The following is a 72,089-nucleotide window of genomic DNA, read 5'->3' as shown; positions in this document are numbered from 1 at the left end:
CAGAAAGTGGGCAAAGATTTATGCTGTGTTTTGCCACACCTCTCTCCCATACTATTGAGAAGAGGAAATTACTCTTTTCTAATATTTGAAGGTTTCTTCCACCCCCACTACTGTGTCCTGTCCCTCTCCCTAGGGGTTGTCTGTAGGGACACCCTAGGGGTACTCTACCCCTCCTTTCTTCACCTTTCTTCTGAAGGCTGCTAGTCCATTTCTAAGGGGTATGCCATAGGGTTTGCAGGGAGAGACCTGTTTGGTCCTTGGGTTAGTCTGTAAATAATGCAATCCATCTTCGCCCCACCACTACTACCATCCACCCCAGTAAAAGATACACTACCAAGTCACCATGGGTTGAGCTTCAAAAGGCTTGACTTCCCAGACTGTTTTGGGTAATTCACATAACATCTCAGTTGCACTAGGCACAGTGGCAATACCTAGGCATGCTGTGAAGGTCTCTGGGAAATGTGCTCACTTAAATGAGGCTGAGCTCCTTGGTTAGGATGGCCTGAATTGTGGGTTATTTTGGAAGTCTGCTCCCCTGAAGTTCATAAAGTACTTTGAAGCAAACGAGTACAAGGGAAGTTTCAACTTACGTTGGAAGCAAAAGAAATCCTAACAATGGCATTGGTCCACCGATAGTAAGAAGGGCTAGAAATGCCAATAATAGCAATAAAAACAGCAGAAGTGCTCAATATGTAGTCATTTGGTACACATAAAAAAAGCAAACTGCTATACTGAGCTCACTGATATAATAAAATCATAGGATGATGATGAAATGCCTTCCATTGTAATAATAGCTTATAGGAGTGTTAAAAAACAGATACAAAAGTTAGACATCAGCCAACCTGGAAAATTGTTTCCAAGAGTTTTAATAGAAATCAGAGCAGTTCTTTGGATCCTATCCTCACTGCTGGTTTTCAGTGGAACTCGTGGAACACCAAGGAAGCGTCAGAGCTGGGAAGACAGCTAATATTGTGCCACTATTTAAAAAGGGTAAATGGCACGACCCAGGTAATTATAGACTTGTCAGCCTGACATCAAACCCTGGCAAAACAGTGCAGCAGCTGATAAGGGATTTGATTAATAAAGAATGGAAGGAGGGAAATATAATTAATGCCAGTCAACACAGGTTTATGAAAACGGATCTTGTCAAACTAACTTGATTTCTTTCTTGGATAAGATTACTGGTTGGGTTGATATAGGTAATAGACTTAGGACTTCTACTAGCCATTTCACTTGGTATCACATGACATTTCGATTAAGAAACCAGAGTGACACAAAACTATCATGGCACCATTTCAGTAGGTTAAAAACTGTCTGAAAGGTCTAAAAATGTAATTACAAATGAAAAACCTTAATGAGCTGTATCTTGGCCCACTCCTATTTAACATCTTTGTCAATGATGCAGAAGAAAAGCTTGTCACTAAAGAAGACCATGGCAGGCCAGTTGCTTGGGAGCAAGATAAATTATTAAGCAGCTTTGTTGCTGATCCAGAGTAATCTGGATGGTATAGCGATCTGGGCACAAGAACACAATAACAGCTTTGAAGTGACCAGATGTAAAGAATTCCCGATAGAAAGATCTGAGGATCATAACGAATAATCGGCTGGTCATGAACTTCCAGCACAATACCATGGGCAACAGGGCTAATAAAATTTCACATGAATAAACAGGAGAATCTGGATGAGACCCAGATTAGTTACATTATCTCTGTGTCCCTGGAGATGCTCATAAGGCCTGATTCCCTAACCATGTACACCAAACAGACTTGGACCACTATCCTAAGTGCCCTGCCAGTGCCCAGCTGGTATGACAGGCACTGCTACCATGACGGTACCTCTCCCCTATCGTGCTTCTCACAGGACCACCTAGGTCATTTGGACAGTCCTCCCACCCAGCAAGCCTTGCTCCTGTCTGGAGCTGCCCAAGTTGGCTAAAATACCTATAACACAGCTGCACAGCATGGACCCAGATCATCTCCACCCATGTTGTAAGCCAGTGCTCCAGCATTCTGAATTCTGCAAAAATTTCACAGCACAGGAGGTTGTGCAGTTTGCCATGAGCATGATACTGCTGTGCCTAGACCCTTTCCCAAGCTGCTACAAGCCTACAGCCTGGGTCGCCCCCTGTTCCCAACAGGAGGCCCGTGCCCTTTTCTCCTTATAGACGAGGTTTGCCATCCATAGATGCCACCACAGATTTGTCAAGATCTTCTGAGCTCATAACCTGCATAAGCAGCTTGTTACCTGGCTGGCCCAACAAGGATACAGGCAAATAAACAGCACAGGACTAAAGAAACTTTAGAAAGCCAACAAAAGGCCAAAGCTGACAAGTCCCACTCTGAGGGTGCAGTAGGAGAAGCACACCTGCCATGAGTATGAGGTATTCCAGGGAGTGGCTCATCCAGGCTGGTGGCTGGCAGGTGACATAACTCCTGAGACAGATATTGCAGTGTTGGCAGTTGCACTCCTCCTCCCATCTGGCTCTAAGTGGCCTCTTCTTTCACCCTTCTTGAACTGTGCAACTGTTCACCTGGGGACACACTGACACGGCAAGGACAGTGAGGACTCTGAAGAGCTGAAGTGGGCGAAGACTCTGCAAGCTGAATTGCATAATCATGTGCCACACAGTCTGGCCTGATCCCTAGAAGGACCTGAATGGTGCCCACTGCAATCCCTACTACAAGGATTTGGGAGAACCAGCATTCCCAAGGGTTTGCTTTCTTTGCTGTAGTGTGTATATGCCTGGAGTAATCTGAGGGCACATTAAGGCCCTGAGGTGAAGATGATAGTCCAGGTGAGGACACGCTTACAGAGGCAGCCCTTGCCAGTGGGCAGCATTCATATAGTCTTGACGTGATATTGATGCCAATGCCATGGGAAAGCTGACCAATTCTAGCTTCACAGTCCACAGAGATGTTGAGTAGGGACCAGGGAAGAACCTTGCCATGTAATGTCAGTACATGCACACAAAAATGTCAGCACAGCTACACTCTTTCCAGTATGTAATCACTGTGAGCCAGCAAACCCAAACATGACACTTAAGTGACTATTATAACAGACATATCCTGAGAAGCATCCAGGCCTTCTCCCTGCGTAAAATTAGAAAGCTACTCAAAGGGTCTTCACTAATGGAGTGCTTCACTAGGGCAAGGATTAGGACTGGGCATACACCCATATGCACCATTTCAAGAAAGATAAAGCTGAACAAGTGACAATATCTGAGCTGACAACTTGGAATTTACCACTCAGACTAAACTGCTTTCAGTTTTGTGCAGGGTACAACAGACTCATAAGACTGCCTAAGTGAAGATATATTCAAACTGCAGTCACTGTTATAACTTCTGTGTAGTGCCCCAGATGCTTTGTGATGGAGACAGATTAATAAGCAGTTACGAGATGTCTGACTTCTACTTCATGCAGAAAGAATCAAATTCATTTTTTGCTTCATTTTAGGATTAAGTCAGGTACAGCTTTATTTAACACTTAAATATTTCTTTTATCCATATTTTTGGCATCAAAAAAACTCAGCTTTTTTTACATTTTTATGTAGCCTGTTATTCCTTCAGAGGTATTTTAATGCACATTCTTGTATCTGTTTTAGTGACTGTTGCTCATTTTCTCAGAAGCAGATGGTGTTTGCTGAATTTTGTTTGTTCCAAAAATTAGCAACATCCAACTGTTCGCTACAGAGGTGGGAAACAGGAAAGGCCTGGTGCATAAACACAATTTCTCCCTCCCACGTCCCCTTGCTTTTCTCCTGGTGAAAGGAACTGCTGCTGTCTTGTTACTAATTACCAGTCCTCAAAGCTGTGGAGTTCGTGCTGTCACTCTATCAGTGAGGGCACAGGGGTCCAACAGGCATCCCTGGCAGAACAAAGGTGCAACTAGAACCTCCAGGGAGGCCAGCTCAGAGCTCTTTGAAACAGCTACTTTGAGCCTACAGAGAGAGGAAGACACTTCTAGCTAGCTTTAGTAAGTAGTCTAGATCTGGACTCTTCAGGCTCCCTCCATGGTCAGTGGAGAGAAGTAGGCAGAAAGGTAGTGTAAATTACATGCTCTGAATTGCCCGCTGGAAGAGACTTTCTGCCTCTGCTGACTAAAGAGGTAGCCTACAGAGACTGACTTTCAACTTAAGTTTCATGGGGCAAATACCTCCTCTGATCTGATCTCCCTGTGCTCCCTCTACAGGCCCCTCCTGGGCACACTGAGGCCTGTACAAGGTCTCAAGGCTCAGATTACTCTGAAGACCACAGGGGAAACACTGCTTTTCAGGACTCAACTCTATCTCTCCAACAAGAAAGAAGGAAATGTATTGGGGGTGAGAGGAAAGATACAACCTGACTCACATCTAGGAGCTCAAAACAACCTGCAGTAAGGAGCCAATTCTGGATTCCTATGTTCATCTTTGTGAAACTAAGGGTTCATCATTACCAAATTATTTATAACAAGTCTGAACAGGAGAAAAACATCAGTTCCTCTTTTCTCTGAGTTCTGAATGCAATGTTCCCAGGCCCATAGCTCTAGATCTGAGGTCTCCCTCCAGGTTGAGGCGAGATGGCCTAGGAACACCAGCTCTTTGGGCCCCTGCCCAAAGGAGGGGGAGCTGCAATGTGCTGTCTAAGCACACCTGGAAACACCAGCATCAGGCACTCCATCACAGAATCACAGAATAGTTGGGGTTGGAAGGGACCTTTGGAGAGCATCTGGCCCAACCCCCCTACTCAAGCAGGATCACCTACAGCATGTTGCCCAGGATTCTATCCAGAAGGCTTTTGAATATCTCCAAGGAAGAAGACCCCAAAACCTCTCTGCGCAGCCTGTTCCCGTGCTCAGTCACTCTTACAGTAAAGAAGTTTTTTCTCATGTTCAGATGGAACTTCCTATGTTTCAGTTTGTGCCCATTGCCTCTTGTCCTATCACTGGGCACCACTGAAAGGAGTCTGGCCCCATCTTCTTTACACCCTCCCTTCAGATACTTATACACATTGATTAGATCTCCCTTCAGCCTTCTCTTCTCCAGGCTGAACAGTCTCAGCTCTCTCAGCATTTCCTCGTATGAAAGATGCTCCCGTTAACTTAGTAGCCCTCAGCTGGACTTGTTCCAGTACCTCCATGTCTTTCTTGTGCTTAGGAGCCCAGAACTGGACACAGTACTCCAGATATGGTCTCACTAGGGCTGAGTAGAGGGGGAGGATCACCTCCCTTGACCTGCTGGCAATGCTCTTCCTGATGCAACACAGGATACTGTTGCCCTTCTTGGCCACAAGGGCACAGTGCTGGCTCATGGTCAACCTGTTGTCCACCAGGACTCCCAAGTCCTTCTCTGCAGAACTGCTTTCCAGAAAATCATCCCCCAGCCTGTACTCATGCATGAGATTATTCCTCCCCATGACCAGGACCCTGCACTTCCCTTTGTTGAACATCATGAGGTTCTTCTCTGCCCATCTCTCCAGCCTTTCAAGGTCCCTCTGAATGGCAGCACAGCCCTTTGGGGGATCAGCCACTCCTTCCAGTTTTGTATCATCAGCAAACCTGCTGAGGGTGCACTCTGTCCCTTCATCCAGGTCACTGACAAACTGAACAAGACTGGACCCAGTTTGACCCCTGGGGGACACTGCTAGCTACAAGCCTCCAAATAGACTTTGCACCACTGATCACAACCCTCTGAGCTCTGCCATTCAGCCAGTTCTCAATCCACCTCACTGGCCACTCATCTAGCCCACAATTCCTGAGCTTGCCTATGAGGATGTTGTGGGAGACAGTGTTGAAAACCTTACTGAAGTTAAGGTAGACAACATCTACTGCTCTTCCCTCATTTACCCAGCCAGTTATCCCATCATAGAAGGCTATCAGATTGGTTAAGCACTCATGGGTGCATCCCATCAAGGCCCGTGGCTTTGTGGGTGTCAAGTTTGCTTAAATGATCTCTAACTTGATCCTGCTCGACCAAGGAAAAGCCTTCCCTTCTCCAGACTTTCTTTCTTGTCTCCAGGGTCCGAAATTCCTGAGGGCTGTTCTTAGCAGTAAAGACTGAAGCAAAGAAGGCATTCAGTAACTGTGACTTCTCTGTATCCTGCATCACCAGGGCACCCACCCCATTCAGCAGTGGGCCAACATTTTCCCTAGTCTTTCTTTTGCTACTGATGTATTTGAAGAAGCCCTTCTTCTTGTCCTTGACATCCCTTGCCAGATTTAATTCCAAATGGGCCTTAGCCTTCCTCATTTCATCTCTGCATACTCTGACAACGTTCCTACATTCCTCCCAAGTGGCCTATCCGCTTTTCCACATTCTGTACACTTCCTTCTTCTGTTTGAGTTTTGCCAGGAGCTCCTTGCTCATCCATGCAGGTCTCCTGACCCCTTTGCTTGACTTCTTACTCATAGCGATGCACCAATTCTGAGCTTGGAGGAAGTGATCCTTGACTATCAACCAGCTCTCTTGGACCCCCCCTTCCTTCTAGGGCCCTAACCCATGGGATTCCTCCACGTAGGTCCCTGAAGAGGCCAAAGTTTGTTCTCCTGAAGTCCAGGGTTGCGATCCTACTTATTGCCCTGCTTCTTCCTCACAGGATCCTGAACTCCACCATCTCATGGTCACTGCAGCCAAGGCTGCCCCCAACCTTCACATCTCCAACCAGTCCTTCTTTGTTTGCTAGGAAAAGGTCCAGCAGCACACCTCTCCTCGTTGGCTCCTCCACCACCTGTGTCAAAAAGTTATCATCAATGCTCTGCAGGAACCTCTTGGACTGTCTGTGCCTTGCTGTGTTGTTCCCCCAGCAGATGTCAGGGAGGTTAAAGTCCCCCATGAAACCCAGGGCCTGTGATCATGAGGCTACTTCCAGCTGTCTGTAGAAGGCCTCATCTACTTCCTCTTCCTGATCAAGTGGCCTGTAGCGAACACCCACAACAGTGTCGCCCATGTTAGCCTGCTCTTTAATCCTTACCCATAAGCTCTCGACTTGCTCTTCATCCACCCCTAGGCAGAGCTCAATACATTCCAGCTGCTCTCTCACATAAAGAGCAACTTCACCACCTTGCTTTCCTGGCCTGTCCTTCCTAAGCAGCTTGTAGCCATCCATTGCAGCATTCCAGTCATACAAGCTATCCCACCATGTCTCCGTAATCACAGTGAGATCATAGCCCTGTGACTGCACACAGATCTCCAGTTCCTCCTGTTTATTCCCCATGCTGTGTGGATTTGTGTGCAGGCACTTCAGGCACTTCAGAGAGGTATCCAAGCATGCTGATTTCCCTGAAGAGGTGCAAGAGGTTTCCCTATAGTCTTGGCTTGTAGGTACTTTCTTAGCTGCATGCAATTGTTGGAGCTATCCCTGCCTGAGCCCTGTTTTGCTGACTGTGTGGTCTCTATAACTTTCCCCTTCCCCATCTTTCCCAGTTTAAAGCCCTCCTTACCGGGTTGGCCAGCCTGTTAGCAAAGACACACTTGACCCTTTTAGTGAGGTGGATCCCATCTCTCCCAATCAGTTGTCGATCTTCAAACAGGATTCTGTGGTCATGGAAACCAAAACCCTGTTGCTGACACCAGGTGCACAACCAGTTGTTTACATGCAGTATCTGTCTACTCATCCTCCCATCCTTTCCCCTTACTGGCAGGATCGAGGAGAAAATGACCTGGGCCCCCAAACCCCTGACCACCATCCCCAGAGCTCTGTAGTTCCGTTTAATACTTTCCAAGTTGCTTTTGGCAGTATACCTTGATGCCCATGTGAAAGAACAGCAGGGGGTAGTAGTCAGAGGAGTGGACAAGCTTCAGCGGTCTTTCCATGATATCTCAGATCCAAGCCCCCAGCAGGCAGCAAACCTCTCTAGACAAGAGATCAGCTCGGGTGCCTCTGTGCCCTGCTGCTGGGAGTCACTCACTACACACACTTGCTGCTTCTTCTGGGTGTTCCTGCATGGCCCAGAGTTTGTTGGCTCAGTTGCTTCAGTTGAAGACATGCACAGCTCTTCTTCACCTTGGAGTGTGCTGAACCTGTTCACCAACTGCAGGTCTTCAGGAGGAGGAAGAGCCTTTCTCCTCGTATGAGAAGTGACCAGTTTCCAACCTTCATCTACAGAGTTATGACTTACTGTTCAACATGGCACAGAGCCTGCCTGCACCTCCGCTGCTGTAGGGGCTTGAGACTCTTGAAGCTGTAGGGTCCCTGAGAATATCCTATCTAATTCCCACTCGTCTTCTTGGATGCTATGCGGCCTGCTTACTTTCTCCCAAACTCCTTTACCTGGCGACACAACTCTTCAACAACAGCACACCTTCTGCAGAAAAGTTGACTGCCAGCCCCAGCCTCATAGAGAGGCCCCAGGCACTCCCTGCCGCCTGAGACCTGCAGAGCTGCATCCACTGTCAGAAGGTCTGTCTGGGTGGAAGCCTCTGACGTGGCTGATGCAGCAATTCCAACAGCTACTGGGGAACGCACTCTGCAGCGTGTCATAACCATATCTGAGGAAGTGCACGCTACTATGACTGGAGACAAGGGCCCCGTCTTTGCACCCGGCTGTGCAAAGTGCTGCGTCTGTTCACTGCCTGTTAGACATGCTTTATTGACATTATGCCTCTGCTGTGATAGTTCAAGCACAGTCTTGGCTGGGGTTTGTTCTGGCCTTTACTCCACCCTATTTAGCCTCCACATGACCTGAATGAGTAGGGGCACAGTAGCTTTGTATTGATTAGACTTTCAGAAAGTGTTAATTTGGCTGAACTATCTAGCATCACACCTTTAAATCCTAGGCTAGGTACAGTCGCTTACTGACTACTGAGGGTAGCCACCTGCATGCAGACAAGGCCTGGCAAGGCCTGGATCTTGAAACATCAGCCATTGAGCAATGCCAAATAGAGGAATCTGAGGCATCTGGGAATATCTTTTCTGAATAAAGTGTTAAAAAAAGATAACCACTGCAGGGTGCCCTATTATGTTTTTAAAATACTCCCAGTTTGCTTAGTGTTTATCCAGAAAAGCTAATTATACTTGTCGCTTAATGTAAATTGCTGGATAAATAAACACAGAAATAGGAGCTTAGTGACTGCTACGTTTTCTTTAAAATTCTGCCTGAAGGTTCATTATGCTAAACACAAAAGAGAAGGGAACTTCTTACAATGCACTTATTAAAGGCACATTTTCTACAGAAATGACTGTAGCATAATTGTACAATAGCATATAATTTGCTTTGTTGGCATTTCCAGCATGAATCTTGCCGACAGCAGGCATGGATGGGAAAAGTGGCTGTGGGGCTGCCACTTGTGCTGTTAGGAGCTGTCAGCAGTGATTCAGAGGAGGAGGATGCTCCAGCCCAGAAGAGCAGCACTGGCAAAATGCACACAGCTGACAATGCAGCTTCCAGCACCATCAAAACACTCCACAGTTCATTTACAGATATGCCTATCCCTATGGTAGTGGAAAAACTTGGATTGCCTCAGACACTGACACCTTGAAAGACTTAAGTGACAATGGTATGATCATTAATAGCAGAATGTCCTGTAGCAGACCACCAGCCCTACAAATGGAATCCAAACCAGGCGTGAATGTGCAGTCATACTCCTGTCAAGGCAGCTAGAAACATACAACATGAAGTTTTGCCAGATTTATGCCCTGTCCTGGCTTAACGCCACCTGAAAGAGGACAGAAAAGTCCTGACGTGGCATAAAGCTAATGTGGCCCTGATGGATATAACATCATCTGGCATAAAACCTGCAGTTATAAAGTTGATCCATCAAAATGGATCGTCACTTTGCATCACAGCCATGACACTTCTGATATGGCAGGAGGATGCCTAAAGTCAGGGATAATATATCATCCACCCGCCACCTTAGGAGGCAGTTTCCTGAGAAGCAACAGGGAACACATCTCAGTGGAGTTTATTTTCTTTTCTTGCACAGATACAACAAGTAAAGGGAGCAGCTGCAGTATGAAGGTATGTATAAGGATGATGCACCTGAAACTGACCCTTAAAGTAATTCTTGAGTTCAAACAGGAGACATAACTGGGCATGAGTTTCACCCTGCTTACGTTAACTTTAACACCCTGCAGGACCCTGATGCAGGTTTCACTGCATGGAAGTGAAACAGCTCCAGAGCTGCCTATGCTTTGGCATACACAGTGAGGAAACTGGGCTGTTGAGACCAGGGGGCGCAGGGACTGCTCTGGTCAGAACGCGTCTTTCACGCCTGGCCATTGCCAGGCCACAGGTCGGTGGCAGACTGAAACACTCAGAAAAGAAATGTCTGTTTACCTTTCTATCCTCTTGAGAGACTTTTATTTGCCACCAGTTCCAGTCTGATGGAAGTTTTAACTATTTCCAACTGTTCCTAGTAGTTGTGTGTTAGTTTGCACTGCTTTTGAAATTCAGTTGTTATCCTGAAAGGGCAGGAAGTGGGGATTAAGTCCATTAGACATTGTTTGAATAACTCTCTTTTCACTGTGCATTGTGACTCTGCAGCCTGCCAGCACATTTCTGCCTCTTTCCAGGAACTGGCACCACAGGAAGGAGTGTGGCTGGCTAAAAACCTGGCATCTGTGCTAACTTTCATAGGTACTGCATTGGGAGAGTGCTAGAAGGAAACTGAAGGGCAGGGGAGAAAGAAATGTCCCTGGCACCACCAGCTGCAAGTGCAGTTTGGAGGACCTGGATTTCAAAGAAGGCCTCTGCTGCCTGTGGGATACAGGAGTGAAGTACCGTATTCGACTGGAAAACGTGACAACCTAATCATCCTGAAGGGTACTATTATTGTCTGCTTAATATGCTTTACAGTCCCAATGAACAGGGAAGGCCGGCTGACAAGTGTAGTATGATGTATCTAATGGCTCAATACTACCGTGATGGATCCATAAAAGGAATCTAATTTCACAGTTTGAGGGAAATACAGATCATACAGTTGTCACTTTAAGGCCATTGATTTCAGCAACCTGGACAAATAATTTTGATTTAGGATATTCTGGTGGGTCAGCATTTTGCTTTGTTTATTGCTGTCTAATTTAAATCTGGAGCCTAATACTGGAACCTGTGAAGCCTCACACATTACAGGATGCAAGTTTTATTTGCAAGTTTTATCCTTGTAATATAAACAAGGATGTTTTTTAGTTTTAATCAAATGAAGTGGTGCATTTGAACACTCCGTTGGGGTCAAGGTTATATAATACAGCAGCTTAAACTGCGCGTGCAAAAAATTGTAATTTTCATGCATATAATTGGTGCAGACTCAGAAATTAATTTGGAGAATTGTACATGACAATCCAGTTATTTCACACACACAAATTGATTCGTTTGTGTAAATGGGAAGCTTGCTCAGATTTTGAGTGAATAATGTAGTTTTGAAACTGCCTCTCATCGACTATGGTGAGAGATGATACTTCATAGAGGACATAATCTTCAGAAGTGTATTCCTGCTGATTAAGGGTTATTTGATAATCATGATCATGTCTGAAGCATGGCAACATAACAGAAAATGGTGGAGGCAGGGGTTTATTTATAAAGCAGGTTGCAGGCAGAACTGGGCAGCTATCCTCTTCCCATTTGATCTCTGGAACCAATTTGAAACAAGCTTAGACATAAAACTCACACTCTTTGAAGCTGGAGATGGTCATGTCTTCAGCACCTTGGCATGAGGCGATCTGAGTCTGCTTGAGTTTTGAATAAATGTGAGACTTGTGCCTTTTTTCCCCTCTTCTTTCTGTTACTGCCCCATATCTTGGGAGTTTCTGTGATCTAGGTTGAGCAGTCTACCTGTGTCTACATGAGCAGGCCTTCTGCAGAGCTCAGAAAACTCACCTCTAATGCAAAAGCTACCCTTCTCTTCATGTGAACCTTCAACTATTTTTTCTAACACTAGATAAAAGGTAAACCATACAGACAATAAAAAGTAAATCATACATAAAGGTACAAATATTAATAACTCCTCCAAATCAGAAAAAAAAAGATAAGACTAGGTGTGCATCTCTTTTGGCCCCTCCGTGATGAACTGTTAAGGACACAGTGTAATAGTTCAGAGTACTCCTAGTTCTGCTGTCAAGTAAAAAAGTGCTTAGCTTATATTCCCCATGTTGGAATTACTCTCTATTCATCCGCCTTTTCAGAAACCCTGCAAAACTGCCTTGATCTGTGTTACCAGAACGATGAATGTGGATGTCCTGTTTATAAAAGTCAGAAAGGGTCACCTTCTGGGCTAAACCAACTGCTAAGAAAAAAATCAACCAAATCCATCTAGAGTTTGCGATTTTATCCCAAAAAACTGTGGTTAAACGAATAGTTTTCTTTGGCAAAGACATGTTAAGCTGTCCATTAGGAAACTTTCAGCATGCTGGCCTTTGCTGGGTAGGGATGAAGGATCTCTGAAACCTACCAGGCACCCCAAATGCAAGGACTCTGCCCGGGGTAGCTGGGCCTTTCAGAAAACCAAAGACTTTCATCATTAGGAATTATAAAACTGAACCAGATAATGGAGGCCCATGGTTGGCTTGTCAGCAGTTCAAAGCAAATACATCAATACAGGCGACTAAGATGATATTTTTCCTCCTAACTACAGCCAATTGTGGTAGCTGCAACTGTGCAGGAAGCATGGGCTTTGCTGAATGTTTTTAGTAAGTAAAGTTCAGAATGCCACTGGACATCTAATCCTGCTAAATTTATGCAATTATTTATTTCAGTGGGGTGATTCCTGTGAATGAAGTGAAGAGGACACCAAAGAGTAAAATGGCAGCTTAGAATGATAGAGGAGCTAATAACCCTGGGGAGCCCATTTACGCCAGCCAGCATGGTTCAGACAAAGGGCTAAGGAGAGACACGATGCCTTTCTGAAAAGAAAGAAAGAAAATTGCCCCTAAAAGAAAAATCCATAATCAGGAGGACCGTCAATAGAGGAGATCCCCAGTTGGTGAGGTACCTTCTTTCGATGGAGAAAATTCCCTACATTTGTTGATTCTAATCCAGCTGGCTTGACTTGGATTTGCAACCACCAGATGCATTGCAGGCAACTATGGATATTCTAAAGAAAATCAAATAAAGGCTTTTTTAAACCAATAAGTAGCATTCTTGCAGATGGATGCAAAAGACAATCCATCACAAAATGGATGAAATTGCTCCCCCCACACTCCCAAAATATTTAAAGACTCCTGCATCAAGCTGCCTTTGGTTTGTATACATATCAGATTATAGAAGATCTGCCTCTTTATAATTTTTTTAAAGGATGGCAGCCTTAGTTCAATAGAGTTAGTGAGACAATCCTTTAAGCTGTGTCAAAATGCCAGTTATCCTCAGATGCCACCCAGATTTGAATAATTTAGAAAGAGACAAAACCACAGAAGGAGTCAAAATCCTTTGACTACTTCTGCTTTTGACACGGCTGCCTCCCTCTCCTTTTTGCCAAAGCATCTTCGTCTCTCTATCAGCCATGACAAGTGCCAATCAAACCTTCTGTTTCTAAGGTTCTGGGGGAAAATGAAACATGAAACATTTTCTAACAATCACTGACCAAAGGTCCACTATCAGTGTGTGGTCTGGGGGAAGCCAGCCTTTTCCTTTTTCACTTCTAATCTCTGACCCACTGTTTACCTCTTCTTTTTTATATACTTTAATCTCTCTGTTGCTCCAGAGGATCCTAAACAAATTGTAGGTCAGCATGGATTAAGCTGCTTTGTTACCAATGATTAGTACATTTACTTTTGCTTTAACATCTTCAGCAACAGCTGAATGTCAAAAAGATCCAGCAAGAGATTGTTTAATCACAACAAAAACTATACCCACATAGCCTTAGAATTGCATTTGCAGTCTCAACTTAAAAACTGGAAAACAATAGGAGACAGTGGCCATGGACCTGCATTGTTAACTTGTATTTTCAGAGCTACTCTTCCAGTAATTCAGTATTAGTATAATCAGATTCATGGTAACCTTCATTAGATCAGGATAAGAATTAGGTCTGGATACTTGCCTAAGAGACTACATTCTGCTCCTCACTGGATTCAGAAATAGTATATGCAGCTTGATAACTGGGAAAATATTTTCAGTAGAAAAAAGGAATAAAGCTGCTCAGCAAACATGTAAATGTGAAGATAAGAATTAAAGAGAAGAACTGTTGGACACATTGGATGAATTTCAAAGGAGTATGTAAGGATCAGATCTCTTTAAAGTAACTTAGACCTCTTTAGACTGAGGTGAACTTCCTTTAACCAACATTACATCTGCCCTGCCCCAGGCAGTGGAGAGTGTATTGGTGTGATTTACGTACAAGGGGCTCTAAGAAAGTTAAAATGGACAGAAGCGCGGAGGAATTTTGTTTAAAACCCCTTGACATTCAAGTTGGATCAATTTATATTATCCTTATGCACTAGCAAAGCCAGGAAGTTTGCAGGATTTCAGCAGCAGCTAAGATCATCTTTTTATTCTGCTGCCCCATCTTATTTTTCCACCTCAAGTTCAAGGTTTGTGTCATTAATTTCAAAGCACCTTTACCACTCTTTGCTGTTTTCTTCTTTTGCCTGTCACTGCTTCCTTGTCTTCCAAGCACCACCAGCAATGCCAGGCCTGGTCCACTTGTCCACTTCTCTGACAACTCCTTTTGCCTTTGTACATCCACCTGATGTGAAGGAAGTGACACCCCCAACCTGAATTATAAAGTCACTACCCTCCTTTGCATCAAACCACTCATTCTTACTATCACCATGTGTAAACACTTCTCATTCAAATTTCTGTGAGAAAATATTGCAATAAGAACTGCTAGACTGAGAAGTTGCTGAAAATATCTGATACACCTGACAAGTTAAAATAGTTTCCTGTTGATTTTAATGTAAAATTTTGAGGCAAGGGGAGTTTATCAATTGTGATAATGTGATGATACGAAGGTTCATATGTCAGCATGTGTTCATATGTTTACTTTCACTGACAGAAAAATAGAACTGCTATCCAGAGAACTTTTAAAAAATTTGAAGTGATTTGGAAATTGTGATACTATGCACGGACATATATATGCATATGTATACACACGGACACATCCATATATGTTATCTTGCATATCTTACATAAATTCCTCCAAATGTCACCAGTACAGTTTTTATGACATAGACCATCTATATATATAAATATATCATTATAGTTAAGGCCAGAAAAAGAACGTGCACAAATGTGTATAATGCTAGAGAAAAGAGATAACATCCCAATCACTGAATTACAAACCAGCCAAAGGCTTTTAGGTCCCAAAGTCAAGCAATCAAACCTTTAAAAGCAAGTGCTATTTGAGACCTACCTCCATTCAGCAACCTCTGAGATGTGTAATAAAGGCAAACTGAGAGCAAAAGCAACCCATAAGCAGACAGATCAAACAAGAAAAGGGACTAGAAACTGAGGGATAAACCAGCAGTTTACAAGGGAATCCCTGTCCTTTATTATTAGATATATAGGCTGGTGCACTTTAATGAGAATGTAAACACAACATATAAAAGATAAGAAGGCCTTAAGAAAACAGTCCTAAGCTTATCCTGGACCATCCTGAGTCTTAGACAATTGCCCAGTAAAGTGCATGTCTCTGTTCTCCAGCTTGGATTCAGTTTCATTCAAACCTGTCAGAAAGTGTTACTGTAAATGAGACTGCAGAAGGGCCAAGGGATTTTTATCAGATTCCCAATATTAATGAGTTTATAAGCGTAAGTCACCAACCCCTTATTTTACAATAATGGCCTTTGTTTTCTGTAGTATTCCAAGAAAAGAAAGCTGAAGAACTATTTGATACCAACAGCGTTAAAAGGTTTGTAGATCAATGGAATCGTCCATTTCAAAACCATCTCTAATACTTAAAAGACAACTGTTAAAAGATTTAAGAGGCCTTTCTTTTTTTCTTTTTCTCTTCCTTTTTCCTTTTTTTAACCTGAGAAAGAAAAAGCAAACAGTGCCAGAAAAGATCTTTTGCGTGGAGACTTTCGTTGCCAATTTGTTGCAAGTTCACAAGGGTTTCTCTGATAGAGGCAATGTCCACAGAGCAAGCTTAGACCAGGCTGCCTGCTTTTGTGCCCGGAGGAAAGCAGCCCCCAATGGGGTCGGTGCCTCTCCTCCAGCCTTCTGCAAAGCTCACCAGGGCTGTGCAAGCCACTCAAAGGCTTTACGATAACTTGACTGCAGTTGTGGCAGTGAGGCATTTCCACTGCCATGGTGGAGAGTTAATTTTTGAAGCTGTTCCTGCCCATTTCCACCATTTGCTGTGTGCAGCTGTGTGCAACTCACTGTTGCTGCATCCACCAAGCCACGGCCAAGCTGCTCAGGGAGGCTGGCTCTGGCTGCTCCTTCCTGCGACCTCTCAGATCCAAGGGATGGGACACTACAGCCTGGCTGCGGGGAGCTAACTAGATAGAAGGACATCGAGCTACCACCCAAATTTGGTTTCAGACTTGAGCCAAGCATGTGATGATGACATACCTCAAACCAAAGCACAAATCCTCAATCAACAGCATTTCAGTCACCTTGCTTCTGTTGGCTCTCTTGATCTGCTTTCAAGTTATGTTTTGCCCTTGTGCTGCTGAAGAGAGTGGAAATATTTATAGTTAAGGGTCTTGGCTCCTGCACAGAAACCTTTTGCTTTTAAAGAAACTGAGACTGAGAGAAACGGTCTTTACTTTTCCACAACACAAGCCATTGAGGACAGATACCAACACTTATTTGGTGACTGTGAAAATTCTAAAAAATCACTGAATACCATATAGATAAAAAGCAGCAAATATCATCACCTACAAAAAAGCTGTACGTTCAAGTCACTTTATTCAAGTAAAAATGCAAGGAACTGAAAAGCCCTCTATTTCTGGATTCATTCTGTAGCTTGAGAACTCTCAAGGGATCTCATGGGGAGGAAATGATAATCTGCATCTTGGTCTGCTGCTGGGACACTTTAAGAAAGCTGATGTTCAAGTCACAGTTGACCATGGTTTGGTTTGTCTTTATTCAGACAAAATTCCCAAAGAATTGGGAAGAGGATGTGCTCTGAAAAGACTAAGGTAACACATGCAGCATGTTTCTTGGAAGGTGTTACCCCTCACTGTGGTACATACACACACCCCTGCTCCATAGCAAAGTAAAGGGGAACGGGTTACCTTAGATCATGTTAAGTGCTTACTCATTTTACCTTCCACATTGCCATCGGCTAAGACCAGGCAAATGTTCAGCTTCCATATCTGGTCTGGAGGGCATCATCTCCTCTATACATGCTCCTGGACCATGCCCTGTGCAAGAACTAGGGAGGACATAAAAACTTTTTAGTGAAGATATCTATATAAGTAATACTTTCCTAGCTGCAAAACATTTACAGATCACAATTTTCCTGGTCTCTATTTACTGTAATTAACTTTTTGAGAATATTTTTTGCTAAATATAGCTCATAAATAGTACTAGTTGGATCAGCCTAATTACAGAACGTGAACAGACCTTTCATAAATAAAATACCACTGGTGTCTTCATACTAATTGTTCTGTAACTCTAGCCTCAAATGTCCAGGAGTAGCTGTGCTAAAACACTGTAAATCAATTTAGCAGTTCCATTCACACATTGACAGACTTTGTAACAAACAGGATCACATTTCCTATCTAGACAGCCCCTGCTAAGCAGTCTGTTGGAAAAGAGTAATTTGAACAGGTTCACATTAAAAAATACATGATACTACACAGAGGAAGTTGTCATGGTCTTATTTCTGCCCACATCCCTACAACAGCATATTCTTCTGTTACACAGAAAAATGTTTGTTCCATAGCCAAGCTCACTATAAAACTTCAACAAAACAAAAGAAAAATGCTAAGCAATTAACAAAAAATGGTGGTTTTATCATTCATGGAAGAGGTCTGTTTAACAGCTAGCAGGTCTGAGTGCTGCCTCCAGGTCTGCAGAGCCAGCTCCTGGTAGGAAGCCCAGCCACACTGTCATCAGAGCATCTCTGTGTGCACATGGAGGCACGTTTGACCACGCACGATGAAGGCACGGGGCAGAGAAGGGTTAGGGAGCATCTGTTCTTACGAATGTCCTTTCAGATTTTGACTTTTCATTATATCCTTTTCTTTCTTCTTTAGTGTGTCCTTTTTTCAGCATTCTATCTCTTGCATCTCTCTAAGGAAAGAGTAATGACTTGGTTTTTATTCTGCTGACATAACGGAGAAATTAGCCATATGATGTCTAGCATTGTGAGAAAGCTGTAAAATTACTACTCTGCACAGGCAGGGTTTAGTCACTACATTTTTTATTCATTAATATAATTTTAATATTTATACTTAACATAAATTCAATAATTATGCATAGTTACAAATAATTATATGGATTTATATAAAATCATATTTATATATAATTACACATTATTAATAATCTTTGTTAGCATGTTGGCATGGTAAAACTTCACATCAGCTTATTACACATTAGTAAAATCAGATATACTACATTGACTCATCATGAGTAATGATGAAGCATTTGAAAAAAATGGAGAAATTTTTTCAAGTGGATCAAAAAAAATTTACTCCAAACTGATGTTTCAATAATTGGGATGCACTACAAGAAAACACTAGATGTGGTTTCTCCTTGGAGTAGTATGAACTTCCTGAACTCAAGACTTGAACCCATATACATACATATAACACCTCCAAAATCGGTTAAAGTGAAAGATATTTGTGTGACTAAGGCATAAATGCTCAAGAACAACTGAACAGATGCGAAAGATTTGACTGGTGGCTCTCCCTAAAATTTTCAGTCTTTCACTGCAGTTCAGGAGTAGGAACCACTTCACCACACTGAAAGAAACTGTAAGACTCACCAGGAGTAGAAGGGTGGTCAGGATAAGATGTTCCTCACAGACAACTGCTCAGCACCACACAGATCCCAAAGAGAGCCTTCCTGCTGAGGTACAGCCCTTGCTTTCCCCTTCCCTTCACCATTTTAAGTAAGAAAGTACCATGACTTCAGCAACTCTGCCCTCATTGCTATTCTTGTAGGAACTGGTCCCATCCATCATCTCTTCGTGGGTACAGCTGTACTGTTACTGAGAGACAGAACCTTCAGATATTGCTTACTGGGCTATATGAATCTTTAATAGTATATTCAAGACATGCAGTTATTTACCTGTGGCATCACTGTTGCTATCCTCTTTACTGCCAATTCATTTTAACCCAAATGTCTTATTTTACTCGTTTGAATTTCTCCTCAAAGAGAAAGAAAAATGCCATTGCCATACTTATGGTTACTGTTGTTTAATATGTGGTAACACCGAAACTGACTTTGAATGTAAATCTGCATTAAGTGGAATATTATAGGTCCTGCTGAAGGTGATATGCTCAGTGTATGTTTTCTGATATTAAAATACTGTGAACCAGTCATAGGCAGAATTTTACAGGATCACATTAAAATTATTATTTATTTTGTAAAGAAAAAAAATGAAGCACAGATAATAAGGTTTTTTACCATACTATTTAAATTGCAGCCCTTGTTCAGTAGTGTGAAGTCATTCCAGTAATTAATTTCTACAGTCAGAAGTGGAAAAAAAGCAGGAGTTTGTATTTGAGGCTATTACTACAGAGTCGGTATGCATTCCCCACCACAGGAGTTCTGGGGCTATTTATCAAGCAATTCCTACAGCAAGTAATTTGCCACTGCTAAAAAAGATAGCTCTGGTACAGTTGCACGATTCCTTGTGTATTGTACCTGTATCAATTGTTGATTAAAGGACCAACAGCAGCAACCAGACATGTCTTCTTCCTCCTAAACACTGAGCCACACACTCACATTCTTTCTTAAATCTTTTTTTTGGCTGATAAATTTTAATTTCCATTTTGCACGGAGGCAGAGCTTCTGCAGGAGACTTTTACCTGCCCTGCCTACAGTGTCAGACCCTTTCATGGGAGATGCTGCATTGAATCCCCTCATGCAAAGGCAGGAACTGACCTCAGGAGTCCCATACCCTACACAACACTACATGGATGGAGGGCACCATCACAGCTTTCTTTGTCCTTGCTGCTTTTAAGGAAATGCAGCCAACTGCATTTCAGCTCTGTCCTGCTGGTCGCGTTAGGCAAGCTCTTAGGACGCTTGCTGGACCAAACTCTGCAGAGGGATTATGTGGTGAAGGCTGTAGCTTCCTGTTCTCCATCAGGTTTAGGACAGGGGAGGGATGGAGCAGCTCAGCACTGGCAGCACTGCTATGGCTCTGAGTGTCCACATAAGTAGACTGGCAGTACTGCTGGACTTTTGGCATTTCCAGGGTTAGGAAGTGACCAACCAGAGATTTTCAGGATTGCAATATTTGGACTGCAGGACCCAGATCGTTCCGAGGTCCCTTACCAACAGCCATTAATCTCCTCTATGTTATCAGCTCACATTGCTCAGGGACATGGGTATATTTAATGAACATATGGGCACTTCAAGTGACACTGAGGATCCTAACCAAAATTGTGCTTACTTCCTTTTTTAGCCACGGCAGAAGGATGGAGCACCTATGTATTGCTGATGGCACATGCAGGGTGGGTTGCAGAGTGCAATTCCTGTCACCAGATCTGTGCAAGGGGTGCAGCCAGCAGTCCTGGCAGCCCTCACGACTCAGCTCTTCTAGTGCCCAGCTGCCTCCCTTGGGGAGAGAGGCATCAGAAAATACATCAGAAGGGAAGCAGTGATACTAACTTTCCCAAGTGGAAAAAAACTTAGCCAAGAATGTGTAACTCCTGAGTAATCACCACTATTTATCTAAGCTACAGTGGCAAGAGCAAACTGATATAAGGACTTTGTTGTGATGGGCCCATCAAAGACATGTGGGCCTTGCTCAAAGGACTTAGGGTCAAAACAGGGGAGTTCCGGGTTAGGAGAAAACAGAGAGAGGTGAATGATTTACCCAAGCTTGCTTAGCATACCACACTGAGGACAGAATACATCTCTGTGCTCTTATCCATGGGTTTCTGAGAGCTTGACATGAGCTAATCTTTAATGCTGAAGGTAAAGAACAAGTGTCATTGCATGGCAGGTTTTTTCTGAGCATTCAATGTATTTGTTGTTTTTGATTCGAAACAACGATATGCTCACAATTTTCTTCCTGATATGCCTAGTCACAACTTTTTCTTTTATTTTTCAATGGATTTATCATTGGAGACTGGCTGGCTTACAGCTGATTTCCTCCTGCTACCAGGTGAGACAGCACTCACCATGTTTGTGTTTCATGTTAGCACATTAGTCATTTAAACAATACAGATTAACCCCAACTGTGAAGGAGAAAAATGTAATTAAATATATGTGTACCAATCAAGGAGCTTGTAAGCTCTCACCAGCACTTGTAAAAATGGTAAGAATCTAAAAAAAAATCTTCTCACCTTTCTTTTTATCTCCCTCTTACCTTCTAGAATGAAATCAATGTGAGCAGAGATCTCACTCAGGGAGCTGAAGTGCTTTCAAGGTTAAAGACAACATTTAACACCTCCCTGCCTGTCCTCTTGAGGGCTGAGCTCATTAAAGACAATTTCTGTGCCACCTGAGAGTGCTGTCCTACGAAGTGGCAAGCTCAGTGCTCCTGTTTAGGAGAGCAGGAGTCACAGGTAGTCGGCACTGTGAGGAGTGTAGGCTCAGACTCAGGTTTGGCCTGAGAAAACAGCAATACTTTAAGCAGAATTTGTGTTAAACATTTAGCATAAACATTTGTGTAAACATGTGTCCTTTAATCCAGGTGCCAATAGCGTAAGTTGTACATTTAGCAACAAGAGCAGCACTTTGTCAGGACAAACCGCAGCAACTCCCTGTCTGCATTAGGCAAGAATATAATACTGGGTCAACAATGATATTTCACAGTGCCATGCTAGTTTTACCAACAACTTCCCTCTGTTAAATAATCTTACGGAGTTGATTTTCACTTACAGGTTAGCTCATTGAACCTCTCCCTGCTTGAAAGGTAAAAGGTTGTACTTTGCTGGGAAGGTGATCTATTCAGCACGAACATAGGATATTTGGTATGGAAAGGAAAATCTGTCTTGTCAAGTGGGGCTTTAAGAAAGCTGCCTTATCACTTTAAGAAGTGCCGTATCTACCAATCCTATCTTATGCTCAATTATTTATTTATGTCTCTCCCTCTCTATTCTCTCAGGGAAAGAAAACTAGGCAGCAAGTAGCGCTTTGAACATCACAGTTTACCTGCTTCCACTTCCCACTTACCTGATATCTGGTAGGGTGAACAGCAATCTTTACCAGAAAAGATTCAGATAATTTTATTCGCAGTTGTTTATTGCAATGTATTTCCAGGAGCAGATAAAGCATTCCTGAGAGTACTTGGTGATTTTATTCCAGCAGACTGCAAACAAAAGTGCAATGAGAAGTTATTTACCTTCAGAAGTACACTGTATCTTGGAATTATCTCCCGGTAACGAAGAGATGCTCAAGGCTTTGTTAGAACCAGGCCCACCCTGTTGTAAATAACAAGATCTTGGACATTAATTTCAGTATGGTAATATTAGACTCATAGTGCAGATTAGTACAACATCCTTCATAATGTCTATAAGGCAGTGTACCACTATCTATTATCTATGTATAAAGACACTCAGCTTGGAGATTACACAAGGTGCCGAGCACTCTGGCCATGAACTAGCATGTGAGCAGCTACATGAATTTCCACAGAAGTGTTTATAAACCTGCAGCTGGTGCACGCTGAGGTGCTGCCTTGAAAGGGAGAGGAGGGCCACTGCGCCAGGCGCACTTCAGGACTTTGCTCCAGGAATGCACCAACCAGGAGAGGGGTCATCAAACAGACCAGGCGTTTTAAAAGGCAGGAAGCAACGCTACATACTTCAGAAGCAGGGGTGGCATAAGCCCATGCTCTTTCAGCAAACTCAAGAAGAGCCAGCTTTTTCTGCTCATTTTAGACTCTCTTTGTGCTCAGGTCAGACATACAGCATGCAGCACTAGGAACTCAAGGATCCCCTTTTTCTAGCTACACCCTCTGCTTGATATATTTGGCTTAGAATCTGATATCTTTTTTAATCTTAATGTGGAAATTTCGATTCAACTGGCTTATAGCCATTGTTACAAGATGGCAAAAGTGTTAATAAAAAAGAAATCTTCAAAATGCATTGCAGCCAACACAGTAATAAGAATTAAACTTTTTATCAACTAAATGGTTTGGCATTTAAGAGAATGTAAGTTAGCTGGAGAGGTATGTTTTGACCACCGGAGGGCTCCTACATTTTTTCATTTATTAAACAAACGCACTAAACAGTGGCCTCATTTAGAGCTACTGAGAGAATAATCTACAGCTAGCAACATATTTGATGATTTTCACCTTTACTTCTGCGTGAATCATTGTAGGCAGATTGTGAAAAGTATTGAACACACAAGTTATTCAAAGCTAGTCACAAATGCCTTCATCAAATATTTTCTGATTTGCAAACTGTTCAAATGTTGACATTCCAATTGAATATATGGCTCACAATTTGCATTGTCATTTAAGCTATTAATGCACCAAAGCCAATCTAAACTTTTAATTGTGTATTCATTTGTACCATTTGCCAAATAGTACAAATGGCCAGATAAAAGGCCACTGAAAACAATGGAAAAAATCCTGTTGATTTGTGTGGCTTCTGGATCAGGCCAAGTCTGTGTATTGTTCATTACCTCTTCAATTCCACCAGCAAGAAAGAGAAAAACCTCACTATGCTTTACCTAACCACAAAGAACAGCTAGTATTTGCACATTTTAAATCCTAATGCACAACTGAAATGATGTTTTCAGGGTTATTTGCAGACCTGTTTGGGATAGGAAGGCAGGACCCTCTCAAATCTTTCCAGAAAGCAAACAAGGAATTTTCAGGGTCCAGATCAAATATGTGGCTCTTACATCACTGATCCTCACCTGATATGTGCATCAGACTAAATTATAGCCTCCCCTCAGTCTCCTTAACAATAACAGGTTGGTTAACACATTTCTGTAAACCCACGGAGACCTGCTGAAACCAATGGAGCTCTGCTGATTTAGCCAACTTGGGGGTCTGGCCCTGTTTACGTTAACCCAGTTCCTTCCTGGTCCAGATCTCCAGTGCCAACAGTCTGATGATCAGCCCTTGAAACCTCACAAGGGTTTATTTATGCTACAACTGGACTTTTGCATAGAGGTTACTTTAGTCCAAGTCCCACTACTTTTCTTAGCCAGATGAAGGTTATCAGTCCTCTGTAGGTCTGCCCAAGCATGCGTATTCCTCCCGTCTTATCTGCGTTGCTGCACCTCTTGCTACCAGCAGAGAAGTTTTGCTAGGATCTCAAGAGAGGTGACATGCAAACAGTTAACTCCACCGTTTTTCCTCCTTCCCTTGCAAATGTAACTTCCCATATAAGACTCTTTCTGTTTTGCCCAGTACTTGCAAGCCCAACTCATGAAACAGACCTTTGGTAGGTATTTTCCAACTGAACAATATATGGTTGGCATAATTTATATGACAGAGCCAAATTAAACATGTCATGTTGACAAAAATCTCTTAGTACAAATTAGCAAACTATTTTATGTAGTTCTGACGAAAGATAAATGTTTCACACACTTTAAAATGAGAGGTTGCTGGGAGCCCAAGAAACTAAACCCCTCAAGTCCTCTGCCCTGCGATAAAAGACCTAGAGAAGTAAATATTTATTATCTAAATTATAAGACCAGCTCAAAAGGTAACTGCAATGGCAAAATGTCTTCTCAAGAACAGCAGTAGGATATGACAAACCAATTCTCATATATATTTTTATTACGAATGTTTAACATTTTTAAACATTCTGAAGAAACAACATACGAGGCTTGCATCTTCCCTAAGCTTTAATTTTTTTGGAGGAGGGAGCCTGAGTTCTAAAAGCAATCCACAATATATTCATGCATCTCTGCATGCTTTAATCTGCACTCGGAATCCATTGTGTTTGTTGACACTTTCACATTCATTTGGAGTTACTCAAGAAAGGACACTTACAATAAGCCACTTCCCAGGTTGTGACTGGAACACATCTGTGGTCCCAGCAACATGACATAGTTTATCTGTCATGAGGCTTTGTACAGCTGTACTACTGTGATCAAATTTGGGCATCTGCAGCATAAAACAGATTGGCAATGCTTTTTTTTGAGTTTTGAGGAACCTGTGGCCCTTTTCCTTTTTGGAGTACAGAAAGTTCTTCTCAACATATGTTTTAGTTGGTTCAGATCTAAGTACAGAGGCAAAGGTTGGATGCCATTAGAGTGGAAAGCTTTTGTAGTAGGAATGGTCCACCATACCTTTCTAGTGGTAGTTTGACTTCCTAGTAGTCACTATCTGGGTTTGCCTTTACCCCTCAGGAATTTTGTCTCCAGGTTGCTTCCCCTCCTCTGGCTGTGTTTCTTGCCTCAGTTCCCACAGACTGTTGTAATCTCCTCTGTGGGGCATAACTGTCTTTGAAGCACAATTCAGATAGAAGTGACTTAAAACAGGGTCAATTTTCCTCGCAGAAAATTAGGGAAAAACTGGCTTCATTTTATGTTTTAAAAAATAATTTCAATAGAAAGATTCTGTCTGGCTCATCCTTTTTGGTCTTCTTCTTTTTCCTTCAATTAAGGATAATAATCCCCACCCTAAAATGACAAAAATCATTGAAGCTCACCTGAGAGCAGAGGATCAGCAAACATTCCAGAAAACAATTCAGCACTTTCAGCATCTGAGAGAAAGGGCAGATTCCCTGCAGTCAGCAGTCTTGATCCCCTGCAGCACATCAAGATCCATTTCCTTCCATGCCAATCTGAATCCAATTTCAGGTGAGCTGCAGCCAGTCTCATTTCTTCAGCTTGCCACCTCTGCTAGGCATGGAGAGGTCAAGCTCTCCTGGAACATGCTGGGCGTTTGGCAGCTCGCTTGGGAAGACTCCACCAGAACATACCGGGCATCCCTAGGCAAGTCACTGAAACCTGAAATTTCATTTTTGGAAGATATGCATGGCTTCTTCCACAGAGTATACCCACAGTGCTCGCTTTTTAATGTAGACATCTTGAATCTTTACAGGTGTCAGCCCGAATACCTAGCAAAAACCAGACCTCCAAATTCACGGTGTGCTAGAAGAAAAAATACTATTCCCAAATATGGAAGGACAAGCATGGGGTTCAGGTAGGGTATTAGCTGCAAGGATCATTCTTCAGGCTCTGCTACATATCTCTTGTATTACCTTTGGGTAAGTCACATAACCTCACAGTGATCACATAACTGCAGTTCTCCACTGTTTGTCATTGCTACCTAGACTATGAAAGCTTAATAGCATGAACCATTCCTTACTCTGTATTTGGTGGATAACACAATGAGACTCTGCCAGGAATCTGGAACAATACAATTATACAGGAAAACAATCTTTTCCATATTTGACCAAAATTTGGCAAGCCATACCCAAATACTTTTGCAAGAGCTAATTGCTGGGCTCTATTTCAGTCTTTCATATCTGGTGCACTGCACAAATTGCATCTTCTTATACACCTTGCACATCCAAGGCTCCTGTGGTACTTCACTGAAAAACAGGAGTGCCCCAAGGAATGTAAGACTGGTTTCAATATCACCAAACTGTTGCCAAAGGTGCTCACACCTGTGACACTCACACACACAAACTGAACACCACACAACATAACCATTCGCAGTGACAGGTAGAGGACACTGTCTCTTAAACCCAAAAAGCACACAAAACTACAGCTTAAGAGTCAGGAGTATCATCAATCACTGTTGGCAATGATGAGCCCGTAACCACTCCACGGCCAATTCTGACCCCATGTCATCCCATCTTTTCAGTGATAGCCCTCCTGTTTTATGTAAAACACTCTCTTATTTCACTTCTCTTTTTAATTATGCTAGCAGAGGTTTACCCCTGAATTAAATGCAGTTAAGCAAGCTTCCCACCATCATGCAAAAGAACCCCTTCATGTTTTGTATCTTTAATATGGCTAATTTGCAGGGTCCTTTAAGAGCAGGTGCTAGTTTTATGTGTCAAACGACTGCAACACAAAAGAGAGCATGGCAGCGTGTTGTGGGTTTTGCTGACACAGCACATCATTTCAATTGAAAACAAGAACTAGAAGGAGCAGTTTGAGTAACCTGACACTAGCTGTTACCTTCAGAAATCACTTCTTAAAAAAATAAAACAAGCATACATGTTACATATATTTTATTAAATAAAAGCTTGTTAGGTGTTAATAGAGACACAGGTGATCAGTAAATCCTTCTGAAGAAACATCTGTTACAAAAGAAGAGAGAGCAAGATGGAAAAGGTGCCATTTTTCTATCACTATAGTAAACACCTAATGCACCGTAAACAGCACAGGTCATGCGGTAAAACACGAAGAAGCTCTTTTTTAATCATCTGAATAGAAATTCAATATCTTTGTATTTGCCAAGTAAGGCAACTTGCCCAAGCAACTAGACACACAAAGCCTTTTGCATTTGTTCTGCCTTTGTTGCTACTGAACGAAGCTTCTAAGTCGCAAGCATTAAGGCTGGTATTTACTAAGTAGTTTTACACACGAGGGCTCATTAGGAAAATGAGGATATCCAAACATGTAAGGAAACCTGAGAAATCAAAGAAAAATAGCCATATATACAGTACAACAAAAAACACCCGTGAGCATTACCACTGGTTTTGTCTTTCTGAATGCTGCGGTCCAACAGCTAGGACCAGTTCCCCAGGTCACCCCCAGCCATACAGCACTGCCAACCACATGAGATGGGCTGAACAACAGCAGCACAGGCCAAGGGTGACACTGTGAGGAACAGAGGACTCCAGCTGTGCATGGATGACATGGTGGGGAAAACCTATGCTAGCATACAGGAGACCTACGAATTTCAGTAGCACTGTTTAAGCACTGTATCAGTATTGTCATTAGGTTTCCAGGAATCCTCAAGGTACTTGGCCTTGGTGGTTTTTTTACAGGGAGATTTCAAAAGTTAAGAGCACTGCCACTGCGACTAGCATGTTTTAGTTTTCTCTCTGTTTTTAATGCACTCACGGCAGGAAGAGTGGCCTGTGTCAAACATTCAAGTCACATTAATATAGCAGAAATCACCTCTCCGGTCTGGAAAAATAAAAACCAATTTGCTGGCCAAAATTGACTAGCAGTAATGTGGTGCATATTCAATATGCCAGCAAATATGCCAGCCCCCATACCGAAACAGCAAGACAGCACTCCATCAGCCTTTCAGCACAGCTGTTTTCACCACAGCAAGCACTACAACAGTGGAAAGTCTTCCAAGATGCCTGCCAAATATGCAGGCGCCCTCTCCTAACCGAGTTGGATACTCTGGGATAAATGCAGGACCAGTCCTGCAGATCTTCCAGAGGTAGCGAATACTTCTGATGCTCCGCAGCCCAGGACAAATTATAAATCCTTTTATATGAAAGCTGTAGTATTAGTTTTGCAGAAAGATAGAAAATCTTCTCTTTGCAGAGGCATAAAATAAAACAGGACCTCAGCTGAAAACTGGGCTAAGAATAAATGCAAATTTCTCGTTGGAATATTAGTACAAAGAATTCTTTCAGAAAAGACAGAAAGACCAGATTTAGCCTCCCCATTGAACAGTCTTGCAGACAGTATTCCAGTAGGCAAATGGGATATTCTGAGCTAAATTTTTTTCACAATACAAGCTTTAAATAAACAACTTGCCTTAAAATACTTTGTTGTTACAGACATAGTATCTCTCTGCGGCTCTCTTCAAAATTAATTATTATACACAGCTGGACCAGCTCTGACAAGAAAGAGGGAGAAGGGGCTGTTCCCCAGGCTTAGGACATTTGCCTGGCACAGGGATTCCCAAGTTCGTGCTTTGAGGCAGGCACATAGAAGAAGCATTTTGCCTTCTAATGATTTGGGCAGCTCCACGTGTTACCACTTCACTGTGCAAGATCTTCCCAGCACTGCTCCACAAAACTGTGGTCTCTTTTTCCTTCAGGTGCCATTTGGCTCTCAACTTCTGGCATACTTATGGGAAAGAGATAATTCTTTGAGTTCAGATTTTTATCTCATTTCCTTCTTTCTTAGCGTTTATATAAAGATACTTTAAAAGCCCAGAAACTTCTGCCTACACACCATTTGTCTACGTACACTTACATTCTTGTCATTTTTCTTTGTCTTAACTATTTTGTTCCTGCTGAATGTCTCTTCCTCCTTTGTTTATAGTTTTTCTTATCAGACTGAGAGCTCTCAAACAAGAATTATCTTTTGCTCTGTTTTATACAGCTCCTAACACAGTGAGTTGTTGATATGGTACAAATAATCATAAGCATAGATAATAGAGATTTCTTCAATGGAAAACAGGTTGGCTTTATCAAATGCCATGCCCCATCATGCAGCTGTATTTTTCAAATATTTTAAATTATTTAGATCAAATACAAGAAGCTGACTGGTGCCTATGTCTGTTTTTGGTACCTACACACACTGATAGTGTGTAGGGAAGGGCTAATATTAACCCTTTTACAGCTGAAAAGTGGGGCTTGGAAAAGCTGAATGGGAGAAGCTAAATGGGAGTAGCCCAAGGGGTAGGTGGCATGGCAGGTTATAGGTTTCCATCCTGTAGGCCAGTGCCTTCACCAATGGACCCACCTCCCTTTCCAGGAGGAATATGATATTCTGCTTCCTGGCAGTTACATATTTCACTTCCAGTAAGGCCTGTAAAATGTGAATGTATGCAGATATTGCCTGTAATCCATATTACCTTTCCTTCAATATTTACGAATAAGATGTTATGTGTCCTTTATAAGAATAGTTCCAACAATTCTCTTCACACCCTGACTTACAGCCATTCTTTGGTTTCTTCTTTATTTATGCTTTGAAGCTATAAACTATACTCCAGAAATTTTATATATATACATACATATATATATAAAATATACACATTTATTTTTATACACGCATATGTAAATATACACACCCACCCTCACATATATGTAATGGATGTATATGCATCATACAAATGCAAATTGACATATTATTTGAACTCTTCTTCCACTTTATTTGCCTATAGGGAGTCACAAAACCATAGCAGTCTCATGGCTTGAAAGATGAGACCATGATATTGCTATTCCTACACTTCCAGAGAGAGTGCAGGTGTTTCAAAGCATTTATGAAATTGCTTGATTGATTCTTATATAGAATTCTATTGACAATAAGTTGAACCTTTGCAGCTAGGCTGTAAAAGATTTGATTATAGTAACAATACTAACCGTCATGAATGTCATAAATCTTAAGAGAAAGGACACATATGTCACATATAATGCATGAAAAAGTTGTTCTTTTATCATGGATAACTTACCATTGTGTAGATACTCTGCTGATCGGCTATTGCATTATTTGAATAAGTATCTGATGTCTTGTTTTCTTTCAAGGAGGCAGGTGCACAATGAAGCAGGAAGCCTGCCAAGAAAGATGATAAATTGCCACTCAGTGCTGGGGACCAGTGCTTAACATTAATGCAATGCTGCCAGGAATTAAAGCAGCCAGTAGAGTAATAAGAAACTAGGAAGAAAACAACTTCTCATCCCCCATTAAACAGATCGGCTCCATTTTATTTACCCATCCTAATTTTTAGTACATCTAAAACAAAATATTGGCATTGTCTGATTACAAGTAAAGCAAAATAGGTTTGGAAAACTTCCTATAACTTACAAGCCATGAAACTATGTAATAATAATACCAATTGCTTTTCTGGTAGGAGAGTAATCTGAAAACCAAGTTCAAATAAAATTACAGAGAAAAATAATTGCAAAAAATTCCTGTCTAGATTTTTAAATCCTTACCCATTCTGGTGAGTGTTACTCTCTGAGTGAACTGACTCATTCAGTAACTAGATCACAATTTAGTAGTTAGATGTGATAGAGAGCCCGGAATGTCCCAAGTCTCCTTGTCTACTGTTTTAACCTTTTCTCTACTGAATTTATAATAAGCTAACTTTGAAAAGAATCCCACTTGATTTATAGTATTTTATGTGGAGAAACAAAAGGTAAGACTTGTAGCAAATTTACAATGTGGTTCCAAAAGGTGAGTTAAATACTGTGCAAAACACAGGCTGAAAAGCCTGTCATTCATGTTGACAAAAATCAAGCAAAATACATCATAAAAGCCAAGTTATTAATAGTTTGACATTAAAAATGAGATTGTGCAGCCATCATATCAATGTCAGAGTAAGGCCAAGTTACCAGTGATACATGTTAGTTAGTCCCAAAACTGACTGTAATCAGTGACTTAAATCATCACAGTAATATTAAGAATAATTCATGCCAAACTTTAAGAGAATTTTAAGAATTAAAAGTATTTGGGAGAATTAAGAACATAAGAAAATTTTAAGAGATAGCTTTGTGTGAGTATGATTCCCAATTAAAAATTCTATCAAAGTCAATCAAATCTATATATTGAAACCAGTTAATGTCCTAATACTGAAATGAAACTGATATCTAATGATAGTGCCACAACCTTTGCGCTAAAAAATAATAAAGGTTTCCTTTCCAGAAGGCTACTATTGAGAGGAAACAAATCCTACTAACAGAAAAAGCTCAACAGTCTCTCCAGCAGTACCAACATGGAGGAGTTTAATGACTCTTATCTGCCAAAAATTATAGATGATGATTTCAGCTCCCATAACTTTAAAACATGTAAGTTAGCAATTATTTTTATAACACAATTGTTAAGTCTGTTAAAATCCAGGGAACTTTCTCACATAGACCTTATGGCCCTCATAGACATATACATGCATACACATACCTCCCACTTTCCTAAGCCAGTAAATAAAAGCAAAAAACAAACACCTATCTTATTTTTCCTTTGTGCGTACAACAGAATATGTGAGGAAAACAAAGTGTGCAAATTCTTAATTTCTGAAGCAGCTAAGGCAAAGCTATAGCTAAAAGGCAGGCAGCAATGTTCTGCTGGCTTCATGCTTCCCAGGAGCAAAACTCTGGAAGGAACAGGGATGCTGAAGTAGCCTGTCTGTTTTGCTTTGCTCTTTCCTAGGGGCCAGGTGATGGGTATTCTGGAAGATTAACCTGTCCACAGCTGGCTTTCTGGGTTCAAGGGCTTTACTTGTAGGCCTCACTCTTGACTCCTATGGTTTGTGTTCTTTGCTTACCTTTTTTGGAGGGCTTTTCTTCAAAGCCATTGGACAAATCACTGGGAAGCCTGGCCTTGGAAGCATCCTTATCTTACCCAGTTCAACAAAAAGCTCTGTTCAAATAACCTGTTGTAAAATATTCAGGGTTTTACATACTGCAGATATTATAGATTTTTGATTCCCATCTTCCCCTCCACATAATTAAAATATAGAGTTATCATTTTGAGACACCCAACCCCTAATCTTATGCAGATCAGTCGGTCACCTGCGTCACTGTTTTACTGAAATGCTGACACACCCCAAAATCAAAGTGGGCTGTTTTAAACACTCAGCCCTCAGCAAAATTAAAACTAAATTGAACAACTAATGATCAATGTCATTCTTCTTCTCACACCACAATAATTTACAGTAATCTTTATATTTTGAAACCAGGCCATAAGTCAAACACTTCATCTTCTGAAATCTCCATGTCTATAGAGGAAAGCTACCTTAAAGCTATCAAAATGAAAATCATTTAAGAAAAACAATTTTAAGCATGCATAAGATCTATATTCTCATATGTATTATGACATTTAGACATAGAACGAATGCAGAAAACTATATACCATTTAATCTTGTCTGCATTTCCTTCAGAACTGTGTGTCATAGCACCAAGACAAAGGAATGCGCAAAGACAGCTCACCTTTTAGTTGTTGGTTTTTCAAATTGTACAGCCCTCTGTAAGTCCTAATGTTGAAACAGTTTATTAGCAAATGTAGATGATGTCCTAGCTTTAGTTTGCACTGTTGCACATGTGCACTGTTTGTGTCCATGTCTCAATTCATCTTAACTAAGGCAAATGTCCTTTTTGCAAATGTGACTGTCATAATTATTTTGCTTTATTATGTAGTGTGGATCATTGGAAACCAAGCCCAATAAAAACTCAAAATGTATGTCAAGCTGGAATAACAGGCTTTCAAGAAGTTGCCCTAAGGGAGAGAGTAAGGCTGTGGCAAAATCTAAGGAAAAACGTGCCATTGTATCTGTGCTTGAACTTAACATAATGAACCGAAGCCTAGGAACTGAATGTGATGATACCATAAAGCAGGTAATTTATCAGTGCAGGAGAGACACAAGTGCTAGTTAATAATCAAATTCCCTTCTCAGTTACACTCAAACATCTTCATAACACTGTTAGCATATGTGCAGCCAAGGAAAGTACTGGGCCTTGAGAACCTGAGTTTTGGGTTTGCATTTCAGCATTTCTGAGGAATGAAGAGTTTCCAGGCTCTGAATTTCCAAGTTATGAGCACTGTAAATAACCTCTCATGATAACTAGGATGAAAAAAACATGTATTCCTAAGTAGCATTAATGATTTTGCATCAGCAGCCTCAGTCACCAAGGTGTTATCTTTGACCACAGGGACCACACATGGGAATAACAAGGGGTCTGGGCTTGTAATGGCTTCACTAAATGGAAGATACATCTGAGCACAGTGAGAACTGTAGGTTGGTACTGCTGATGTGTACAGCCTCATAGGTGATGACCTGGGGCCCACCATCCAGCCTACAGTAAATATGTGCCCTCAGCTCCCCTGTCTCTGTAGCCTGGTGGCTGCATCCTTTCAGTCTCAGTTCAGCTGCACCTATTACATGTTCAGTAACCAGCATAATGTGTCTGTGACACACTGGAACCAGTTTCAGTCCCACAGCAACGTCACTGTTTGACCTGCCTCACTCCTCCATCTCTTTCCGCTTCTCATTCTTTCGTTTTACTGAAGGAAAATCCATGACTGTTCTGCCAGATAGTTGGACTTAGTGTATTTACAGGCAAATATATTAATTACTGCCCAAGTGATGATCAGATGCACTCTGAATTGAAAGAGACACATTAATGTAAATGTTTTCCCACAACTGATGTCAGCAGTAGTAGGTTCAACAATATTTTGCATCTTTTATTCTGAATCATCTGCAACTTTGCTTTGTTCTCCCTGATTATCTCATTCTGATTATACTTTTCACTATGCATCTTTTCCCAGTTCTGGTGCTCTAGTGAAGAAAGTCTGGTACCAACCACTGATACATTGTTACTTATATGACCAACGCTCAGAGACTTAGCCCTTTTGGAAAGCTCTACTCAAATAGGGGAAAAAATGATACTAATTACACTAACACTTTCTCAAAAGCATAAAAAGGCATTTGCAGTGACTTGCTCATTTTGCCCTGAATAGTTACGAACATTCCCAACAAATATCTTCTTACCAGCGCAAGGCTTCTTAACAGTGAGAGGAAGGAAAATATGCCACAAAATTAATTTTCAGCCAAACCAGAATTTAAAAACTGAATAGAGTATCCAGATTCTCCATTGTCTTTCTGCCTATATTGTCATTTAGTCTATGCAAATTAAGTGCATTGGTTGTGTTTGACTTTCAGAGTTCCTGTATGTTGATTCAAACTAAGTAACAGAGAAGACATGAGGCCCAAGAACCATTTATATTTTACTGTATATTTCACAGGCAGGCTTTTGATACAATGAAAGAGGGAATGGGATCTTCAAATTATTATGTATTTATTTTTTAGGAAAATAATTGTAATATTCCTCTTGCAACATATTACTGAAATGCCTCCTGTGATCCTTTTCTCTAGAACCAACATCAGCAAATATATTTCGGTTAAAGATTCTGGTCACCTAGGATCAAGTGACCTGGTCTAGCATTCATTGAAGTGAATGTCATTATCAGTATAAACCTCAGTTAAAGAGCAAGAACTTAGTTCCTTCAATTTATCTATCAGTCACCTTACTGAGATTAGTGGTGACCCTCAAGACCGCAAACTGGAAGATTAAACCCTAAACAGACAACTGATTTCATTTCTCAGTCAACCACAACGACGAAGAAATCCTGAACCGGCAACATATACATAAACTAATCTCAATAGGACAAAGAGTCCTCAATAGTCCAGAGAGTCCAATAGGTCAAATAGGACAAATAATTGCTTGCTTGTTTATTGATTTTCTGTATCATATCCAAGTCTGAGAAACCTGAAAAGAAAAATATAGAGTAAACAAGTGATGGGCAACATCTAGTCCACTTCTGACTTACCGTATTTTATGTTGATATTTCCCATGGAATTAGAATTAAAAAATTTTGTTGCAGAGAAATCTGTAGGATGTTTTGTTTTGACATTATCTAATGGTTCATAGTGATGATATTTTCCAATATCACTTCCAATTTGTTTTCTGTCTTGTATCACATTATAAATTATAAAATCAGGATGAACAGGAAAACTCAGAGCAAAATATCTTGAACTTACAAGAAACAAATCACTTGGTTAAAATAGTGATAAAATCAGCATGATTCTGGGGAGTGTGTTGGTGTACTGAAATTAACATTTTATAAAAGGAAAATACTCAAATTGGAAATTTTCAATCAGCCCAAATAAAAAGTGTGAAGTCATTCAGAACCATTGGAGAAACTACTTGACTCCTACATGAAATATTTCAGTAGGATTCAAAATACTGAGGAGAACTTTGCTTGGCCTCTGTGCATCACAGTGAATTACTCTCAGTTCATCCATACACTCATATATGATGGAAAACATCCATAAATGAAATGTCCTAATGATTGAACACCATTGTAATAATATAAGAGAGAGAAGAAATGAGAGGTGGTTCATTCTCATTATTTTCTTCACTAAGTCTTTCACTAACCAGACAGGTCAGTGCATAGGTGAACTTTTTCAGAAGTATGGAGCACAAGATTATAATGCCATTAAATAACACATTCAACCTGCTTAAATATTTCAAAGACAACAAATAAACCACTGCAGACTAGAACAACTGAGATGAACCTTACCTAGAAACAGAGATTAAGTTTCGAATGGCAGATTTGGTCCAACGCTAGAAGGAGATCTGAACTGACAGTGTATCAGCAGCATCAAGTAAGTACTGAACTGACATCATTGATAGGAGAATTTTATGTTGACAGAAATAAGGGAGAAGAAAAATTATTGGTCCATCCTTTTGGTTTGACTGCGGTCATATGTGGTCTTGTTCGTTGGCAAGAACTCTTAATAAGTATAGTAGGTTGGGACTCATGATTCTTTATGCCTTTTACTGGGGATTTCATTGTCTATCATTAATTTTGCAGGATGTTAACATCCTTTAAAACACAGTAGGAACTTGAATGAATAAATGTGGACTTAGAGACTTAATTTTAAGTTTTTGTTGGTTTACTTTAAACCTTGGTGAAGATTGCACTCATTAACTGCTATGGTCTCTGTTAGTGTATCAAGATGGGCATGACTAGAAACCAGCAGGGTAACAACCAAAGAGCTATGGCACTGTCTCATCAGAAGAGTAAATTTTGTACTGGGACAAAGAGGAGTCTGTGCAAAGATAAAGTCCTTTAAGTTCATTAAATGCCTCTTGTGAACCACAAAATTTGGATGCCTGAGATGTCATCTCACTTGTGGAGTATAAGAATGCAAAAATATACAGAACAGTCACAGTAGGCTAATGTATGTGTCACTAAAATAAAAGTAAATTCAGGTGATGGTATCCAAAGTTTCATAAAGCAAAAAATACTGAAGGTTTTGGTTAGAAAGTAGTTGGCAATGACAATAGTCATGCTGTTGCCTCTTGTTTAAGTCAGTGCTCTAGATCTGGTCTAACAAATTACTCCTATCCATGGAAAGGATTCAGTACTTGTCTCTTTCCTGCCGTATGGGCCTAGAATGGCTCCTGAACACCAACCAGCAAAAAACAGGGGGCTTCTCATGTGCGGTCAAGACAAGAAAACCTGCATTAATCTGGATTATTCTGCCAGATACCTGAAATGATTTCTATGGGAAAGGATGTGCCCGGCATGACTTTCTTGCTAATGGTGTGATCCAAATTTCACCAAATTGGTGGAAAGATTCCCAGCTGATTTTAACTGGTTTTTGATCAGTGGATTCCTTAAAGATTATACCACACTTGACACTTCTGCTGCAATGGGAGATGCTATCAGGCAGCAAATATGATTTTGCTCAGCACTCTGGAGTTTAATTACCTGGAGAGCAGGCGCAGCTCTTCTGAATGGCAGGAGTACACAGCCTGGCCTCAGATAGACTTGGATCTACAAATGCCTCGTTCATACTGCATTTGCTCACAGGATTAACATGGGAATTAGCATAGTCAGCTCCCATATTAGCAGTATTATGCTATCTAATTTGCATAGTCTCTTCATGCTAGCAACATGATACCAACCCTGACAGTAGGAGCCTATGCTTTTGGAGCAGGAGATACAGCCCTCTATCTCCAATGACAACCATGAAGTCTATATAGCGAGGGCAAGCAGAATACTTGACAACCATGAAGTTTCTACAGCCTTGAATTGTTACAGTGGGCATATTCTGAGACATCAGCAGCCTGTGAGAACTCTTTGCATATTTTCCTACTAGACCTGATCAAAAGAGCAACCACCTTTATTTTATTGAAGAGAACCCTATAGAAATTTCAGATACTGATCATGTAATAAATAACCAGCTCACTGATGACCATAACAAGGACTCTTCCATGCTTATACTGGACTCCTGTGAAAATGGCGTGGGTTTCCCTTCAACCTATTCAGCTATGTAACATCCTCAAACAATGAAAGGGAAACCATAAAACCGAATGTGATGCGCATCGTCCCAATAAATTCTTGCATTGTGAGCCCCTTGGAAAAATTCTCCCAGCTTCAAAAATAGTCTGTTTTGCAAAAGAGTCTGAAGCAATTTAACATCAGCTCCATTTGGCTCTTCGCTGAAAGATGTCAAATCTCTTAAGATCAGAGCTTTCCATGACACATACTAATTAGAGATAGCATCAGTAAGTAGGCATCTTGGTAAGACTGTCCAACAGGCTTCATTAGAAGAACCTGCTTTGAGCTGTTCACAACATGTACAACTTATTTTGGAGTTTCCTGTGTGCAAATATATTTTGTATGTTGTGACATAAGGAGCTTCAACCAGTTATCATTATACATGAATAAATTTACAACCAAAAAATAGTGGGAACAGGTGAGTATAGAGCATGGATGGCATCAATACTGTGTTTTCAGCTCAGATGAATAGCTACTGAAATGGAGAGATTTTATATCTTCCTTTCATGCCTGAAGTCCAAAAGCTGGAGTTACAATATCAGCTGGACTTACTAGAAAAAAGTAACTGAAGAGATTGCAAATGTCAGTGATTCCAATGAATTACTTTGACAATCAGGTACAAAATTGATTACAGCTATTCTATGGCAGCAGACAGCACTTGAGACAGCACTTTAGGCATGTATTTCAGTCCCATTGATTTCATGTGCTTAAGCACTGTCATAGAACAATTTGCTGCACTGCAGCATCTACTAGTAAAGAAAAAAAATGTAACTATTTACTGTTCTGGGTATCAAAACCACCAAACAAAAGCTTCCCATAAGTTTCATCCTTCTAGAAGTTATTTTTTTTTTATGTAAGACAACCCATTGCATACCATTATACCATATACAATTTTTAAATATCCATGTAGGCTAAGACACTGGAGTAAGATGCTCTGAAGTTTTCTTCAGTGTAGAGCGGAGTAGATGTCAGCGAAGACCACAGAAGCTGGTGGGTTCTTGTCACTTTTGGAAATCAGTCCATCAAGTCACCAAACTATGGTTTATGAAGACTTATTTTCTAGTCCCTGATTTTTGGCCTAAATACTTTAGACCCATATGCCATGAGCTATTTAAATCAAGTTCTCAGGTGTTCTGAAAGGATCCATAAAGCGACGGCTTTTTAAGACATCTCTCCCTATTACACTAACTTATGTTGTCCATTCCTTTACTTGATTGACAGCCCTCAAATCTCTCTTCCCCACTAAGTTTATGCCATGTCAAGCAGTTGCAAAAAATGTCATGTTTTCACTTTTCAGGGTCAGGGTGTCTCTGAGTAACACCAATGTCATTCATGATGCAGTGATTGAGAGTCACAGCCAGGCAACAAGAGAGGTTAACTTTGGAAAAAAAGGGAAAACATCAAAGGCAGCACTAGGAAAGTCCATTTAAGCCCAAAACAGGCAGGCAGGCAAGAAAAGGCAGAGACAGAAATAGAAAAATACCAACATGTACAAATCCCAACATCTTCCCTGTATGACCAGTTTAACAGTGCTGTTATTTGCAATTCAATAATTCACATCTCATAGCCAATACTGCAAAAGCATGGACCACAAACGCAGAACATGCTCCACACACTCCAAACAAAGGAAGCTATCTGACTGACGAATATTGTTTGTGATAAGTTTAAGAGTATTAATAAAGAAATAACACATCCTTACTAAAGTAAAACATTTTTTAATTTTTAAAAGTTTAGCTTGGAGTTTTTTCCCCCCTAAAACCAGTCTTGATTATGTGATGGCACTGCTGTTTGTTTTAACATAGGCCAATCTGCCTACATTAAATCAAGTTTAGCAGAGCTAAAACTTTCCTGTTCTGAGGTAACAGCACTGAAATGTTCTTTTCCAGATGAACACAGTTCATTGCAGCCAGAGATGAGATTATAACATGATTTTATTTGAGGTCATGCTTTTTGTGTGTCTTTGTCAGCTCTTTTCCTAATACCATTATCATTTTCTGAGTTATAACTGTCAGTTATCACGACCAAAAGATTGGAGAGAGAGGTTTAAGGCATGGTCACTCCGTCTTCCCATCTGGGTTAGCTACATATATGCAAAGGGCCATTAAAAAATGAGAGAGGGAGAGAGAAAAGGAGGATGGAAGGCTTCACCACACTAAATGAAAAGCAAACAATATGCATATCAGCATCCTAAGGAGACGTACCACTCTGCTGGGAAAAACCAAGACAAAAGAATTATCTGACACAACAGTTCAAAGCATATTGCACCTGTCAAAATGTCTGTCATCTTCTATAGAAATGCACCATTCTAAAAGAAAAAAGGGAAACTCTAGCAAAGTCACTCAGAAACAACAGACCACTTTGTCTCCTTCCTTCCAGCCAACTCCTCCATCTGAAAGCCATTTAACTCAATGCTAAAGATTGCCTGGAAGGACCAGACAATAGGAAGGTCTCTTTCATTGTCAAGGACAGTTACACTTTGAAGATGATGCTCAAAAGGGGTTAAAATGGGTCAACAAGCAATTGTTGGGTCTATCCAAGGAAATGTGAACAGAACATTGTTAAAGTCACACACACAAAAAAATCTAAAGGAACACATCTTTGCACTGGGGAAGTATACTGGGTGGGGGGAAGCAGCAGAAAATACTGATTTAATCTCATAGTGAAATGGAGATAAAAAAAACTCATAATGCAAGTGGAAAAATGGTGAATTCCAGTCTAGACATGGCAGTTCTCATCTACGTGTACCCATACTGCAGAAAAGACCAAAGAGATACAGGATGAGAAACAAAGGGAAAAACAGCTGAAACTTAGAGAGAAATAGACGTATGTTCCCATGACTTTTTCATCTGTCTGTTTCAACCTTTCAGAGCATTTTCTGGGAATCACTGCTTGTTGCACCAGGAACTGATACATCTTAGGTACTGAAACTGATTTTACTTACTTGTCAGTACTAACTATCTTAAAGGAAAGCAAAGGGAAGTTGCAAAAATACTTCTGCTTCCATGCAAATTATCTCAGTCAATACTTTTATAGCTTAGTGAAACCTTTGTGTGCACATGTTCTCTTGTTTTCATGCTTATGTGAAAAATAGCATCTCATTTTTAAAAAGCTTTTAGACTTAATTTACACAAATTTAATTCATAAAGTAAATCTGGGAATTTATCTAAAAGCAGTCATTTATCTAAAATCATGTCTTATTTTTATTATTAGAAGTCTAATTCCTTTATTCCTCAAATTTTGACTTATTTCTGATACTTAAATGGAGTATTGCATAGGAACATAGGCACCGTGCCTGAAAAAGCCTCAGTTCAGCAGAACTAGTCATGAATTCAAGTGTATTCATTTGCATCTGTGTTTGCAGCAAAGGGGCATTCCATTATAAGCTACTTTGGACATGAAAAATGCTTGAAGCTGTGACTTTGCTGAAGTCATTTGCAAAACTTCCCACAAGATCAATGAGGCCAAGAAGTCAGCTCTGTTTTCCCATTTCTATTTTTGATGTAGGTCAGCGATGGGCTTGAATACATTGTCTATTAGACAACTTTTTTCTATATGCTCTTCCAAACTTTCAGGCAAGACAACAATGAGAAAAGAAAAATGTGTCTTTGAAACTGTGTAACCAAACTGAATGAGTCCTTAAATTTTGGAAAATACTTGAATCCGGAGCGGAACTTTCTTACATCTCCCTATATCTGTTAAGATGCAGAACTTGCCGCTGATGTAGTACAACTTCTTTATCTTCCCAAAGTCAAAGCCCAGTCTTTAGCCACTAAGGTGGACTGTCATGTTCCGTTTGAGTTACCATAAAGTGATGTCAGCCTGTAATTGCATGAAGACCATGAAAAATGAAAATATTTGATATTTGAGGAAGTTCAAGTTCACATCTAATTTCAAAATCAAGGTTTGTAATGGGAGCTCCTTTCCATAACAGTATGAAATAATGAGCATAACAAAAACTGTTTCCATTATGCTCCCTCCCACTATGAAAAGCAACTTCAATCACTTAAAACTCTTTTTTTTTTTTTTTTTTGCTTATATTTTCTGTGTTTTCTTTAAATCAATGCCAACTTTTCCTAAAACACTGATCAAAGCTGAACATTTTCAAAAGTTTGCAAGGTCATATTTCAGGTATCAAATACATTTTAACCTTATTTTTGACAAATGATTTCATCCCAGAAATGACACTGGAAACTTGGCATGTAGCAAGCACTGATCAGTTTTTATAGATCCAGCAAAATTCTAACTTCATTTGTTCTATTTCTTTACTTCATGCTGGATTCCAGCAAACAATTAAGCATTTAAAAATGATGATGTTCCAGTGTTTATCTGGTATCAAATATTTCTATGAATATAAGCTGAGCTGAAAGCTCCATAGACTAATCCTTGCTGCTGAGCATCCTTCACCCCTGATTTTGGAAACATTTTTTTCGTGAACTTTTTATGGACCTGTGTGAGTGATTACCCAGTGTTAATGAGTAATAGGAAGCGAAGTAGTATAATCAGTGGCTCTTTTAGAAGCAACTGTTTTCAACAGCAATTGTGATTTTTAGGTCTTCTGCAAAGCAGTCTCAAACCAGATCATTTGAAACAGTGATGAAAATGATCATTACACAGTTACTAGCCTCCTGTGCAACTGAGATATATGTGACTAACCCAGTTTCACAAGAAATATTTTGGCAGAGGTCAAAGTACAAAATTTCCCTCACAGCAGTGCCTGGCAACTCAAACTATGTCATTATTCTCATTTTCCTTTTCCATCCTCCATTCTCGCTCATATTCTTCCTTCATCCCCCACAACATCATGTTCCGGACCCACCGCATTTCCTTCAGGCTACTTCTTCCCCTCCGTGTTTTTATGAGTCTCAGCAGACAGGGCATTGGGAGAATAAGAGAATCATTGTCCCCTCTTTGCGTTCTGATGTGCAGTTTGATAGCAGGCTGAGGCAGCCAGAGGCAAAAGAAGAGGAAAGTTATGTTCAGCCTTTGAGGACATAAAATACGGATGCTACACAAACAGTCATCTTCTCAGGATATGAAAAATCTGTGCATGCTCTGGGCCCATGGCATCTCAGGAGAACTGAGATGCTGAACTCCAACACAGATACACTGTACGCGTGCAAATTCTTATTTTTAGGATCTTAGAATGAATCTGAATTCATATTCTGCGCAAGATGTGATGCCTTCCCCCTCACTACCATATTCTGCATTCTTGCTCCAAAAAACAGACAACAAGCCTTTTCCTTTTTTCCCAGTTACTATCATGGGCATTTGCATTTTTTGACAGTAAGAAAAACAATATCCTCCCTGGATCTATTTCTATTGTCAGAAACTGATAAACAACATCTCCTGAAATTTGCCAGAAATATTTATCCTAGGGCTGACGCCTGGCAGAATACATGAAAAGATATTTTATGATGATACATGTGCGTAGAGGTCATTAACAGGACCATAAATGGCATAAACTGAACATACAGTACCAATTACAGAGACTTTTCATGATAAATGTGGGTTAGATTTTGTATTGCTGTTTTCTTATTAGAGTATAATCAGGACTTAAATTTTCCTGTGATTGGTAGCAGTCCAAATAACAGAAAAATACTGGGCCAAATTCTCTGCTGGTGTGTATCTGTGAAAGGCAATAGAGTCACAAAAGAAGTTGTTGTTTTTTTTTTTTTTAACTTGGCCACAATCATGTGCGTTTCATATACACCTGCACAGTGTTGAGGCAGACAACCATTTTCCTGTATTCTCCTTTCTCGTATTCATGTATGAACATGTGCACAAGAGCAGTGTTTAATCACATTACTTTTCTTTAAAGAAAGACCCAGTCATCAAATCAAGGAGAAGAGACAATTGCATGTGACTTAGAAAAACAATTATACCCCACGAATAATATGACCAGCTATGGGTCAGAAGGAACAGTTCACATAAAACATAGGTGATTTCCAAAGCAAACTTAAAAATAATTAAAGTAGTAAATAACATCAAAAATTGAGAGTCTTTTAATTAATGGCTAAAAAAGTGCTAAATTTGTCTGATAATATATTTGCATGAATCATTTAGGCAGCTAGTGCAAGTGTGCTGTTTATAAATACTTCTAAAGATAAGAAGTAAAAAAAAAAAAAGAAAATAAAAAGATAAAAAAGGCATTTTCAAATAGCTGTTCCCAGTCCTGTCATAATATATCAGGGGTTTTCCACTAAGAAAGCATGTTTCCTCTGTGATCGCAGAAGCATTCACCTGACTGACACAACACTATACAGTTACTATCATTAGTAGAACAAATACAGCATGCTCCTTCATGCATCACCAGCAAATTGATTAGCTAACTTCATATTTCAGGATCTTTTAGAAAAGGTGGATTTCTAATACCAAAAAGACCGTGCCTTGATTTTCAAATTTCCATCAAACACAGTAGTAGTGGTGATTAGAAAAATACTTCTTTTTTAATATTTAAACTGTGCTGTGAGGGGACCAGACAAGACAGTGTTCTTGCAACTTTTCACAGATATGTTTTTTCTGTTAAAAGGTCGTTTAAAAGAAATAAACATCAAAGTGATATGGATTTGGAAGGCATGTATTCTCATTTATCTTGACCCCTACTGTAAAAGCTGTGGTTGAGGGTGATTTACGGTGGTTACTTAACTGTGAAACAACCAACTATATGATACTGTTTCAGAAGGAACATGTCAGAATCACAGAATAGTTGGAGGTGCAAGGGACCTCTGGAGATCATCTGGTCCAACCCCCCTGCTCAAGCAGAGTCACCTACAGCACATTGCCAAGGACCCTGTCCAGGCAGCTTTTGAATATCTCCAAGGATGGAGATTCCACAGCCTCTCTGGACAACCTGTTCCAGTGCTCAGTCACCCTCACGGTGAAGAAGTGTTTTCTTATGTTCAGACGGAATTTCCTGTGTTTCAGTTTGTGCCCATTACCTCTTATCCTGTTACTGGGCACCACTGAGAAGAGTCTGGCTCTGTCTTTATTCCTGCCCATCGTATGTTTATTTACATTGATAAAATCCCCCTGACACTTCTCTTCTCCAGGCTAAACAGTCCCAGCTCTCTCAGCCTTTCCTCATATAAGAGATGCTTCAGTCCCTTAATTATCCTTGTGGCTGTTCACTGGACTTGCTCCACCAGTATGTCCATGTCTCTCTTGTAGTGGGGCACCCCACACTGGACCCAGCACTCCAGATATGGTCTCACCAGGGCTGAGTAGAGGGGAAGGGTCATCTTCCTTGACCCTCTGACAATGCTCTGCCTAAAGCAGCCCAGCGTACCATTGGCCTTCTTTGCTGTGAGAGCACACTGCTGGCCCATGGTCAACTTCTTGTCCACCAGGACCCCCAGCTCCTTCTCTGCAAAGCTGCTCTGCAGTCAGTGGGCCCCCAGCCTGTACTGGTGTGTGGGGTTATTCCTCTCCAGCTGCAGGACTTTGCATTTCTGTGTTGAACTACATGACGTTCCTCTATGCCCATCTCTCCAACCTGTTGAGGTCCCTCTGAATGGCAATGCAACTATCCAGTGCAACAGCTACTCCTCCCAGTTTTGTACCATCTGCAAAATTGCTGAAGGTGCATTTGGTCCTGCCATCCAGGTCATTAACAAAGATGTCAAACACTATTGGCCCCGATATCAACCCCTTGGGGACACCACTAATGACTGGCCTCCAACTAGACATCATGCCACTGATCACAACCCTCTGAGCCTGGCAGTTCAGGCAGTTTTCAGTCCATCTCACTGTCCCCCTATCAAACCCGTACTTCATCAGCTTGTCTATGAGGACACAGAAGGTGTGAGGTTATGGAAGAGTGTCAAAAGCCTTACTAAAGTCAAGGTAAACAACATTCACTGCTCTCCCCTCCTGCACCAAGCCAGTCATCTCAACATAGAAGGCTATCAGGTGGGTGAAGCACTATTTCCCCTTTGTAAGTCTATGCTAACTACTCAGATTTAAGACTCTAAGGAGCCCATAAACATCTGATCTTTGACCTGAGGCTAGATTCCTTCTTGGAAAAGTCTAGTAATAAACAGAAAGAGGCTCTGCATGAAAAGCCGCTATGGCTAAAATATATCCTTTGGGGGAATCCCAGTTATTTTATTCAACCCTCTAGCAAAAATGTTCCATTTGCTAGGGAATTTCCTCTCTTATCCTCACATTTCTTTCTATTCCATAATGGGAACCAGGAGTCACATATAGCCTCCACCTAGTTGTTTCAAATAATTCCTCTTATGAGCTAGGTCCCAAAAGGCAGAAGGGCAGGTCCACGCTCCAATGTTTTCCCAGCTGAGCTATAGTAGCATGGCAGTAAAAAATATGCAACCAAAAGCTGATGTGTAAAACCTGAAATACTCCTGGCTGAGTTTCATGCAGCTCCTGCTGTGCTGTCAGAGGGAAGCTTTGTCCCTCTGCCCAGTCGATCCCAGGATGGGCAAGCTACACTGGGGGAGTGCTGCTCTGCTGACAAACAGTGCTAGTAGCCACTGCGCCAAAGGCAAAGGCTCACAAAAACGGAGTGAAGAGGTCACTGGTAGCAGTTTAAAAGACTAGGAAGTGTAAGTGCAGAAAAGAACAACCATGAATGACAGATGATGGTCCTGTTGCTTAAAGCAATATTCAAAGACATTCATTCTACAGTGAGGAAGGGAGAAACGAGGCAAGGTGAGGCAAGAAGAGTTGAATTCCTGATTCTTCTGAGAATTTCAGCAATCTCTAGGGAAAGAGAAAATATAAATTGCAGGAATAGGCATAGCAAAAGAAACAGCAAATATTGATCACCAAGAACTCCGATCTCCAAAAATCTTTGTATTTTGATTCTCTTTGAAATCTAATTTAATATTAAGGCTTTATTCATCTTCCCAAGGTCAGCAATTGGATTTTTTTAATTAATTTTAATATGGGCAGGGGGAGGGTATACGCTCATCACAGTCTGAAAGAAAAAAGATCTTACCAGAACCGGTGAAGGATTCACCAAAAGAATCATATTTCATTTAAAGCAAAACTACTGTGAAATGCATGCTCTTGCCCTTAGAAATATAATATCACATTTGCAGCTGAAATGTAGTGAGTCTCAGTTCAAACCATATTTGTATAGTTTCAGACTGCACACACACAGAGACATATCAGTGGTCACAGATGAATTTTTGGCTTATGAATTTCAGGGCACTCACAACACTGTCACTGTCTCAGCAATGCTGACTGCTACTGCTAACACACCTGACACTGTCACACTCTTCCTGCTGAAAGTTAATCATGTTACTCAGCTCTGTTTCTCTTTTCCACTTGTTGCAGATGTCTTAGAACAAGGAACAGATTTGTTCCCTGCCCTCTGTGTGTCCCCTCTCTTTTCCAGTGCACCAGTGCTTCATGTTTTCAATTACTGAGTGAAAACCCTTTAGTAGTCCAATGGTCATTGCAGAAACACTGTTCTACATCCACTGTCAGGGTTAGTGGGGCTTTTATTTGAACACAGACAATAAGATTAGCCATGTTACTGGCAGTATAGAGAGGTAGAAAGCTTCAGATTTCTTATGTAGAAGGAAAAATATTTCATGGGCAAGGTAAGTACTTTGGGTTTCATTCAGTAATAAAACAATTTCATCATTCATTTGTGAAAGGAAAAGAAAGTTGCTATATATTCTAATTACCTAGGATGTCTAAGAGTTCACTTTATTTCTTTGGACCACCTAAATCTAAGTATACAGTATAACTTATATTGACGACTGCTCTGTGTATTAAAGTATTAAGATTAAGACCATACATCTTTTAATAGAGTCTCAGAATAGACCATATCACCCTTGCTTTCTTTTCTCAAGCTGTTTTTAAAAGCTTGATGAAATCTTGTCAAAAATCTCAAACTGTTAAGATAAAGACTGAGATGTTTGCTAAGAAAAAAATGATTAAAAGTCTGACTGTTTTGACTACCTCTTACAGTCACTAAATATGAACAAAGAAAACAATAGCTTTTACAGGTGTAACTGAGCAAGAAAGCAGCGGATGAAGACTTAAGATATCATGGGGACTAATAACTATGCATATAGACACACTTATGTTAGAGTCAAACTAGCTGTCTCAGGTACCAATAAAACACAAGTATCAGCATGGGCTACCTGCCCAAAACACTTACCCAAGGTCTCAGAGTCCCGTTTTGCCTCACTGACAGTGCTATTGCTTCAGAAGCAAACTGCATTAAAGCGAGCTCGCACCTGTCGACATGCATGACTGTCACACCTACAACAGCAGCACAGATAAAACAGTGCACTTGCAACTAGCCAGGGAAAGAAAAACCTGCCAGGTACACAGCCAAGGCTATATTCAGCACTTTCCTTCTAATTTTCTGTGCTTGTGAGGTCAGCTGCATATCACCGTTCAAGGGAAATCACTTTATGCCCTCAGTGAAGATGAAGCATGAACACAGTGAGGCCGGAGAAAGTGGGAGAAGGCTGAGGACCAGCTGCATGTGGGGCCATCCTCTTCAATATTTGCCATTGTCTTCACCCCAGGGTGAGTTCTGGTTGAATGTCACCCTGTCCTCAAGATCAGAGAGTTCAGCAGACTGCAGCTTCCACACGCTGTGCGGGGGAAGCAGATGCACCACGTCAGGCCAGTGTCTCATCAGGAGCCTGGAGATGACACCTTTTCCCCTCGTCCTCAGCCCTTGCAAGGATAATGGCCAGAAGATACTTAGCCCTCACACAGTTACAAGTAGCTTGTCTGGGGGGAAATGGCAATGTCATTAGAAGATTATTACTGTTATTATTTAATCTTTCAATAACTGTTGCACCATCTGGCACTAGCTGGGATGAAGGTCCCATTGTATTAGTACTACTTAAATAATAGGAATTAGTCTCTACCTCAGGGAACTTGTGATCTTGGTACACAAGGAGGGGAAGACCTCCTACAGCCTCTCCAAAGGTCACAGAGCTGGTCCATGCCAGCCTGCTGTTTGGGGACAGCACCAGGTTTCCTGGTTCCCAGCTAACAATTTCCCACTGCATCACAGTGTCTGTCTGACGCTCACTTTTGCAACAGAGATGTAGCTACACATGGCAACTTGGCAGCCTCTGCCAAGTGTCTCCAAAACCTTTAAAAAAACTAAATCTCTGAGACCAGTCCTACTTGACAGTAGGAACTGGTTCCTGAGAAGGAAAGCCTTTAAGAAAAAGAAAGACAACTGCAAGATGATGAGCAAAATTTCACCCTCAGAAGACAGAAGTCTCCTACATGCTAAAAACAGTGGCTTTGTGCTCTGGTATTATGGTTAATAACTGGCATATTTTAAGAAGCTGACCAGTATTCTGCTATTTTTTGTTATTACTTTGATGGGTTTATCTGACTCATATCTAGACATATGTAAAATGTCAAGAATAGTACCATTCATAGCCACTTCTATTTAGTTCTAACATATTTTTATTTCATTTACAAAATTATTTTTCCATTTTATTACAGTAGATCAACAGCAGTATTCATATCCTCATTTTGGGGACCCTGCCTCTCATGACTTGCAGCAGTGTTTAAGTGTTGTTAAATCTATCATACAATGAAAATTGAGGTACGAACATTATTAAGTGAAACACAGAATAATTCTAAGGTAATCCTAATCCCATTCTAAAATCAACTTGGATCATCTGAAGTTTTGAAAAGTAGAATTCCTCTCTTCCTCATTTCTGCTATTGAAAATGACACCATGAGTTTTCAAATATTAGAAAAAAATCAGTATTGTTTTTTCCCCATGTTGTAACATAACAGAAAAACACAATTATTTTCAAAAATTATTATTGCACATATCTTATCTAACAGATCTGTTTTCTCCAGTATTCCATTACATACTTTCAATAGCAAAAGTAAGCTCTTAAAACTTCTTTTTAACCTTCACACAGCTTTCAAATTTTACTTTCTTTTCTGCAGACACTTTAATAACATTGTTATGTAAATTCTGATAGAAAACCATTATTACTGGCTAAGACCTTCTCCAGAGAGATCTTTTATTTTGGTTTGAGATGTCAAGCTAAATTTGGAAGGTGGCCATGAAAAAGATCTATTAAAATTCTATTACTAGAACTTTTCCTAAAATTGACAATACATGCACAGGCAAACATGCATCACTGTTCTCAGAGGTACTTCTTAAAGTGTTTTTTCCTGTGCCCTAAATTGCATTCCCTTTTCCTAAATAACAACTTAAATGAAGATATTCTATGATTTATCAGTAATTTTAAAATGTGACATTAACACTTATTTTTTTTCCGGGCGAAGGGGATATGATGAGCAACCTTGCACCCCATGTCAGATCAGCTGCCATTGCTGGAAGCCCTTGTTTCCCGGAGAAGCCATGGCAACCAGCGCTCACCACTTGTACCTCCCGCCGCCACACAATTGCCAGAGTTCAGGGCCTAAGAACACTGCACGGATGTGCAAGGACTTTTTTTTTTTTTTTTTTTAATGTGGCCTAAAAAGGAGAACAAACAGACAAAGGTCCACTGAACTGTCCCGGGGAATATTAGAAATTAGATTTTTCAGCCTGCGCCCCAAATGGAGTTTCATTCTCTATTACAAGTGCAGTGACTTGAAATTTGTTTTAGACCCTCCCATATAGCTCCACAGGTAAGCAGTTCTTACCGTAGATATTATATATTTCTACTGAAGCCAGAAAACATGTTAAAATTCACTTCTAGCACTAAACCAAAATGAGATGACTAACAAAAAAAACTACAGCATAAACAGTAGTTTAATACTGATAGCATCCAACAGCTTTGGTGCCACAGAGAATATGAACACATAGAAATGTGATTTTTGACATTGTTCCCAAGATCCCAATTAAAATAAGCAAAGTAAAATGTGCAGAAATAAAATACATCTAGCAAATATGTTTCATACTAGCTTGATTTGTTACACACTATTGCACCACAGAAAAGGGAATATTATCCACAAATTAAACTACAAATGAAGGACAGCTCCCATTTATTGTTAATAGGTACTATATAAGATATAATGAATTGCAGTGAGTCTTCAATTAGACCTTGTCTCAGAATAAACAGTCATTAAGGTCCAGATTAATAGATATTAAAGCCAGAGGGGACTACTGTGATCATCTTTGACCATTGTTATCATTGTTTTTCAGTGCATAAAGCAAATGTTAAAACCTTGCTTTGTACTTAATTTAATTATGAGTTATGCAACAAAACACAAAGGAGGTTCACTGAAATAGTATATAATTAAGTTCAGCATTTTGTTTTCCTTCCTTTCATTCCACCATTATTAAGATTTGGTCCTCCTGTAGTTTGTGAAATTTAGTGGCATTTACAACATTAATGTTCCAAGTGAATATGGCCATTCAAGAAAAAATAACATTTATGTAAAGAAATGGGAATTCCTGCCTGGAAAAGAATGGTTTACATCTCAAAATAAATTTAAAAAAAAATTTGCAAAGTGGCACGCGATATACCACATTCCTATTGTGAAGCACAAATTATTCACAACACTGGGAGACATCACAGAACAAAAATACTATTAGAACTGTTTCAAAAGGAACATTTTTGGCTAGGATAGAGACTTTTGACATTATTTATTAGGTTCAAAAATGCTTAACAAAGGCCTAACAATAGTCCTGTGGAAACCACTACATCTGAGGCACTTTCTGTTGTTATGTGCAGGCATTGATTTGAAGATGGCCAGCATTAGTAGAACAATTCCCTCACAGCAGTCAATGCAAGTGAGCATTCATACACACACAAGCAAAAGCCTGTGAACAAACCATATGGAAACAGGAAAAACAGTAAACATTTATTAACCTCTTTGTGGGGAGATGGGTGGAAGAACAGGCCAATGGTGAAGGAGACGGTCATGCCAAATTTCTGCGAAAGAAGGTGTTTGCCCTGAGCATTTTTTTGCAGAATATGATGAAGCACAGAGAATGTCTCCAGTGCCATGGTAACTGGAGCTGCTGCGGCTGCCAGCAGCATCGCAACGACTTTTCGCCACCAAGAGAGTGCCTTTATGTGGCGCAGGTTGGCAGATTGGGCTGCTGCTCCTGGCCCCTTCCCCAACGACGGCTGAGCGAGTCACAGCACATACAGGAAAAAGAGCAAGAGGGGAGCTGAGCAAGGGGCATGCAGCTCCCTTGGAGCTGCCGGCGCTAGGTAAATTTCTAGAAGAAATCTAGAATTACAGATTTTGCTAAGTGACGGAGCAAACATACAGACATACACATGAAAAGACACAGAAAAATTTATTGTTCTCACTATATGTATATAAACACACATAAAAGATATGTTATTGGTGCAGGCACAATGTGCATGCTGCAACAGTCTTCCTCCCATAGCAGGGCAAGGAAATCAGCTCCACTGCCATCAGGCTGCTCTGAGGCAGGGACCAAAGCATCTTTCGACTTGTACTGTACAAGTACATTGGGGACCCCAATGTAGTATATTGGTCAACAGACACTATTCAGTCAAAGTTTTACATTTAGACTTTTTAGGTTGTTAACTCGGTTCTTCTGTGTTAACCTTGACATAAGCTTTCTTGTGATTTTAATTTCCACTTAGTATAATCAGTATTTAAACTGCTCTTGGAAGAAAGTGAGGGGGAATCCCAATTTGTGGAAACTATGCTGTAAAGGTAAAGATATGTTTTCTTCATTTGCATTTAAAATACAATGAATTGTGCAATTGGTTTTTGAAATAGACTATAGAATATTAGCTGATATAAAGAAATATCAGCCAGGTGTTGGATCTTGTGCTGCTGAAGACAAGACTGAAAGTACCAGGGAACAAATGAGTTCATATGCAGAAGGAGGGAATAAAAGAAATGGATGTAACACCTATCTGACCACAAGATCTGAGGGGGCCTGGGTCCTTTTTTCTCCTCAGCCCAATAGTCCTCTGGGGAAGACTGGTGGGTGTGGAGGTGACTTTGAAACTCTATATTCGCAGTACACAGGTATTTCTGTTGGCACAACCTGTTTGTTCTTGCCACTAATGAAAAATGAAACAGATGGGGAAAAAAGTTAAAACAGTATAGATTGGAGTAGCAACCACCAAGTTAAAGGAGAGAGAAACTAGGCGGATTAACAACTATTTCGATGGTAAACCCACTCCTGCCACTGACAGGTTTCTGAAGTCAAATGCCTCACTACCTCTCTTTCCATTTTAAATTTAACTATTTCATTTCCAGCACTTGTAGAAAAAAATTAAGATCTTAAATTTCTGAATACCAAATGAATAGGTGGCTCAATTCATGACTCTCGAATGCTAGGAGATGCAATGAAGCACATGTCCATTCCTACTGTGCATAGCCCTTGAATTGGGAAAGTATTGCTATGGAGGTCAGCTCAAACACATGCTTAACCCTGACTGTTCATTTAAAGTTAAACCACTTTTGAACCTGGACTTAAAATATACATCTTCCTGAATGACAATTTATTTTAGGGAGGCACTTCAATGTATTTGCTAGACTATCATATTAAATAAAATAATTATTGCTGTTTTAACTATTAAAATGTTGTTTCAATGATTTTATTCATAATAAAGGAGACTCGATATTTTATGGCTTTTGCTGTACTTAATAGCTTGAGGTAAAATTTAGTTTTCAATATTTTAATACATTGTTTACAGACTATACAAATTAGTTTTAAGACTTACTACCATGACAATAGCTTTTAAAAGTAATTCAAAATATTAAGTTACTCACTCCTGGTAGCCCAGAAGGCTTTGACCACAAGGCATGTGCCAAAAATTTTGAAACCAGTTAGCATTTGTTATAACAACAGTAATCTAAAAGTAGAGACACAAGAATTTGAAAATCAGTAGGACTGTGGATTCAAAGAATCTGAGTTTTGCAAAGAGTCAGATGTCTTCAGGTTATGTGCAACTTGAGAGAAAGTCAAGGCATAAGTAGTTCCCAAGAGCTTCTCCAGATAAGGTTGTTGTAGAAACAGTAGAAATAATAAAAATAATAAATAATAACAACAGTTCTTATACTGAACTTTTTATCTGCAGATCTCTTGAGAAGTAGGTATATGACTGATTTGACATTAAAATTGTGCAGTTTGCTTGCTCCATTACTCATTAAGTCCATGGCAGCTTAAAAATACTATTCTGGAGGACACGTCAAAATTCTTCCTCGCAATATTTGAATATAAACAGAACTAATCATAACCCAAGAGATATATAAACTGAAAAATGGAAACAAATAGAAAGTTCGGAAAGACATTCAAGGTTAGGAGTAGGCCAGCAGCTCTGTTAAGGTTGCTATTCTAGGATTACTGTGGAAATGTATGTCCAAACTCTGCTTTTGCCAGCGAGCACCTGGGAAGTGGTCAGCAAAATAAATGTGACAGCCCTATTCTTGTCCCAAAATGATGCAGTATGTAAAGAGTGAAAATAACCATCTATGCTTGATTAATTAGGTTTGTAAGTATTGTTCAAGAACTAAACAATATTTCTAAAGATTTCAATAGTTCAAAGATTGCCCTATGGCCGTCTGGCCAATACATCTTCCAGCACACACAGTTTACAAGCATTTTTCTTCCCAATATGTTGTCTTCGTTTGGTGCGACATTGTTTGAGTGCAGGTCTATTTGGGTCAAAGTGGTTTTCTTCCCATCACAGCAGTGGTGCTGAGGACAGCACTTGGACCATACATCTTCCATGTCATTTCAATCAAAGGCACATGATGCTTCCCGGTGCCCAATCAGGAAGGGTCCAGTGCTGAAACAGGGGGGCATATTGGCAAACGAAGCTTTCTTAATGACAGCCATTGTTCAGGACAAACAAAAGCACGGTTCTGAATATTAACATGTGGCCTTGTGTAAAGGTCATCTGTATGGCACATTCATCATCGCCCAAAAACAGGGGGGCAAAATGCTTTAAAATTCTGTCAAAACCCATTATTGTCAGAATACATTGGCAAGTTGGCAACTGATGCAAACAGCAAACTACTTTGAATGGTCCTTCTCCTTTTTAGAAGCAATTTTCAGGGATCTGAATACACAGCAGTGTAGAAAGCGAACTCAAGATAATAGATATATTCTTTGCTAACTGCTAGTAGGGGAGCTACTTTAATTAGGCTACTCAATTAAAAAATTAATCTAATAATCTGTAATAATTAGGCTGAACAGCAGTTCTTTCTAAAAGGTAGAGCTTCCACAATAGCGCTTGTATTGGGTGTACACTAACCAGTAACTGCTAGTCAACAGCAATGTTCTGGTTTTGAGGCTCCATAATACACTTTTCACTTGTAAAAGCATTTGAAAATTGAAACAAAAAGGAGATAGAGTAGCAGGCTAAAATCTTTGACTAAGCTACAATGGTCATGAAAATAATGCCAGTGACATTACACCAATTAAATGCCAGTTGTATTACCTACATCAGTAACTGTTGCGCAGTTTATGACATTCACAGTCTGGCCCTTAGATGGCATGGAAGGGACAAAGCTGTTACAAGCATTTTAGAAGTCTCTTTAGTAAAATTAATAGATGACAGTAAGATTCTGTTATCAGGGTTCATTCATTTAGTTACATTAAATAGTTTGATTCCATTGTTCACTGAACAAATATAGGCTCCTCAATCATTTTCTGCCCCACTAAACAAATAGAAACCCGGAAGACGATACTATTTATTTGTAACTTTGGTTTTATCAGCTGTTCAACGTACAGCAGAATTGTACAGATACATATTTAAAATGAAAATCTGAACTGAACACCTTCCTGTAAAATCTCCTCTTTTTATAATTGGGAAGGCTGCTTACTTAACAGCTGAGCAATGAAGAGGAAGGAGAACACTCTGCTTTCAAGATCATTTTTACATTCTTGCACTAAAACAGCCCAAGAGGAATTTTTTGCCAGGCACCAGGAACAACACTGCCGTGTTTCCACCAGTCTTGTACCTAGCAAAGCACGCTGCTGAGGAGGGGAGCAGAAAGCAAGCGATCGCTTAGGTGATACCTGCATCGTGTGTGTGTCCCAGGGCAGAACCTAGGGCACGTGCATGTGCATCTTCTGCCTTGTTGTTGCTTCATCCAAAGGAGGTCAAAAAAGGCTCATTGCTCAGCTGAGAGCTGGTTACAAACAGCTGCTTTTCTCCCTGCAGAAAAGCTTCATCCAGGATTTGTGCCTTTCTAGACACCAGAAAGCACACACTTCTGGTCAAGACTTCTTCCAGGCAGCTGCCCTCTACTCTAATAAAGCACACGCTCTGACCGAAGCTTTTTCTTTTCCCCTTGCAGGTTTGTAACTGCTTGGTCTGCTGTGGATTTGCTGATGTCAAAGAAGGCAGACTGCAGCCCTGAGTAAAAAGTCAGTCAAACATGTTTTCCAAACATTGGAAAACAACCTGAATTAATCCTTGTGTTCACAGAACTTGTTTCTTAAGGCTGCTGTAGCTCTGGCATACATATCCCATAGTGTACACAGACTTTCAGAAAGTAAAAGAATTAATAAAATTGTGAAGTACCTTCAGCTCTGAGTTTGAAAGACAAATTAATCGGAATTTGAAGCTTGTAGCTTTAGTAAAAGCAGCACCAAACTCACATTGAAATCTACATACTCCTAATAACCATGTTCCAAGATTTTTGGCTAGATTAATTTCTTTTTCAGCAAGTATTAGTGATTTTCATAGTGAAATTTGGACAGCATGCTAAGCACATGATGACTTGGAAAGATGAGTTTTTTCCAGATTTGTAATGTGAAGGTAAGGACTCCAGCAAGTTTGACAGGAAAGCAAAACTGAATGCTGACAGTTGCATCAGAACAAAATGGGAAATAATTTCATGAGATATTCTCAAGAAATATACCCACTAGCTATGTGAAGAGCATGGCTCTATGGGCTCTCAGCTGCTGACTCTCAAGGCCCACCTCCTGAAAGATGGAAAGTGCTCTGACTTCAACCCAGCAGGACACTTCTGGGCACGTTTACCTTGGCACACTAGCACTGCTGACAGCCCAGCTCAGGCCCACTGTGCCCCCAACTCCAGATTCAGACACACAAAGTTGTACCTATATTTCAGCACCTGCCACCTCCTGAGGGTAAGCGCTATCAGAGCCTTGGGCTGGCTCAGCGATAACATCAGGTACAGGGTCTGAGGTGAACTGTACACTAACTGAATTTAGACCTTAAAATCTAATTTATCCAATCTGCTTCAGCTAAATGTCCAAATGTATTTCTCCTAACTGGCAGCTCAGTGGAATTCCATTTTGCATTTCAATACCAAGTAGTATTATATCTATTGCAATCTTCATGACCATTTAAAAAGAAACAAACCAAGTTTAGTGAATTCAAACTTATCTAAAAGTTCTGCTGATGATGCCTGTTTTTCCACATATAATTTGGGGGCAAAGGCAGTAATCTTCAGACAGAAGCAGGAGGTGAGGTAAGTAGATAGACTGGTTTGCTCTCCAGACAGGTTCTGTTCCTAGTCCTACATTTAGTGATAGCACTGCTGAATTTGGCTTATGCACTGAGCTGCTCTGACAACAGGCTTGCAGAGCACACCAGGGCACAATCAACACATGCATTCTGAAGGCTATCCCCATTAGCACTGAAGTCTGGCACTGCCAAGCTATACAGCTGAGGTCTCCAAGCCTCAAAATGCTTCCCAAGGCCCTTTCTTAATGCTCTCTGCTCCCAAAAGCTCTCTCCCAAGCTAAAAAACTTTGCAGCGGACACATCATTCTTGATCACTGCTCTTCTTCTTATCCTCCAGGTATCTTCTGGGAGCAAACCACTGCTTTGGCCCCTAACCTCTTTATTGCCCTTGGTTTGATGACAAGCTGTCCATGCTCTGAGGCTGCGGGTGAAGGTCAGCTGGCACAAACACTGTGCCACCAGAGTGGCCTAGAAGAAGGGCTAGTGTGTGGGAAGCGAACCCATTGCCATACGACAGCAGTGGCTGTGCCACAGTGCTTCACTGCTACTGTCCAGGAGCAGCAAGGGACCACTGCTACACACCTTCCATTACCCTGCAAGCCCCTGTAAAATACTTAGCTCTAAAGGACCCTGATGTTGACTGGGGCTTCTACCATTACACAGTTATGGAATAATCAAGTAGATATAACCACAGATAATGAAAGAGAGACCCCTGAGAAAATAACAGATTTTTTTTATGACTGGAAGTAGCTAGGAAAAAGAGCCCATGAAATAAATGACATTGTATGCTACAAAATGCAGAGGTCACTAATATTTGTCACATCTTATCTGGAGTATAAACAGTATTTGTTAAATGTTGGGGAGGCTGATGAAAAAACATTGCTTGAAAACCCACAGTGGTACACATTAGCAGGGCAGGTATTAGCTCTGCTTCTTCTAGAGCACAGAGAGACCTCCGGAGCTGCTCAGATGCCTGCAGGGTGGTCAGGAACCGGGAGGCTGAACTTTGCCTTCCCTCACAAGCGGGTAGCCCCTGGCAGCACCCTGCCCTCCAGCTGTGTCATGATACCCAGGGAATATGAGGTGGGGACGATTCGCTCACAAGCAGTCCACCCCGGTCCCCCTTACCAAGGTTGCACACACCTCCCATCTACATTTCTGGCTGACAACCACCTGTCAACCACATTACAGCAATGTAGCCATAGGCAAGGATTTGGCTGTCACTCAGGTCATATTAATGAAAATCCAAACATAAACAGAAATATTCCGGGCAAAAATTAAAATATTTCCCTTGCATTTCCACGTGTGGAAAAAGAACAAAGGGGTCAGTTCCTGTATTGAATGAGAAACTGCACTTGTATAAAGACTGAGGGAGCACGCAAACAGACAAACGTGCAAGAAAATTAAGTTTAGGCATAGAGTACTTTCCTATTTGAGCCACAGAACTGATTATATGTTCACAGCTGGAATTTGCTTTGGCAGTGGGACGTTATTTGCTGAATTAGTGAGTGCCTGAGTTTGTGCAGTATTGTTAGAACAAAAATTAGATAGTAACTGAAAAGAGCCACCACATAGACACATCCCAGCTGTCAACAAACCTATCCCATTTTTATGATTTTTTCATAGAGATCCCTTTTAAAAAATCAAATCTTTGATAAACAAAAACATAGGCTTAGCATAATTTCCATTATTAGCCTGGGAAAACTTACTTGCTTCCTCCAAAGTCATCAAAAGCTTCTCTAAGTTTCTGCTTTTTTTCCACAGTACAGTTCCTGAGGATTACCTTAGCAGCTCATAGGTCCCAGAGACAGCTTTTGGGTCATGGAAAACAGTCGTCTGTGCTAAGTGACCAGAAAAATAAGATTCCTATCTTGCAGCTAAAGCCGTATCACACAGCTACCTCAGTAACCTCAATCAAAACAGGATTTGAATAGCGTCTGTATCTTTGTGTGTGTTTATATACATGTATGTTTACAGGACTGAGTGCTGTAAATTTGCATGAGACCAGAGCTACATGGGGAAAAAATATAATTCTTGGATGAACTGTGATGGACCAAAACTGAATATTTGCATATGCAAAAGCCGCAGACCAGTGACACTTGTATTCTTATCCTTTTGTGCCGTGAGGGCACTGCTATCACTTAAGCTACTAGGAAGTTATCACCCCTTAAAACATCCCCCTTTCTTTCATTGCATCTGCTGCAGCCATTCCAGGTTTGGAGCCCCAAAAAGCCCCCTACCAAAAGCCCAGATTTGGAGCCCAAAATTCCAGAGAAAGGACTGGAATTTTGTGTCACTGTGTGTTTTACAGACCTTGTAGCCTGTACTAACCATTACAGCTGCTTCAGGGAGCACTCACAAAACAAATTCAGGAGCTAGAATAATAAGTAGAGTCTTCCCTTTGGTCATCAATGTATCATCACTCTATCAAGGGGAGGCAGGGGGATGAAGAAAGTATTTTTTTCCTTACATGTTAATTATTTCTGTTCAACTTTGTACAAGGACAATTCCACTCAGCCACTTTTGACTGTTCTCTGTTTCTGTGGCCTTTGGCTCAATACTCAGAAGTTCGGCAACATCACTCCAGACCATTGTTATTCCTATATCGAGCATAAGCAGAAAACTATTGCCTAATTCCGCCAGATTCTGAGGAAGAGAAAAGGATGAAACTAGAAACACTAGGAACCATGTGAGACACAGCTGTCCCTAGTTCACAACATGATCCACATAAAATCCCACTGGCAAGTAGCAAGAGCACCCCATGTGTTTGACAAGGTTACCTAATCACTAAAGAAAATCAGGCTATCACAAACATTTATTCTATTTAATTGTGTAAATATGTATAGACTCATGCAATTCATACAAGTGCACGGCATCTCTTCTGACGTCCCCTATTCTTGTCATAAAGCAATCTGCTCACCAATCACTTTATTTGTATTTTTGCCAAGTTTCAATAACATTGAAGCACATAGCCAAAAGCAGTCACCCAGTGTATCTTGGGACTTAGATCCGTAGAGAATTCATTGTATAGACTTTGTAAAAGGTACAGGGCATTATCAAAATGGAATAACATTGCACACTGTCTGGCAAATAGAAGAAAACCACAAGACCTGTTTACCATCAATCTTTTTTAGGTACACTTGACAGGTGATACAAAAAGGTTGAGGCTGACACAGACATGGAACAAAATATGTGTAAAGGTGGCCAGATCAAATAAAAAGCAAGGAGTTCTGTGGCATTAGGAAGAGCACAGGTTTATGAGGTCGCAGAAGTGTCAACAGCATTGTAATGAGATTAACCTTATTTGTGTCAATAAAACATCCATGTGTGCCAAGCCATTTGCAGCTCGTCTGAACCAACTTGCTTTATACTCAGACCACCACTGCAGCCTGCAGCCCAGAAGCCTTCCAGGCTACAATTTAAATAGCTGTCAAGTGCAGTGGCAAACCTACTGAACCCAGTTCCACACAAGAAGGGGATGTGGTATTCCTGAACTCGAAATCAATGTCAATCATGGTAAGAAAGTCACAACTAGTAGCTCATACAGCCTAAAAGTCAATAATGCTTCCAGCTAGGGGGTAACTATTCAACCATGGAGCCTCATGGCTGGGTCTAATAAAGTTTCTCAACTAGGATTCATGTGAAACTGAAATGCCCAAGGTAGAGCTGTGATCTTCTCTTGCACTGTTGGAGATGGCCATACTCACCCTTTCCTATTTGAGCCTAATGGCCCCCAGCCACACAGAGTCCTGCTCTCTCCATCCCCACAGCTCCCTCCCTGAGCAGAGCAGGGCTTCATTTTGGCTAAGCCTTATCAGGCCAAGAAACTAGAGGCAATCACCTGGCACCCTGGCAGGAACAGGCAGCTCATGAAATGATGCGAATGGGACCAGCTGCATTAGGGACCCTCCCCACCTCTGCTTTTCAATTCCTTCCTCAACAGTGGCCCAGCTTCAAGATAGAAAAAGCACAAAAAGGAAAGAGACACTCAGCTAAGGGGACAGCATCCCAGGTTTCAGTCTCCTCTCCATCATCTGAACTCTGAATTTAACTGTCACTGGGGAAAACATAGAAGCAGAAATCAAGCATGGGAATTCAGTACATCAAAGAGAGCATTTTTTTTTTTTACATCCTGCTTCATATCACTGAAAGAGATCTTGCAGAAAGGCAAGTGAAGATACTGAGATAAGTTGCCTTCAGCAGGTTGCAGAGCCCCCACGACTGGAGGCATTTACAAGCCAGTGAGACAAATTTGTCAGGAACAGCACAAGTATAATTGATCCTTTCTTTGGCAGGGGATTACTAGATATCTTAATGTCCCTTCCAACTACCCATTTCTGTGACTAATGTTAGTTTTGTGATGAATTTTCTTCTGAAAAGAATTATGACTAACAGCAGGGAGGTTTGGTCTCCACACTAATCTGACTAAAATCAAATTCAGATTAAACTGCTTCCTGGGAAACGGACACTAGAGTTTTGGCTGAGATTTCCAAAAAAAGGGATTGTACAATCATTGCTTAATCTCCCCTTTAAACCCCTGCTTGAACTTAACTGCTGGAGGACTAAAACATATGGTATAAATAAAACAGAGAAATATAGAAAGAAATATCCAGTCTCTGTCACTCTTTTCTCCATTCATTGTTTATGGCCCTGAAACTTGCTAACGTGTGACAGGTTAATGACAATACAGTGTTCCCCAAACTATATAATCTTCAGCACAGCAGAGATGGTAGCAAAGCCAAAAGTCATAAAAACACCCAATAAACGTTTGTGATGATTCAGCAAATAAGGCTGACAAAGCTGAAATGCAGCTAATTCAAGAAGCATTTAAGATGTTATTCTTGGAAAAATCCCTATATTCTGGTACGGATTTTTTATTATTCTGTATGTGAATGGACTCATAAAAAATACACAAAGCAAAGTTTTAAATACCCAGCCGAACACTTAGAGGCACATCTAATCACTGCATATCCCTCACTTAATCTCCAATTTAAACCAATTTAGTTCATATAATCTACATAAGATGTGTATTAAACAAGGATGAGAGCAATGCAATTCAGCTGTTCTTAAAGTAAGAAGCATTTTAGCCTAGCAACAGAATAAACACCATATCCTATCCAAATGGATGAGCCCATCAGCTCAACAAAGGACTGTGCTATGATTCAGGAGGAGTGGACAAATTAGCAAACCGGGCTCTAGGACTCAGCCAGAAATGGTTGCATTGCTCTGTACCCATAATTTAGGGCAATTTATAGAGATTTTTGCCAGGCAAGTGCTCACAACTACCCTGAATGAAGGCTGGGGCAGATCTTGTGCCCTGACACATAAATAGAAAGCTTTTGGTTATATCTGGGGCATCAAAGTTCATCTCTTGCTGGTCATGTAAGAGGGAGAGTTTAACAAAAGCTAAAATTAAACCCTACATTTCAATGTTTGAATGCCTGGTTCAAAAAAATTAAACAACTTTTTCCTTCAGCACAACTTCATTCATAAAACAAAACATTAAAGTATGCTTGTCTATCATTTATTTTAAAAGCTCAAACACTTTGATAAAGTTCTTAGGAAGCAAATTTTAAAAACAAAACTGTTCAGTGAGCAGCAAAAATACTGAAGCATGGCAGCAGATGAATTTTCATACAAGGATTCCTTGTATACCTCATTCCCATGTCCAGTTTATGAGGGAACCTAAACAAACAACAGCAAGTTCTGATTTGAGAAACATTTCTGCCAAATTTCAATCTTTGAAAGCAATTCAAGCAAAATAGTCAATATTTTTCATGTGTTCAGTCCTATGATATTTCTCACGATGTATGATATTACAGTTGATTACAAACTAAAAATGGTATCACTGGAAGTCTCATCAGCTATTAATACAAAGAAAACTTTCTGTCTTCCATAACTGGAACATAGTCTGGGATATTCAACCTAGGACAGATACTTGGGCTGCCTACCTCCATTATACCAAAATGTTTTTTGGATTTTGAAATCTAAAGATTACTTTGTATGCTTAAAGCATTTTATAAGCAGGAGTGGAACTCAGATTACACTTCCCTAATTGCACTATAAAAAAGGACACACATACTTTTAGTAAAATAAACGGATACGATTCTAAAAGCAAAGAGGTCATTAGTTATGTGTGGTGAAATCTCTACAAAATCATCTTTTGGGATAGAAGCAATTTATAAAGAAACTGTTTGCAACATTTTTCCATCATGGTCTTAGGGAAACATCTGGCTTTACATTCTGGAAAAAGGACCGGTTTTACATTCATGTGTTTTGGCCAAGTTCTTTGTGACCCAATCCTTTTAATATGTACCTCTTACTTATAACAATAAATAATTTTGCTATAAAATATATCCTTAAATACATATACATGTATGTATGTAGAATAACATGAAAGTTTGTATGTACATATATTTATAAGTTTATGTGTATATGTATACACTTTCATGTCATTTTCTTCTCTCAAAATCTGCAAAATCCCTTTACACTTCTTATGAGGCCTTAGGAATTTTGCAAAATTTTTTTGACAAATATTTATTCTCTTTAAGATTTTTCTCATGGGAAAAGAGACCACCAGCCATCACATTTGGCGACATGCAAATCTATAAATTGCAATCACAGGAATTCCTTGCAAATCATTGGGAAAAATCTGAGGGACTTTTTTCAGCTAGATGAGCAGAGAGCTCTGCACGCCCAGGTGAGTAGGTGGAGCGCACGGGGAGCAACACCTGATTAGATGTTGTGGGTTTGGAGTAACTTCCAAAGCTAAATGGAATCAGTGATACAAAAGTATCAAAAGTTTTTCTACGGAAGACGCAGGTGCTTAAGACGAGACTTTCTTGCAAAAACATGCAGTGATAAACCAGAACAACAGATGCATCCTTACTTTCTGCCACCTAATAGAGACAGCTCTGACTGCTGGGCAACCTGGTACACAGTTGGCTTGAGAGGATGGCAGTAGTCCACATCATGAGAGGGCTTCAGGAGAGCGTAAGGTTGTTCCTCTAGCAAAAGCAGAGAAATCTGCATTCTCACAGAGACGCTGAATGACCTGTCCATGGCATGGATCACTACATGAATGATCTTCTAGCAGTGAAACTACTGTAATGAAAATTAATGCTATTTACCGCTGGCCTGTGGTAGATAGCAACAGCAGACAAGGAACTCCAAGATAAAAACACTTTTCAGGCCACCACAGAAAAAAATACAGGTGGAGTGGGACAAGCAGAGTTTTCCTTTTGATTTTTTCTGTTTGCTCATCCTCTCACACATAGTTGCACTACGCAGCAAATTTGAGCCCCTGGAGCCACCCTCTGACCATCGCTGCACACCTGTGGGGCCCAGCCCCTCCGGCTCTCCCAGGCAGCCCCAACGCCACACCAAAAACAAGCGTGTGCATCATGGTGGGCGCAGCAGCAGCAGCATCCTGAAGCAACAGGGCTATTCTTGATTTAGAGGCATGGGAAAAAGGGTTTGCAGGAGAGCTGACATGAGGACATTTAAAGCCATGTTCACACAACGGCCTGTTCTGTCACTGCGTTGTCCCTGCAGTATACAGCCACAGAAATTACGCTGTTACTTGTGAACAGTCAACAATTTAACACCACAACAATAAGCCACATCTACCCATTTACTTGTAAAAATAAATTTCAGAAACAATGAACTATAAAATATTCCTTGAATGTTGTTGTGTAAAAGGTTTCCACTTCTTTCTGCCTCTTTTTTTATTAGTGTGAGTGTTTAGATACAATACAAAAGTAAGAAATATTTACAGAATGGGAATCCTGAATCAAAACCTCATATACCAAGTTTTAGTTTAGAAACTTTTTGTTTTGCTTTCAACAAGGCAGACCCAAATCATAAATGATCGGTTCACATACAGACTTTCCCTCACCAAAGACAGCTTAGTGCATCATCCTGCTTTCATTTCATCTTTCATTTTACACCCTACATCAGCAGTGACCAGCCTTACCAGGACCTGAGCAGGAACACTAAACAGCTTCAGAAACGGTCTGACAATACCTTTGTCACCGGTTAACTTTTCCTCCCAATTCTTGTGAAAGGAGACACGAGAAAATTCTGAACTGCCACAATATACTCCAATCAATTAAAATTTAATTTTCAGATAGTTCAAACCAATCTGATTTAATTTTGAATGACACTAAAGCTGAGCAAATCTCTGCTTGGAAACTTGAAACTATTGGAACTATGAAATCCAGAAAGCGTACAAGTTGCAAAGGCAGCATGCTCAAACTAATCTTACCCTCCCGTACTAAGCTCCTCTGGAAAACACACTAACTCATTTCAGGTTTGAGTATTCTGCATCTAAAACAGCTCTTATCTTAACTTGCCTATGTGAGATTTACAAATGAGAAAAGAACAAATAAGGAGTAATTTAAATTTTAATTTAAAACCCCTCCATTTTCTTATCCCTTATCAAACTGCCAGCATTTTCCCTGCTAACAATGAGCCGAGTGTCATGGGCACAGCACAGCCCCCTACCACAAACCAAGTAATCTCTTTCATCTAAAATCCTGATCCCTTTAATAAACAAAATACGAAAAGGCAGTCAAAATTACGCTCTGGCTTTATGAAAGAAGCAGGGAAATCCTCAGAGTACAATCCCCTACTTGTTATTTTCGCAGGCCATGTGACCCAAAGTCATTCTGAAGGATAAAAAGACAGAGGCTGCCACCAGATCTCTGCCATGATTTTTCCACAGTTCCCAGCCTTAGCCCATCTGTTATTCAGCGGCCACATGAATGGCATGTGTCAAGAGAGTCATCACTGTGCAAACTGCCCAAAGAAATCAACCAGCCAACTTCCTTTTGCTTCCATGGCTTCAGCAATTGTTGCTGAGCCAGCCACCATATGGTGAATAATTAGTTTTTCGACCCCACTCCAGAAAAATGTTCGCTCCATTGCCAGGCATTAGCAATATGTGTGTTAATGAACAGCAGATGATGAATGCCTATACATTAACAAAAGTTGAGATTTTCTGGCAGCAAGCTGCCTTCACCACAAGAATCCCGACAACTCCGAAGGCACTAAATGATATACAGAATCAAGTCATGGCTGAAAAGTAAAATTCAGGCAAATTTCTCAATTTCTCAAACACTAAAACAACTTCCTAATGAACCAACATGTTCCTGTCATCTTGCCGCTCCCTTTCTTAACATGATGAATTCAACCCACGTAAAGGATTGGCAATTTAGAGCTCTCAAACAGACGTCTTCTGTTCTCGGGCAATTGAGGTGCATTGTGTAAACAGTCAGGACGCAGGTTCCACCACACTTCTCCTTGTCTGAGTGCCTGATATATATGAATTTATACTGAATACCTGCAGTGTGCAAGCCCCTGAAAGAGTCAGTCCCAGACCTCTGAGTAAACACTCACCTCCAAGGGCTGAGGCTGGTAAATATGTCTGATGGTTCCATCAAATGGGCTTAAAAGCTCAGCTAAGACCTCTATGCACATTTCACTTGCTGAAGCAAATTTTTTTCTAGCCCTCTCATTAAAAAGAGATCTCACCTAGATTTCTCTATAGGATGATATATCCCCATACTGTACAGACATCCTGAACTGTTGGTCACATTCAGGAAATTTGATGGTTCTGGCTATTCTCTGTCATTATTAAGATGCCAAAATGCACCCCAAAGCTCTTTTCAGATAAAAGCAACCATTTACAAATAGACCTGTAAGTAATTAACTACTCCTTTATAAAACGACTGCAGCTCTGATATATGCTTTGTGTGTAGCACAGAAATGTACAGTTTAATATGCATTACAGCTACAACAGGCAAAAAAATATCGTTCAGAAGATAAGGGATGGCATAGGCAGCGAAGACACCTCAGGTTTCTCCAGGTAGATTCGTGTGGTGAAAAGCACAGAACAAACGCACAGATCCACAGCGTGTTCCCCTTCAGATCCTGTCTCTGTCCCCGGCAAACCTTGGGCAAATCGTTTAATCTCATTGTGTCACACTGCCCAGCCAGACCATGGTACTAATGATCCCCACCCTCTCCCCGAAGCATCTTCTGGTTCACGTGGGTAACCCAGAAACAAGCAAAGAGGCACAAATAACCAGACCACAAAGGCTAACTTTGCACAGGCCTGAACTCACTTTCGGATTTGATTAGCAGCCAGGTTTTGAAATCTGCATCTGCTTTTGTCATTTTATTGTATGTTAAGTCTGTCCATTAGGCAGGCAGTTTTTCCCCAGGATTAACACAAATTTTGGATGTAGCTGACATGTACATGGGCAATGCTGATGGTTTTGCTTTTTCTTTCTTTTTATGGACAGATAGCAAATGCAGATTTAGCTCCTTTTGATGCAGTTCCAGGCACTGATTGTTCCACTTAATTTGTGCGAGAGTTATCATTTGATAACTCAGTTATCACTGATAATTCAGTTATAATTTGATAACTGAATGCTCCACTAACATCTTGTTGATATCAGTTGGTAGCACAAGCAGGAGTTCACACTATTTAGTCTAAATAAAGGGGATTTAACTGATGCCATAAGTTCCTTGGTAGCACCTTGCTATCACCAATAGCTATGTATTTTAGATGTGATCAGCTTCTTTCAGTGGACCTTTCTGAGTAATTTGGACCTTGCTAAGTGATTTGGACCTCTGGGTGGGGAGTGGGAGGTGTCTTTTAATTTCGATTAATGGGTAGCAATGACATACAAAGAACACAGTGTAGACTTATGACCATACAGTAAAGGTGGAGGGCCAGGATTCAGATCTGAAGCTCTGGTCCAGTTTCCAGAGCAAGCTTGAGCTCAAGGCTGGTAACTCCATAATTTAGTTTGCTTAAGACGTTCCTGTCCTCTGCACTCACCTGCCTATTACTGTCACCAAACTGCCATCCACCACACTCTCAACTGTGCGTGATCAGTGATATCTTCTCTGTTAAAAAAGTAATTTTAAAAGACAAAATACGTTGGAACTCCACCCCAGTAAGCAATTACCTAAGACACGAGGTCTTTATGGTAATTACAAGCATTCAAAAACAAGTCAAGCTGTGCCAAGAGACATGCCTAACAGCTACCTATTTGGACAAAGCCTTAGACAGTTTTTCAGTTGTTTACATTAGTAGGATTTTTACATATACAAAATACACAGAGAAAGTATCTTAACATTAGTCCTTTGAGTGTGCCAAGTCCTGAGACCTTTTGTATTTTATTTAAATGAAATTATAATTCTTTGTGGTCAAATCAATACCATTTGCACCCAAACCAGTATGTATTCCTTATAAAATTGTTTGCCTGGTAAATAAATATCCCACTAGCTTATTACAGTTATTTTAAAATATGGACTGCAACTAAAAGAAGATGAAACTTCAAAGGGTTCATGATCCACTAGCTTTGACTGTGGTTGAGATAGTATTTCAAATCAAACCTCTCCCTTCTTCAGGCAAAAGTATTCTTCACAGAGTTATGGGACTTTTAGTAATACAAAGGAAGTTTTTAGGCTTTTTAAAATTGTTCAAGGAGAGGTATTCATCATCTTGTTGATGTTACATCCTGTGGCTGTGACGATTCACAATGGATATGTCAGTGTCCCAGACAAGCTAGTATGTCTATGTCCTCACTTTGTGGCATAGCAATTTTCCAACACAAATAAAATAACAGACTATACTACCTGCCCACTACGATAGAAACATTTTTAAAAATCTAACTAGCTAAAACATCTAGCCAGCAGACTAACTACAGCAGCTACAAAAGCTAACTGTATTTTACTGAACAATAAACCATATTTTCTTGTATAACTCTCATTTTCAATCCATTCCTAAAGAATGAAAATCTATACAGTTTTTTATGACCCTGGAAAATCACAAGGCCAATTAGGTGTCTTCACCCCTGCATGCAGAAAGGGCTTTCCAATGCTGATCAGGATACTGAATGAAATTAGAGAGGCCTGGAGAAGGCCACAGAAAGCTCTTAAAGAGAACCTGAAATGATTGGAATACTTTCTCTTAGAGAGAAGATAAGAGCAGATATGATAAAAGTGCATACAACAATAGATGCTCTAAAATTTGGGAGCTTTTATGAATGCTGTGTCAATGACTAGAAGAACAAGAGCCTCCAGTTGCTATATTGCAAATATAGTGATATTTTTCTAAGCACCAGCCTTCAAAATCACTTACTTTAGGTACTGCAGACAACCCTGTTATCTTCTGTGTCAACAGTAATAAGAAAGCAAAAAGTCAGTAATTTTAATGACAACTCTGAAATTGCAGTGTCTCGAGGTGATGATTCCAATAATACCTGTGGAACACCATTGTGTTTTAGAGGGCTTGTAGACATGCGATATCAGGTAAAAATAACATGTTTGCACAAGTGCAACCATGGCTTTAATTTTCTCCTGCAGGATTTTTACTTTTGTCAATGATAATCAACACATCCTGGTTCCAAGAGGCTAAGAAACTCTATGGCAACAATCTCTGAAAAAGATAAATTTTATTTGCTAACCAATTAAATTCAAAAGCACTGTAACACCATGAACGCAGAACCTTCAGTGCTATTTTATTGTCACTTTTCAGGTAGAACTAGACCTAATAATGGGTGCCTGGGAAATCTATGGATTTGAGCCTTGTGAAATGAATAGAAGAAGGCAGAACTAAGTACTTTTCATGGCTTTAGAGAAAAAAAATCAAATCTGATTTTTAAAAGAATAGTACATGGCCAGAATAAAACAAAAAACAGCTGGAGTGTTTATAAAGTTAAAAATAGATTCATAAAAGTTGTTGAAATGGCAAAAACACAATATGACAGTGCTATTTAAAAAGTTAAACCTTTTTCTAAAAATCAGAAGGATGGAATTAAGATATCTTTAAAACTTTCATTGAAAATCTGTGGAATAACTTTTTAAGCGAGGTTGTGAGAAAAAGTTCTTTCATTTCAAAAGGAATATCTTTAAAAGTCATTATGTAGTTGAATGATCTTAAAAGGCCACGTAGAGGCAGCCAAGGAAAATTCCTGACATGCATTTTAATAGCACTGGTGCAATGGCATTTATAGTAATGTTGAAGAGAAGCAACAAGAATTTATAGCATTATCTTACTTATTTGTATTTTATTCTTCTATCTTTAAGACTATTCTAATACATTAATGTAATTAAAGAAAGCATCTTTTTTTAAAGATACAGATTTTCTCAAGTATTTGTCCTTAAAATACTAAAAGATTTTACTAAATAAAGGCCTTTGAAGGAAGAGGGCTAATACCTAAGCCCAGATGAATCCCAATTTTGCCAAAAAGGGCCATGCTGGCAACTTGCCAGGAGCTTTAGGGCTGAAGCTAATTTGCATGAAATGGAGGAAATTGCAGCTGCCCTCAGACTTAATATGGAGACACAGACAGCCCCAATTGAGACAGAGCAGTGCACAATGAGAGCTGTGAATACAAACATGCCACACTTCCTTATTTCAGATGAAAGTAGCTATAGGCAACAGAGTAAGTCTCCATGAAAGCTACTTAGATACCTTTACCCCCACCTTTCAGGTTCAATGACCTCATTTCAAATCCAGGTGGGGGCTGTCACTAGACCACAAATGGAAATGCAAGTTGATTCCAGAAGACAACCACTTTCAGAAAAAGTGCTTGAGCATAGGATTAAATCCCATTCAAATACTCTCCTGGAAAAGAATACAACTCAACATGTCCTTAAAAGCACTTAAGAATTCCTGAATCAGGGCCTCAGAAAACTCCTCCTAGTCATTCTCTGCTGTCACTATCGACATGTGGTGATATAGCTCAGGACTGGGGGTGTCATTGAAGCTGGATACAGGATGCTTGCACACATCTACTCACAACTCTTAAAAAATCTCATCAGGTTATTATTATCTTAATCATACTGACAGCATTTCACGCTCTTAGAATAACATGTCCTCTTAATGTTATTTTCAAGATTTCTAGAAGATGCCTAATTACTGTGTCCATTTAATTCCTTAATTTAATAGCTTTAATACTATAGTTACGTTTTGCAATGGAGAAAAGACATATTGCATTAGGTTTTCATTATACTCCTCATCCTGAACAATGCTGGATTGGCTCTTAGAAATATAATAGCCTGCTTATTGACTAATGCTGGAAGGTGCATGTAGACAAGTACATCACAAGAAGTTATATGCACAAAGACAGTCTCAAATGCTGAAAGGAAGGACACAGGCTGCAATTCTCAGTAATTAGAATTGTCATTATTTTTAGGATTTATTTACTGTCAGCATAATCTTGCTTTATCCCTTCAAGAGGATGGGTTGGTTCTTTATTCTTGTAACACACTGTCTCAGAACAAGTCCCAGTGAAATTGCACTCTTCCTTTTCTTTTCTGGTTCTAGCAATTAGCTTATACAGTAGTTGATATTACACTGAACATAATCGCTGCTCCAGTAAGAGAGGCTGTTTACAGTACAGTCAGTTGTTCACTCTTTGGCATGTATTACACAGGGTGTGAGGCCTCTGCTTTGTTAAAGGAACACTCATCTTACCCATAATTTAGGTTAAGTCTCTTCATTCCCCTTTCCCTTCTTCCCTATTTCTCCATCTCCCAGTCTGTAATAGCTTTAATCCTGCTCTCGCCAGATACCCAGACCAAATCTTGCTATACCTTGCAAGAGTCATTGCTACCTTTCTGCAATTTTGGTACTCACCTAATGCTGAAGGACAAGGCAGACATCTAGAGTCATTGGAGAGGTATAGGTACCCCTTCTTCTGAGATAGGTACCTAACACAGAGAGCAGGAATCACCTGATGAGGTGCTTAACTTTCTCTCCTGTCTATAAAAAGAGTTTAGACAAATAGGTTAGTTTAGATTAGTTATCCAACTTTTACATAACTAAAGTCTGGAGAGACAAACAACATGGTAATCCACAGAAAGGGAACAAGACAGAGCAACTACTTACTTCTGCTATACTGTTTTCTTGTGAGACTCACTCTCTCTGAGTCCACATACTTTTCTGATAAATCTGCACCTTCAGGTGATGAAATAAGGAGGACTACCATATTTCTGTGATACATACAGCATGCAGAGACTCCAACACTTCTAGACAAAGAGGATATGTCTGGG

The sequence above is a fragment of the Dromaius novaehollandiae genome, chromosome 1, assembly GCF_036370855.1.
Source record: "Dromaius novaehollandiae isolate bDroNov1 chromosome 1, bDroNov1.hap1, whole genome shotgun sequence".
In the NCBI taxonomy this organism is placed as follows: domain Eukaryota; kingdom Metazoa; phylum Chordata; class Aves; order Casuariiformes; family Dromaiidae; genus Dromaius; species Dromaius novaehollandiae.
The sequence above is the reverse complement of the archived record's forward strand: the minus strand, read 5'-3'. Positions refer to the sequence as shown.